Below are 72,089 nucleotides of genomic sequence, written 5' to 3'. Positions count from 1 at the left end.
GATAGCATCATGGCATTCGAATGCTATGAGAAAAGAAAGAACTTGAGGCCAATGGTTCACATTCACACTCTAACACTAGTTTTCATGAGGACGCACCAATCACCCCTCAAAAACCCTTTGCAAAGTCACCCCTCAAAAATTTGAATTTAATTAAAGAATATTAAGTATAATTATCCTAATATTTAAATTACCGGCATAGCAATTTTGGAGCGTTGCAAAAGATTTTTAACAGCCATGTTTGATGATTGATAAGTAATTATTATTTTTCATCTCTTTTATTTATATATATATATATAATTATAATTTTTTAATAAGTAATGGTTTATATTTAAATTTTTGCGTGATATCTAATAATTTTAGAAAATAAAGTATGAAGTGGGATATTTCAAGTAAAAAATAATGATGAGAATGGATACTAAATAAGGATTCAACATGATCTGTATTTATGAAGCTGTTGATATTTTTATCAAATAAATTGGTAAAAATATGTAAATTTATATTATTAGTTATATTTTTTAAATAATAATTTATGCTTAGTTTTGTTTAAAAGGTTTATAAGAAAATTGTGAGGATCACATAATTTAGCTAAATAATATAAGTAATCTAAGTACAACATTTTCAAGGAATAAAGAAATAAAAAAGTACCTAAGTCAAGTAATGAAAATTGATGAAGTGATAAATAAGCTTAATTTTCGAAGAATGTGGATGAGTATAATAAAATGTTATAGTTTTTTGTTTGTTTAAGAAAATGTTTTGCACCATGAGAAATATTTGTATGTTCCATATGAGGAATATACATGTTTTAATCTTCAATGGACTACTCAAACAACAAGGCTTGGAGCCATTACAAGAAATACTTATTATGAGCTTAAAATGTCACATGCAAGATTTGAATTTAAGTGGGAGGATAGCAATATTTCTCCCAACTACTTGAGTTAAACTCAGTTGACTATATGAGCGTTACATATATCAAAAACTTTGAAAAAGAAAGTGTTTATTTTCCTCATTTGGATGATGTGATTCTCATAACATTGTAAAAATTGATGTTGAAGTTTCTTTCAAAAACTAGTTTACATGAATATTTTTCAGGAGAAATATATTTATATTCCATATGAGGAATAGACATGTTTCAATCCTTGAGGGACCACTTAGACTAACAACAACAAGGCTCAATGTTATTACAACAAATCTCATCATCCCACTTGTAGGAATTGAACCTAGGTAGGGAGGATAACAATCATTCCTCCCAACCACGAGAGGTAAACCCAACTGACAAATATATTAACATAAGTGGGAATAAAGCTAGATGTAGAAGCAATAGTACATATCATGTATTTCAAGAGAGGGTCAAGCTGGAGCTCCCAAACAAATCCTTCATATAAAACCAATAATTATTGGATTCCTTGGGCTATCTAACAACCTCTTTTTCATGTTTCTCTTTGTTGGATTTCCTTCCTTGTGTAGGTGAAGATGTGATGCAGGAGCATTCAGCTCAATAGTATCATTGTATTTTAGTAGACATAGGGGGTCTTGTGTTTCAAGGAAGTTGGTTTCCTATGTTTTAAATTAAATGTAATTATTAATGTTTTTAGTGATTTTAGTGAGAAAAGGAATTAATTGAGTATTGTGAGTATATTTGTAAATGTTCTCGAATGTAGGAGAACATGAGGGATTTAGGATAATTGAGAGATGAGAGGATTTGATAATTAATTGTAAAAATCAGATTAGGAGTTAGTTCATGATTTTATGGATTAGAGAGGATCCTTAGGGATGAGGAAGAGATTTTAGGATTTTGTTGAGGAATCTATGGATCTAAACCAAGAATTAGTTTTAGAATCCCTTTGTATAAATGTAAGCCTAGAAGGCAAAGACAGGGTTTAGAAAGTTAGAGGTTAGCTGGTTAGCTAGAGTGTGGGATTTAAAGCCTACGGGTAGAGTGTGAAGCATAGGCCACTAATTAGAAGAATCAGGCCAGAAAGACAGAGCCTTAATATGTAATCATTTGTTTTTATATTTATATATACAGAGATTGTTTTGAACTTGCATAAGTGTGTGTTTTGAATATGGAATGATGAATTATGTGTTTACCAGAGATTTTCATAATATGAATATATGCAGGCAAAGTTGAGGCGAATACACAGAGGAAGAGAAGGGACAGAGGATCATAAATGGCATAGAACCCAATTGGAGAACCCAAGTAATGCTAGGGAATGATCAGGATCAAGAATTCACAGAGTTAAGCTCAAGAGGGAGTGAATTGAGCAGCGGAAGAGCGAAAGGCCGAAACCCTGAAGAAAACCCAAAACCACAGAAGAACTGAAGAAATGACGTAAAAACCAAGTGAAGAGAGGAATGAAGAGATGAAGTATCGGTGCACAGGAACCGTTGGATCTTTATGATCAACAACCAGGGTTAAATCGCAAAGAATGGGCGGAGTTCTAATATCGCATCGGAGGAAGTAACAAGAGAAATGAACCCGACCTCAAGCCTTGAGCGATTGCGATATGCGATCGAAGCGTGAACCATTGGATCGTATACTTTGATCAACGATAGAGAGTTAATCGCACTTCACAAAAGTAATAAACCCCGACTTCAAGCTTTAAGCAATTGCGATCGCTGATGCGATCATCGGAGTGATCACATCACAACATTTAATGGTGCTTTATTGATGGAGGAGTATTGAGGCACGCGATAGGAGTGGACCCGAAAAGTTATTAAGTGTGGGTTATGTGATTTGAAATCCGGAAAGTTATGTAATCGGATATCAGAGGAGAAGGAGAGTCCCGTGTTAATGTGAACCGCAGACTATGGTGATTGCGATCAACGATAAAGGGAAACCTCAGAAACTATGCAAGGGCTTTAAAAAGTGCGGAAAAGGTATGTTTGCAATGGAATTCTATTATAAATGGTTTATAATAGAATAAAGCATCTATATGAGGTTCCTATGTGAAAGTCCAATTATCAGTGGGTTTGGTTATGATGGTGTGGGCTTAAGGTTTAAACTAAAGGTTATAAGAGTTGAGTTATAAAGTATTGATAGAAAGGAAAGGATGGATTAAAGGTTAGACTACGGTTGCATAAATAATCATTTCCGCATGAGACTGGAGTAAGGGGGGCTTAAACCATTCATTAATAATTGAAGATTTGACTCATTACAGAGTTAAAATTCCTGGGGCAAATGTGATTATGCATTTGATATGCATATTGTGGGTGTAAGCGGGGGTAACCCTATGTCATATGGTATCAGAGAAAAATTGTAATTGAAACAATTGGTGTTAAACAGAACAAAGAAATTCTATGTGAAAGAATTAAAACAGAGTTATGTGTTAAAGTGTTTATGCAGGCAAGGGCGATCAGATTTTAATCTGACAAACAGTAGGTACACAGAGGTAAGGTATAACAGAATATTGGAACTTGCAGATGCAAGGAATAGAGGACAACCCTTTTAAAGGGCAGGAAATGGTGGAACAAGATCATGCAGAGATCTTGAAGGTGAGGTGGTATGTTTTGTTTAATTTGATTTAAATATTGGAGAATATGTGGTTGTTATATTGATACACAGGTGACAGCATAAGGAGGTGAGAAGTTGCAGCAATAGCCTAAGAGCAAGGAGTGCTCAAGAGAAACTGAGAACAACTTCCAACTGCGGTTGGGTAGAAGTTGTTGAGGTAGCTCCACAGTTGCGATTGTGGGTAGATTTGTCTTAGAGATAACAATTCCAGCAAAAGAAGTGTTGGGTAGGATTGTTAGTCAGTAAGAGGTTTGAGGAAAGAACCAGAGAGATGCTAAAAGACTGAGCTCAGAGGAGAGAAGCTTAGTGAGGCATATGTAGCAAGGAGGAGACTTGTTAGTGCAGAGGTATTCTTGTAGTTCACAAAGTTAATTCCACAAAGGATGTGGGTAGAATTTCCAAGGTAATGAAGGAAGTTGGTAAGACTTTTTAGTGAAAGAAGAAGTGGTCATAACCAAGTATGGTGATTGAAATATAAGAGGACAATTTTATTCTTAATAAGTGCAGATGAGTTAAAGCCTAGAAGGAGCAGAGAAAAGTGCTCAAAGGAGGTTCCATAGAATAGAGAACCAAGTGGCTGCCAAAAGACTGAGTACATAGAAAAGCTTGGTGAGGTAAGTTGCAACAAGGAGGACTTGTTGTTGGAGAGGCTTTAATGCAACTCATAGTGAGTGAATGAGGAACTCATAGAGATGGAGAAGAAGATGGCTATTGATAGTCATAACAGAGGTTCTGAGGAAGACCACAATAGAAGAAAGATGAAGAAAGAGAATGCCAAGGCAAATGGCAAGAGGATGAGTCAAGAGGAAATTGACGAGGAAATTATAGAGATGAAAGAACAACTCGATGTATTGATGATGATACTAGAGGAAAGCCAGAGACAAGGTTGGGTATTAAAAAAGAAGCCAGTGAAGTGGCATAAGTTGCAGAGAAGGCTACATCAAAGGAAAGTAAGGTGGCTGATGGGAAAACTCAGAGAAGCTGAGTTGGAAATGGAAGTGTCCATTTGTAAACCAGAGCAGGGTGAAGTTCTGAATGAAGATGAAGACTTGAAGACTGAAACTTCAAGTTAGGGTAAAAGGTCTGATGATTTTAAATCTAATAATTTGTGTATGTTTGCAGATGAAACATGTAAAGAAGGAAAATTTGTTGATATTGAAATAAAGAGGGAAGGAAACAGGAAGAATTTAAATTATGTTTTAAAAGAGGAAGTAGGAAAGGATATCAAGCAATCAAGTAAAGGACTTGGTGAGATTGAGGAGAAGACCATTGAAATATTTCGAAGTCATGTAAAGGAATTGGAACAACTAGAGGAATCGGTGATTGAATCATCAGGTGAGATCATGAGGTCTTGTGGTTTTACAACTGGCAGGTTGTGTATGAATGCAAGTATTGTAGAAGACAAACCATTTTATGGAAATGTCTTGAATGAAGTTGAAAATTTCCAGATAAAGCATGATGCTGACTTCCTTTCAAAGGAAGATCAAGTTGAGTTATTACAGTAAAATGAGTTCATAAATTCTATGCTTAATGGAGGAAATATCTTCAGTAGGGATGAGACAGTTATGTCCTATGATAATAAATTTGCTATTGAAGAGAATAACGAGGAATTGATTTTCTTAAATGATCAAAGGGAGAGTGATGGAAAAACATCTAAAGCTATCAAAGGGATAGAGGATAAAATTTTTATTCTAATCAAGAATGAAGAAATAGTATCAATAAGTTATGCTTGTGACAAAGAAGAAGATAGTGAGGATTGTATAGAAATTTTGGGAGAAATTCCAAGCGAGATGGCAAATTTGTGGCATGAGTTAAGTCTTTTGGAAGAAAGGCTAGAAAACCAAAAAGTAAGTGTTTAGGTTGTAAAATCAGAATTGATGAGAATGAAGAAGTTCACTACAGTGGACAGGGATAGAAAGACATCATTAAAACATATGGTGTGGAAGAGAGACTAGTTGACAGTCTCATGAATTCTTTTGAGAATTCAAATTAGCATACTGATGTGCTGATAGAGGAGGAGAAAATAGAGCAACAAACTAAATTGTTTCCAAAGAAGGAAAAGGTGCAGAAGCCTTATGTTTTTTATTTTATCAATTGTTTTCTGAGTGCAGGTTTAGTTGTAGATGCTAGAGGAAATTTGGCACAGATGAGCAGCCAAATAAAAATGGAAGAAGAAGATTCTATGGAAGAATTTAATCCATGGAACAGAGATGCTCAATTGCTGGAGAGAATGCTGAAAAGTCATGATTTAGTGCAGATAGAGATAATCATGAAAAAGGGTAAGGATGAAAGGGAGGCAATCGGAATAATCGAAGAACAAGTAAGAGTAAGTGATAACATTCGACAAATTCAAGGAGAAGAACAACGGTTTGAAGAGTTAGTGGACAGAAGCAACAAACTAAAGAAAAGAGAAAGATGAAGAAGTAAGAGGCAGAATATGGACCAGTCCAAGGATGAACTGGAGACAGAGATTGAAGAATTATGGCAGTGATGATGAAACAGTCCATATGGAGGAGAATGATAGCAGCAGGAAGCATGATCAATCAGAACTTAAACCTGATTGACAAGGAGATGAAGATGAAACAGAAGACAACATATGTACAATAGCAGCAAATGTGCAAGGCATTTGGGCGGCTAAAAACTAAAGTTTGGGACCCTAGAGGTTTCTCTATCAACTTATGAAACCACATGATCAGGAGAACATGAAAATTTTCTACTTTGGGAGTCTGATGCAGGAGCTTTCAACCCAATAGTACCATTGTATTTTAGTAGACATAGGGGGTCTTGTGTTTCAAGGAAGTTGGTTTCTTATGTTTTGAATTAAATGTAATTATTAATGTTTTGAGTGATTTTAATGAGAATAGGAATTAATTGAGTATTATAAGTATATTTGTAAATGTTATCGAATGTAGTATAACATGAGGGATTTAGGATAACTTAGAGTGAGTGGATTTGAGAATTAATTGTAAAACTCAAATTAGGAGTTAGTTCATGATTTTATGGATTAGAGAGGATCCTTAGGGATGAGGAAGAGATTTTAGGATTTTGTTGAGGAATCTTTGGATCTAAACCAGGAATTAGTTTTAGAATCCCTTTGTATAAATCTAAGCCTAAAATTGAAAGACATGGGTTAGAAAGTTAGAGGTTAGCTGGTTAGCTAGAGTGTGGGATTTAAAGCCTACGGGCAGAGTGTGAAGCAGAGGCCACTAATTAGAAGAATTAGGCCAGAAAGACAGAGCCTTAATATGTAATCATTTGTTTTTATATTTATATATACATAGATTGATTCGAATCTGTATAAGTGTGTGTTTCGAATATGGAATGATGAATTATGTGTTTACCAGAGACTTGCATAATGTAAATATATGCAGGCAGAGTTGAGGCGAATATACAAAGGAAGAGAAGAGACAGAGGATCATAAAGGGAGTAGAACCCAATTGGAGAACCAAAGTAATGCTATGGAATGATTAGGATTAAGAATTCACAAAGTTAAGCTCAAGAGGGAGTGAATTGAGCAGTAGAAGAGCGAAAGGACGAAACCCTAAAGAAAACCGAAAACCACAGAAGAACTGAAGAAGTGACGTGAAAACCAAGTGAAGAGAGGAATGAAGAGATGAAGTATCGACGCATAGGAACTGTTGGATCTTTATGATCAATGACCAGGGTTAAATTGCAAAGAATGGGCAGAGTTCTAATATCACATCAGAGGAAGTAACAAGAGCAATGAACTCGGCCTCAAGCCTTGAGCGATTGTGATATGCGATCGAAGCATGAACTGTTGGATCGTATACTCTGATCAACGGCGGAGAGTTAATCACACTTCGCAGAAGTAATAAACCCCGGCTTCAAGCTTTAAGCAATTGTGATCGCTGATGCGATCATCAGAGTGATCACATCGCAACATTTAATGGTGCTTTATCAGTGGAGGACTACTAAGGCATGCGATAGGAGTGGAACCGAAAAGTTATTAAGTGCGCATTATGTGATTTGAAATCCGAAAAGTTATGTAATCGCAAATCGGAGGAGAAGGAGAGTCCTATGTTAATGTGAACCACAGACTATGGCGATTGTGATCAGCGATAAAGGGAAACCTTGGAAATTGTGCAAGGGCTTTAAAAAGTGCGGAAAATATATGTTTGTAATGGAATTCTATTATAAAGGGTTTATAATAGAATAAAGCATCTATATGAGGTTTCTATCTGAAAGTCCTATTATAAGTGGGTTTGGTTATGATGGTGTGGGCTTAAGGTTTAAACTAAAGGTTATAAGAGTTGAGTTATAAAGTCCCAATAGAAAGGAAAGGATGGATTAAAGTTAGACTATGGTCGGCATAAATAATCATTTCTGCATGAGATGGGAGTAAGGGGGCCTTAAACCATTCATTATGAATTGAAGATTTGACTTGTTTTTTTTTAACAAGATCGGGTACTTTTCTATTATAAAAAACTGCTAGGAGCAAGTCCTGTTACAAAGAGTGAAAGAGGAATAAAAAGAGAAGTCCAAAATGGGTGTGTAGACCCTGACTTCTTGGGAGTAAACTTGAAGAGGATAGATTGAAATAAAAAGCAGCTGTATTGCCTTACAAAGAGACCTGCGAGTAAGCAAAATTTACTAGACATTTGACTGATTACATAAACTGATTGACAGAGTCTTCGATCTGAGGTTCCTTCTTGATGCTTGCTCTGGTTGATGCCTCAGCTTGCATGCTCTGAGTGATATTTTTGATGTGAGATATGGCCTCTTCCATGTGATTACATTTTTCTTTTAGGCTCTCAATCTCAGCTCTTTGTTTTTCCAGTTTCTTTCTCTTGGATCTACTATCTGCCTGAAAATCTTCTTTGAGTTCATTGAAATGTTTAATGAACCTGGCTATCATGAAGCAATGCTGTTTACAAAGCGTGCAGGTGTTGTTGCCAAGCACTCTGTCCAGCGGGTTCTCAGGTTGGTCTCTGCCTTCCTGATTCGCGTTCTGCATTCTGATGTCTGGAATCTCTGCCATGGCTAGGGAGCTAAAAGAGAAGAGGATACTGGCCAGAAGGACGGGGGAGGAGGAATAAGAAGGGGCAGAAGATGGGGAAGGGAAGAGGTTAGCGTCAAGGGAGCTGACCACGAGGTCTGAGCAAGTAGAATGTGCAGGGATGATTGGGGCAGCCGAGGAGGAGAAGAGAGACAACGACAAATAAACCCGAAGATAACAAAAATTATACCTGAATACTTTAGAGGGGAAGCGCGCTTCTAAGATGCTCAGGAAACTGCCTTGCTTGTTGCAGAGCTTCTGGGACCGGTTGCATGAAGGAAGGTCTCTGATCTCCAGGAGGAAGACGAGTGAAATACTGAGGCGCACAAGGTTGAGAGGGTTGGGGGGGGTATAAATCAGAGCGGAAGTGGAAGGGGGCGATGGGAGTGATGTGAAGTTGTAGATTTGCACTGGATTAAGATCAGGGGATGGATTTTTGTCGCAGTTTATGAAGATCTTGAGTTGACTGATATCAGGAGGCCGCTTAGTTAAATCACGGGAAGAGTGAGAGATAAGGGTCCTGTTTGCAGACCAGTACATTCGGATGAGGCTCGATGCAAAAGGAGGAGCTTGGTTCGAGGCGGGACAGATTACTTGTAGCATAATTGAGTGTGGCCTGAGATCACGAGAAGGAGTGCAAAGAATGATTGCATCAGAAATCAAAGAGGAGCTGATTAGACTTGTCTAAGGAGTTGACTGACCGCTAGGTTGATTATGGGATTGCTTTGCCATATATGAGCGCGTTTTCCTTGACTTGACCGATTTTCCTGGATGTTGCCATGGAGGCGAAATGGTTTGCTTCCTTATTATTGTCTCTCAGAACATGTTTGAATAATGTATCCCCCAGTTCCTAGATATTATCTAAAATTCTGATTTTTACGTTGTTGAGAACCTCTTTTTTGAACTGTGTCCCCGACACCATGGCTGCGATAAGAATGGCCGAATCTCCAACTATTATAGGATTCCTGAGTTTTAACCTGTTCAAAATGGAGGTGCCTAAATAGAGACTGTATGCTTCAGCCAAATTGTTGGACATTTGGCCCAATCCCCATTCATAGCTCACTAAGGTTTTCCCTTGGCTATCCTTTATGATACCCCCGGCTCCTGCTTTCCCTGGGTTGTTCTTGGAGGCACCATCGAAGAATAAAGTGTGGTGTTTTTGGTCTAGGATCCACTGACTTACTTCTTCCTTTGTGTCCCTGATCTTCCATTGTGTTCTTCTCATGCTGCCTTTGGGGTAATCCGAGCATATTTTGCTGAATTTGATATGGAATTTGCTGAGCCATTCCTCCTCTTCTTTGTGCCAGTTGGTTCGCTCTGGGGGAGCTGCTAAATTTGCACTTACTGTTTCAGAGATGAGGGAAATTGTTTTGGCCAAAATTCGGGCAGGATTGGGCTTTTTGTCATTGAAGATACAGTTATTCCTGGCTAGCCAAATTTTCCAGCAGAGAGTGGCTGGGATGAATTTCCAAACTCGGGTTATAATGCCTTTGCCTTTCTTGGAGAAGGGATAAAGTCTTGTCCATTTTTTTGCAGGGATGGAAGCTGATTATTTGTTTCTTCGATTTCCAAAGGGTTGGCCATCTGTTTCTAGCAGCTTTGAGCAAGAGGGCATTGGAAGAACAAGTGGTGACTACTTTCCTCCTCAGTTCGACAGAAAAAACAAATTGAAGGCCCTAAGATGCCTCTTTTCCTTAAGTTTTCAGTTGTGAGCACTTTACCTTTGAGGAGAGTCCAGTTGAAATGTTTGACCTTGGGAATGCATTCTGTTTTCCAAACCGTTGTGGAAAGATTCCAGTTCTCTGTTGGGTTGAGAGTCTGAAGGAATTTGTATCCATCTCTGACCGTGAATTTGCCTCCACTTGGTTCCCATATATACCAGTCTGCAGTCCCTAAATTGGTAGGGGCGGCACCTAAGAGAGAGGCCTGGAGATTGAGCCACAAATCTTCAATATCTATGGGAGGCTTTATTTCCTTCCAACCCTGCCAAACATTATGCTCCCAGGTAGAGATATCGTACAGGGTGTGTAATTTTTTTGTTTCCATCCAAATCTGCACAGGCCTAAGATTTTGGTTGAGGTTTCTCGGTTTTGTGCCCATGATTTTATCCTTCCATATGTTAATCTCCTTGCCACTGCCAGGCACTTTGGATATGTTGTCCCTAAACTGAGGGAGGACCTTTTTAATGAGCTTCCAGACTGTGGTGCAAGGCCGATCAACAATTGTTTCTGAAAGAAGATTTGAGTTTATTCCATTGAGGTATTTCTTCGAGAGAACATCCACCCACTAGGTACCTTTTTCAGTGAGTAATCTCCAGATCAGTTTGAGTCCCATGGCGCGGTTGGAGAGGCTTGGAATTTTTATGGCTAGGCCTCCCTTTTCATAAGGAAGAATGACTTGCTCCCATTTGACTAGACTAATTTTTTTTGAGTCTTGCCTTCCCCTTGCCACAGGAAACTTCTCATGAGCAGTTCCATATGCTTGTGAATGCTAGCTAGAGCCAAGGTGACCGCATACTGATAGATGGGGAGGGCCAAATGGATTTCCTTTATTAAGGTTGATCTGCCCACTAGGTTGAGCCAAGAAACTCCCCAGCTCAGAAGCAAGCCTCTCATTTTTTCAATATGACTGGTCCAGATCTCTGCCTTGATTATTGCTTTGGCTAAAGGCAAGCCAAGGTATGAAAAGTAGCTCCAATTCCCTTGAATTGGAATGTCCAGGATATTGGAGATTCTTTTCTTGATTTGGTCAGTGACATTCCAAGTGTAAGTCTTGCATTTTTTATTGTTCAATAATCCTCCTGAGGCATCTAGGAAGGCGTTCAGGACTTTCTTGAATCTTTTGGCCATTATGCTTGAGGCACCCCCGATGAGGAGGGTGTCATCCGCAAAGAGAGAGTGATTGATATCTTTGGTCCCTCTTTCTATGCCAATTCCAGTGATCAGTTTTTATTTGCGGAGTTTTTCCAATTGAGCACTCAAAGTTTCTGCCATGATGATGTACAAGAACGGGGAGAGAGGGCAGCCTTGCCTCAGCCCCCGGGTGCTTCTGAAAGATCTGCTTGGGTGGCCATTAATCAGTGGAGCAGTCCATGGGTTGGAAATGCAACCGAAAATGATATTTATGAATTTGTTTGAGATCCCAAATTTTTTGAGGACAGCTGATAGGAAATGATGGTCGACTCTATCGAAGGCATTTGCCATGTCTAGTTTAATTATCATGCCTCTTTCCTCTCTGCTGATACTGCTATGAATTGCCTCTTGGATGAGGATGACATTATCAGAGATCTACCTGTGAGGGACAAAGCCTCCTTGATTCTCAGAGATAAGATGGGGGAGAAGCTTTTTAAGTCTGTTGGCTAGGATTTTGGTTACTATCTTGTAAGAGACATTGCAAAGGGAAATTGGTCTAAGGCGGTCAAAGGAGTGGGGATTAGGGTCCTTGGGGATAAGAGAAAGGTGGGAGGATTTAGTGTTGTCTCCCATCTTGGAGTTTTTGAAGACATTCTTGACCATCCTTAAAAATTCTTTCTTAATGGTACTCCAATGATTTCGAAAAAAGTGTTATAGACATTTTTGTGCCTTACAACATGAAGCATGAAATGTCCATAATCTAAGGGATCCAAAGTCCCTAAACATGTTGTTCCTACCCCTAGAGGAACAAGGCCAAGAAATCACAGCAATTCAAACAAGTTCTCCACCTGAAACTACTCAAAAACAAGACAATTCTGGATCATGTCAACTGCTCCACTGAGCATCTACGATGAATGTCAACTGCTCCACTGTCCACCTGCGTTGAATGTCAACTCCAACAAAGGCTACCTGCGCTGAGCGAGTTTGGACGAGTGGGAGGCTTATTCCTCAATGTGTCAATGCCCAGGAAGCTTCCAAAATGACACTTGTATCAGGGAATTCGACTGGTGATGAGTAAGAGGTTCCAAATCTCCAAGTGGAATCAAGAACTGAAAGAGGGAGAGGACACTAGTCACATCTCAGGTTGATTCATCCTCTCTCCAAACATCTATATATGGATCTCTCTCCCATGAGATCTAGAGGCTGGAATTTTGTGAATGCAAAGAATTGCTGTTGGTTTGAGTTTAGAACTATTGGGTGATTTGCTTTGAAGGAGGTGAAGAGGAGATTTCTTTCTGCTGGGAAGGTGATGATGGATTGGGCCTCTTATGGTTGTATCACTTCCTGAACTTTACTTCTTCCATTAATAAAGCCATTTGAGTTTCTTCTATATGCATGTATCTCTATGATGTCTTGTTATACTTGTGTATTTAGTTTATTCTAATCCTTAAACTAGTTATGAATGTATGCTTCTTGTAGTTTCCCTCTCTTGTCATTTTGCAGGATCTTGGTGTAGCTGGGCCAGTGAAAGAGCAAGGAGCTGGGAACAAGCAGCAAGGAGTGAGATTGGATCAACAATTAGCGGAAGACATCGGTTAGTGGATCTCTTTCTCTTCTCTTTACATTTCATAAAGAAGAAATCTTAAATAGTTTTGTCTTGCTTGTTGCTGAGGTACTATCACCCTTAGAGTGGGATAGGGTCATTCCGTATTGGATACTTTTCCCAACAAAAAATTGGCGACTCCGCTGGGGATCGTATCTTGTTGGTTTTTTTGTGTTTTTGCTATTCATTTCATAAACTCAAGGAGTACCGAATCGAACTGCATTTGGATCTTTCAAATGCAAAGTAGAGGGCAGCTACTCTAGTCCAGTTACTGGACCTGTTTATGATCTGAAGAGCTGATCCACAAGTTCTCTAACAGCTCTTAGTGATAGATCTTCATCCTCCTTTGAATCATCCCTTAGTGTGTACTTGATTGCTAGCTTTGATTTGGCCAAAAACTGTGATTTTAACTGCAAACCATAGCTCAAAACCCTGGAACATTCTCGTTCTGGTTTCAGCGCAGACCTAGTGAAGAGGTTCTGTATTTCAACGCATGTCCCGTGAAGGCTACCTGCGCTGAATGTCAAAACCTCTGTGTTACACCTGCGCTGAAACAGTCCTTGCCTTGTGCAGCTGTGGTTCCCTGTGTCTTTTGCTCAGTTTTCATCCCTGTTTTTGCAGCCTGTTATCAGTCAATGTACCTATCTGAAACCACCTTTCTTTGCCTCTATTCCGCCTCGGTTGTATAAAGAAACTGTATTTTTTCTTTGTGTATTTCTTACATCATTTGCAGTTTCCCATTACGAAAGTGAACTGGTCTTACTGTGGCCTCTTAGATCTAGACCTGTCATAAGTGTCGTTTTGATCTTAGAAGTAAGTTTGTTTGTTGTTCACGGCTGATTGAGCTTTTACTTTCGTCATATGGTTTGAATTTATGCATTTCTAGTGTCGAAACAAGTAAATCATAAGGTGTCTTTTGATTTTGGACTAAAAGCTTGTTTGTTTTCACTTGAAATCGAATTCAAAGTTATACAACAGCTTTCTTTTTATAAACATCAATATTAAGAAAGAGAAAAGAAATACCTGCATTGTGCATTTGCATTTTGACAGCATGCATGTTGATTTAGGAAAAAGTGCATTAGTGTGTGCTCTATGATCTGTGTGAAAAGATGATGTCTTTCTTTTCCCTCAGTAGTTAAGATTTTCATATGTTGAAAAGATTGAAAAAGCTTGCTTCTCATCTTTAGACTGCATTTCGGAGTTGTACCATACATCTCGTGGTGATCCATAAAGGCAAACTGCTAAACAAGATCAACCTAAAATAAATTGAATTAACATAACAACGCTTTGAAACATAACGCAAACACATAGAGGTCTAAGCTAGAGACGTGTTCCGGCGTCGTTAAACGTGATATCTTACCGTTGAGTGGTTGGGTGATTCCTCCATGGTGAAGCGATAAGTATCAATACGGACTTGTGCTCCCACGTACCATCGCGTATATATTGGGAGACCCCTATAGGAATAAAGCCTTTATCCATAGGAAGCCGTGTCGGCCACCCTACTGATCGGAATGCAGTGAACACAGCATTCACGAAGATCGACCGCCCGTATCGTAAAACGTATTCTGCGGTTTTGCGAAAAGTTTGGCACACCCTCTGCCTAGAACTCCAGCGTAGTTTCTTTTGGCCTTTTTCAAACTCTATAATAGAAAAAGTCCATCCGAGCATTTGTCACTTCGGGCTCGTTAAAACACCGAAGGGGACTAGAGTCATCTTTAGCTTTTTCTCGACTCTTTAAAAAGTGAAAAAGCAAGTTGTGTCTAAAGCGTCGTTAATAATTTATTTTAAACGGAATAATCATTACCTTTTCCTCGTTGATCTTCGAAGTTAGTCTACCTTCATCACAAGTTCTTGTGGAATCGCTAAGAAATCTTTTGGATAGACTAGATATGTCTGAACAATCGTCGACATCTAGGACTGTGTCATCCGACACGGCAGCAGCAGAGCCTCCTGCTGCTACTCCAACGATGTACGCCGGTGTACCATCTGAGCCGGCAAGTTATCAACAACAAGCCGGAGTCCCATCAGGGACGACGACATGGTTAGTTCCTATTTCTTCATCCGGATTATCATCTGGTATTTCTTATGTTGAAACTGAACAAATTGATCCAATGTGTCTTCAAAGGCCAATCTACCCTTTAAGTACTGGATTTCCACCATATGGAGGGTAGTATGCTCTTTCATTGTTCCCTCACAGAGAACAACCATATGGGGGTTTACAACAAAGTTCAGGTCAAACTGGAATAAAAACTAGCGGTTGGTTACCAATACTGCCTCAACAACCAGGAGTTGTATATTCAATGCAACCAGTACACCCTGTGTCGAACATTCCCACCATACCTGCTATGGTTAATGTGTCGCAAGTACAAGCGCTACCTGTTGTATGTCAACCCCAAGTTTCTCAGGTTGCAATACAACCTCTTGTCTCAATGACTCAATCACAATCTCAGGTTAGTGCCTCCTTATTTGGAGCGACTCAGGATCAAACAAGTACTGTGACTCGTCATCTTGGTCAATCGTCCAGTATTGGTCAACAGCAAATGGTCCAACAACCAGGGCTGGTTCAATCTCAACAACCGCCATTCCAGCAATCATATCAAGGACCTGAGCAACAAGTCTTTGTAAGTAATGGGCAACCATACTATAATGGTTATGCCCATCAAACTTGTCAAAGTTTCCAGCATTGTGCTGGTTTGCAAAGACCCATTGCTCAGGCGATCCCATCTTATCCTAGGTATGCTTCGCCTAACCTGAATCAATAGTTTCCCTTTGTGGCAACTCTAGAATTACCAGATCTAAACCGGCTGACGAATGATCCAATTGCTTATGCCCCTTGGTGGCCAACGATTCCGCATAAACTTCCGTAAGATATTCCTAAATTTAATGGAAATCCGGGTGAAGATCCGTCGAATCATGTGATGACATCCATCTATGGTGTTCATCAAACACCTTGAATGATGATTCGATAAGACTTAGCCTCTTTCAGAGGACGTTGACAGGTCTAGCGGCAAAATGGTATATTGAATTGCCAAGAGCCTCTTTCGACAATTTCAGCTCCTTAGCCACGACTTTCTTAACCCATTTTCAATTACCGATAAGGTATGAAACGGGAACAGAACTCCTTACCAACTTCAAACAGACGACCGCCACCCACATATCTGATCATATACATGAGTGGTGACGTCGTCGTAGGATGGTAAAAACATATGTTCCCGATCAGCTATTAACTGAATGGTTTATCAAGTCATTACTTCCTGCCATCACGGAAGATGTGGCAAAGGGGGGAGTCGTAACGGAAGAGCAGGTTATCGCTCGTGCGCAATATCTGGACTTGGTCTATACTCAGTCCAGCACGCTCTACGACAAAATACCTGACGCCCCTAGACCAGAATTCTCAATTCCTCCTCCTCCTAAATCAAACAATGACTCTCACGCCGGCGATGGCGTGATTGGCAAACACAAAATTTCTAGTCGAAATGCAAATGAGGAACTTCTTGCCTCGGAAGTAAATGCCATGTCGACCGACAAGGGAAAACAACCGAAGCAACCAGGGGGCACGAAGAAAAAAGGGAGAAAAAGGAAACCCCCTCCAGGGTGTCATATATGCGATGAGGATCATTGGACGAAAGATTGTCCACATATAGCTGAAGTTAAGAAACTCTTTAATAGTTCAAAAACCCCAGCAGTATTGACTGATCCGTTTCCCAATCCAGGTCAAAATCTGGTTGCTAATCAAAATGCTTCCCGATCCCAAGTGCTTATGTTGTCTGTATCAAAGCAGCAAAATAATGCTTTGACGAAGAATATGGATTACAGGAATCCAAAGCTGTCGAACAACAAGGCTAATGAACAACCTAGTAGTTCGACAACAACTTTGACCGAAGTTGTGCCACCCATCGTTCCTGAGCGAATGATAAAGTCGCCAAAGGGAGTAGTACACAAATCGACATTTAATCCTCGTGCAAAAATAGCACAGAATTATATAGAGGACCTGGCTCAATCATCGTCCGCTATGTCGACACTTGAGGTACCGCAAAATTGCCACTCCCAAGAGCAAGCTTTATTATCAGCAATAGGTGGGATTGACCCAACGGATTCCAATCTTGTGGCCTTTGATCATAAATGATATGACCCTCAGTTACCAGCTCGACTAGCTTTCCTTATTCAAGTGAAAGCCCTCAACAAAACTGTTCATCGAACAATTATTGACGAGGGGGCATCTACATGTATTATGTCGATGAGTTGCTGGAAAACTTTAGGATCTCCAACCTTGTCACAATCTGCGACGACGTTAAAAGCATTTGACGGAAGGATGTATACCCCATATGGTATCCTAAATAACTTGAAAGTTGAACTGGGAGGGAAAACAGTAGAAATAGATGTTGAAGTCATAGATGGGAATCTTGACTACAACATCCTACTAGGAAGACCATGGATATATGCCATGGCAGCTGTTGTGTCGACCTATTTCAGAAGGATTGCATTTCCCTTTCGAGGAGGGATTACAATCGTCGATCAGCAAAACTTCCTCTCCAATGGTTCTCAAGTTACTGGAAGCATTCCCATGATCCATGGAAGTAATCATTCACTCCAAAATATCGGAGTAGGTCTCCTAAAAGACCCTACCTTAATGGGTACTTTTGCCCTACCGCCTCCGAGTAATCTGGCGGAAGTGGCCTCAGTGGAATATGAAACCTTATATATCTAATGGATTTGGGTTCCGAGGAGGGTTCTTATCTCGTGTCAACCTCGTTAAAAAATGAAACAAGGAGTCATGAGGATAGTTCTTTTACTGTGTCAACCTCACTAAAAAATAAAACAAATCCCTTTTTCAAAGCTCAAAGGTAAGCCTTCATTCCAACCACCGAATTGAATGAAATGAAGCTTGGGGGGCATGCACCTCGATTTGCGTTATTATGCTGGGGGCATGCAAACTTATATCGAGCAGTTTTAGCACGAGTTCATGTGCTCGTTAAAAAATAAATGCAAAATCGAGCAGTTTTAGCACAAGTTCATGCTCATTAAAAAATAAATGCAACCGTGAGCAAGCTTCCCCCCAGAGTTCAAGCTCATCCAGAAAAAATGAATCGGTAAATAACCATTGTGATCGTAAATTCATCAACCATAAAAGCCTTGGTCGTGTTTGCACCGTCACCTCCACTTTTCATTTGGCCGATCGTTCACCTCCATTTTGATTGTTTACCTATTTTGAGGAACAGCTGCGAAGAGTGATTTCACCTAGCCATCCTTGTGACACTGCCGTGATTGGAAAATTCCAACCTGTACCTGGAATCTGCTGCTACCCCTGTTTATCACTCGTTCCTCAAAATACGAGTCTTCTTTGAGCTCTTTTCACTGACTTGTAAAATATGAAAAGTTTGCCGAGTTTTGGCCTTCCAGCTCGTTAAAGCGACCGGAAGAGCTATCCCTCCTCTAGATTTTAATCTTTTTGGACCTGAGGGATTATTGCACAAAAAGATCGAGCACTTGTCTAGTTCGGCTCGATAAAACTATCGAACATTCATCCCTTCTATATTGTTTTATACTTTTTCGGACCTAAGGGATTAGATGACGAAAAAGGACCTTTGGAGTTAACTTTACGTACCTTTTGAGACTCTCTAAAAATGAAAAGGACCGAGTTATCTTTGTCGCTAGACTCGTTAAAAGCATTAAATAGCGACAAACTTGTCTTTAGACGAGAACGAGTTTCCCTATCACTAGGCTCGTTAAAACATAGCGATGGGCTTGCCCGAAGGGCAGGTTATAGAACAAGCATATGTTATCCTCCTCAAGGTTGACAAAAATAAAGAGGTACTGGTCAGAAATGACTGGGGAAAAATTGGGAGAGACTCAAAGCTTTGATGGTAGCAAGTCGCTCTTAAACATGACACTTTTCCTCCGTACCACATCGGGTTGGGTTGTTTCATTCACCGGTCACGTCACCATGGTCTCGCCACCATCCATATTTGGGGTAATGCTACCGATCCATCGTATCAGTGTCGTTATATGTTCAAGAGATGTTGTTCAGAAAGAGTCAACCGTGTCCCATCCACTGCCATACATCATCTTTCATCCTTTCATGACCGCCACCCTAAATCATATGTCACAGATCGTTTTCACCTTCATCACAATCATTAGCTCCGTTCCGTGTCACTGATGTGGGATTCATTAAGGCCCTCCTTTGACGGATCACTTCTTGCCGACATCAGCTCATTATCCAAGAAGTTGATCTAGGAACACCCCCCTCAGTACTTTGAAGCTTGCATGCCTCAATGGCAAGTTTCTCACTTCCGGCGACATGTATACATCAATGACCTTCGACCAAAAGATTTTGCGTGGTGTTTGATGCCAAGTCCTCTATTCACACCACGTGAATTGTACTGCAGTACCTTGAGGGTCATCATCATTATTGGTGATTCCTCTCGCACTTGTTAACAGTTTACATGATTGACTGGTAATCAAGCGATGTCTTTCCATGTTCGACTCCAAAAAATTCTCACATGGATCGACTTGTACTTAAGAGTGAAGATCAGACAAGATTGAAGACCCCAGATCTAGTTTCATACATCCGGTCTGCGATATATATTCAGGAAATAAAGACATTGACATGTGCAGCAGATGATCATCCTACTCAAAGGATGATAATTTCATCAGAAAATTATCAGTCTACCTTCAGACGATTGTCTGTTCTATGTACAGAAAAATGTGAAATATTAAAGCTGAGCATGGGAATGCCCGCCTCAGCTAGATCATGAAAGCAGTATGAAAAATAATGTATTGTATTGTATCTTATTACAGGTCACCTCCCAGCAGTTGGATGAACTTCGGATCCTCCTGATAAAGCATTTCACCCGATAAACGGCCTCATACTTTAGGGGGCAACTGTTATAGACATTTTTGTGCCTTACAGCATGAAGCATGAAATGTCCATAATCTAAGGGATCCAAAGTCCCTAAACATGTTGTTCCTACCCCTAGAGGAACAAGGCCAAGAAACCATAGCAATTCAGACAAGTTCTCCACCTGAAACTACTCAAAAACAAGCCAATTCTGGATCATGTCAACTACTCCACTGAGCATCTGCGCTCAATGTCAACTGCTCCACTGTCCACCTGCGTTGAATGTCAACTCCAACAAAGGCTACCTGCACTGAACGAGTTTGGACAAGTGGAAGGCTCATTCCTCAATGTGTCAATGTCCAGGAAGCTTCCAAAATGACACTTGTATCAGGGAATTCGACTGGTGATGAGTAAGAACCTCCAAGTGGAATCAAGAACTAAAAGAGGGAGAGGACACTAGTCACATCTCAGGCTGACTCATCCTCTCTCCAAAAATCTATATATGGATCTCTCTGCCATGAGATCTAGAGGCTGGAATTTTGTGAATGCAAAGAATTGCTATTGGTTTGAGTTTAGAACTATTGGGTGATTTTCTTTGAAGGAGGTGAAGAGGAGATTTCTTTCTGCTGGGAAGGTGATGCTGGATTGGGCCTCTTATGGTTGTATCACTTCCTGAACTTTACTTCTTCCATTAATAAATCCATTTGAGTTTCTTCTATATGCATGTATCTCAATGATGTCTTATTATACTTGTGTATTTAGTTTATTCTAATCCTTAAACTAGTTATGAATGTATGCTTCTTGTAGTTTCCCTCTCTTGTCATTTTGCAGGATCTTGGTGTAGGTAGGCCAGTGAAAGAGCAAGGAGCTGGGAACAAGCAGCAAGGAGTGATATTGGATCAACAATTAGCGGAAGACATCGGTTAGTGGATCTCTTTCTCTTCTCTTTACATTTCATAAAGAAGAAATCTTAAATAGTTTTGTCTTGCTTGTTGCTGAGGTACTATCACCCTTGGTCATTCTGTATTGGATACTTTTCCCAACAACAAAAAGGCCACCGTGAAGCACTCTGGCCCTGGGGCTTTGTCCTGTTGCATGCTGAATGCTGTGAGTCTGATTTCTTCCTCTGTGGTCTCCTGATCCAGCTCTTGGTTTTGAAGATCAGAGATTTTGTTCTCTACCGCACTGAGAAAGTCTGAGCTGTCCGACTGCTGAGGGGCTGCTGTTAGAAGGGAGTTGAAGTGGTTGAAAGCTGCCTCTTTGATTTCTTCTTGCTCATTGATCTCTCTCCCATCGACCACTATTTTGTCTATCTGATTTCTTGCACGCCTGAGCTTTATACTATTATGGAAGAAGGATGTATTTTTGTCTCCAGCCTTTAACCATAAGCATCTTGATTTCTGCCTGTGGTCTTCTTCCTCAAGTCTGTTTTGCTTGTATAATTCTCTGTACATTACGTTTTCATGGTTTATGTCTTCAGCTGTAGGCTGACTGTTTTCTTTTTCTTTGTTCCACTGTTCCATCTGCTCTTGAAGATCCGCCTTTTTCTTCTTCTCCATTGCAGCATTTTCCTTGGCCCACTTTTTAATGACGGTTCTCAGGTTTTTTAGTTTGGTTTCCCAGACATAGTTTGGGGATCCCACAACTTCCTTTGCCCACTGAGTTTGAATGAGAGAACTGAATTTTTCATTATGGTCCCATGATTTGTTGTATTTGAATGGGAGAGGCCCCAGATTTCTCCCTTTTTTCATATACAACACCACAGGTTTGTGGTCAGAGGCCGAAGCATGAATTATTTTGCTTTTGATGAGAGCGTGGCTTGCTACTATTCCTTCCTGTATTAGAAATCTGTCAAGTCTTTCTTTTATGTTGTGACTGCATGTTCTTTTATTACTCCATGTATATTTCATGTTGCAGAGAGGGATGTCGATGAGGTTGTGAGTCTGGATTATGGCTTCCAGCGCTTCTCTTGAAGGGTCCGAATGAAAATTTCCTCCAAACTTTTCATTCGTGTTTCTTATAAGATTTAAGTCTCCTCCCAGGATTATGTTCCTATCAGGAGAGGCTAGTAATTCAGAGGATAAAGAGTCCCAGCAAGATGCTTTGTCCCGGTAGTGATTAGGTGCGTAGATGTTGTAAATGCTGAAGACTTCTTGTGAGACTTTGTTTCTGAGATCGGATTTGATCCACCAGTTACAAGACTGGAAGTTGGTGGGAGTCCATTTATTTTTGTTCCAGAGTGTTCCTATGCCTCCTGAGGCACCTTCTGAGCCTGAAGAGAAGCCTTCAAAATTTTTGATTCTTTTTATTTGGTTTTGGAATTCTTGGTCTGATAACTTGGTCTCCTGGATGAGGAAAATTTCTAGCTGCTCCTGGCTTATTAGATCGCGGACTGCGTTTATTTTTGGGGAGGAGCCCATCCCCCTACAATTCCAAGAGACCAGATTCATCATTTCCCAGACTTTGGATGAGTCCCACTCCGCTCCTTTGATTTTTCTCCACTTCCTTTTTGCTTATCTAGGTAGGAATCCATTGGTTGTTGTGCTCCAGTTGCCATATCTTTCACTGCTGCCTCATCTCTGAGCTCTTTGTTTGATTTTCTGCCTACCTTTCTTGGCGGATCTGATGGAATATTAGCTTCTTTCGATTTGTTTCTGGTGAGAATTCTCTCTATAGTAGGGAGGGGGAGGGAGGAGGGATTGAGGGCGAGGAGATTACAGCGAGTGTGGTTCGGGGGGATGGAGGGGGGGAGGGGAGGTTTTCGACATCCAGAGATTTGAAAGGATTGGAAGAGGATGGAAAGGATGGAGTGGAGCTGGGAGGAGGGGGAGGAGGAGGAGGGAGGGTTCCTGAAGGGGGCTTTGAGGATGTCCCTTGGTTGACTGAAGGTTTTTTCCTCTTGACTTGTTCCCAGTGACCTTCTGATTGTTCTTCATTTTCAGTGGATTCATTTATTTTTAGCTTGCTACATCTATTTGCAAAATGTCCATATTCGTGACATACCTTGCATTTGAAGGGGAGCTGTTCGTAGTCAAGTTGTTGGATGTGCGTCCATTGATCGACTTTTATCTTGATAACTTCCAGTAGGACTTTCCCGAGGTCTACTTCAACACAAATCCTGGCGCATGCATGCATGTTCTCCCTTGGCTCAGATCTGTCAATGAATTTGCCTACTGCATTCCCTATTGCCTTGACTGATTCGTCCCCCCAGCAGTGGAGCGGAAGATGTGGGAGGCGGACCCAGACCGGGACTGCGTTTGGGATGTCCATTTCCGGATCGAAGTCTGGAGTCCATCTGTTTAGGTAGAGGCCTCTTGAGTCCATGAAGTAAGGCCCATTTCTGAATATGAGGTTCCTATCTTCCTTGGATTCAAATATGAAGGTGTAATAGCCCCTTCCGCAGAATCTGATAGCTATTTTCCCTTGGATCATTGCGTTCTGTTGTGGTCACCAACAACCCCCCTTCTTCACTTAACATTAGCAATAATGTCAAGCAAAGAGGGGACCCTCAATAAAAATCCCAAAAAATATTTTTTCTAAAGTTTTTTGTATTTCTCTCCCTAAGGCTTAAATCGCATCGCAAAGAAAGGCTGAAACATTGCTCAAGCGCGAAAGGCAAAACTGCGACGGAGCGATACGAAGTTCATCGCATCGCATGCATTGCACACGCCCCTCTAAAAAGAATATCTTCAAGAAATGCCGATCGCCGATATGCAATATCGCAAATCACAAGCATCGCGCTATGCGGCGTAACCTTTAAACAAAAAACAGCGATGGCTGCGATCTGCGATTTGCGATGGCTGCGATCTGCGATCTGCGATGGCTGCGATCTGCGATCTGCGATCTGAAAAGACTTATCACACGATAAACCCACGATTAAGTGCGCGCCTTAAAAGGAATGTAATGACCGCATGCTTGAGTATCTTGGAATGATTGCATTACATTTATCGAAGAGTCAAGTCATGATGAATGTCAGGATTATGCATTTATTAGAGATCAGTACTTTCACGTCAAGTCTTTTCATTTCCCTTCTTCTTTGCGTAGACTGCAAGACACGCAACTAATATAAGCTTATATGCAGGAAACATTTGAAGGAAAGAGGCAAACGCCAATCAGATAGCAGAGAGAGAATGCCGCCGCAAATGGATGCCGCATGCAGCAGAACCGCTGGTTCCAGACTATCAGCCAACCGGCACTGATGAAACCGAACTATCGAGGACTTAGAGTCAAAGGCGCACAAAAGCGGCATGTTTAGGAAATATCCTGGAGCTCAGACTTGGTAAAGCAGAGAAAGAAGCGCATGAGAAGGAAGATGCTTCAAGGAAACCTGGGACAAAGAACGAAAATAATTCTTAAAACAGGGAGATGTCCATACAACACGACTCCTAATCCACTCAGTCATTCGCACGACCGGAAACCGAAAACAGCAACAGCAAAATCAGTTCGAGAAGAATCTGGATTGTGCTAAGTATACGCGCAGCGAATACACCCAGCTAGAGAAAGGTTTTTAAAAATATCTTCTGGTCTGCCGGGAGGAAGTGCCAGCTCCTGTCATTTCCACTTTTATCTCCCGAGCGAAAGAAGAAAGCAGCCAGCCGACTCTTCCCAGGAAAATGTTGCACTGTTGACAGCACTAAAGAGATATACAGAAACGGTCAGAAATTAGATTTTAAGTTTAGAAATAAAGTTGCTTTTAGTAAAAGGGCGGTCATTTGAAGCCGATTCCCTAGTTTTATGTAATTAAGGTTGAGTAGTTAGTAGTATTTAACCCTTCTCGTTGCATTGGAGAAGGGTCCGTAATTTTGTCAAAAAACTTGTCCTCAGAACATGCACTTCTGCACCCTCGGAGGGGGTTTTTGATGAATGGACGGATCGAGATTTATTTATGTTTGCATTTTAATAACTGCTACTGATGTTGCACTTTTGTACTCTTAGTAGGCATTAGAAGCAAAAAGAGATAGATCATTATTGCTTAGAGTCTGTAGGTTTAAATCAGTCATAAATGGTACTTTTATCTCTTGACTAGTTTTCACTTGCATCCTTTGAGTAATATACAGTTGATGTTATTTATATGTTAACGTATGAATGAGTGGACTACCATTTGGCACTTTTGTACAGTGGAGTCATTGATTTATGCTTGATACATAAATAGCTGATTATGCAATATGCTGTTCACAATCATCTTGTTTAACTTTTTACGCAAGAAGGTTCGTCTTTATTGATTTATATTTTCAGAATAGCTGAATAATCTTCATTACCAGTTATTCTGAGAAATCTTTCTAGATTGCATAATGGAAAAATTCTGCCCCGGGTTAGTGTAGATTAGAAGTACTGTCTTTATTAGATCAAAGTAATATAGAATCATTTCAGAATTTAGAACTAGATTAGTAAAAGGATAGTTAGAGATTTCCTATTTTTCATTTCCCCACACATACATCATTATTTCTACACACACACCCCTTAGAACGGGAAGCTGGTCCCGTTATCCCCAGAGGACCCGCTATACCAAACGGATACGGAGCCGCCAACCAGGTTCCCGACCGGGTGGGTATCCCCCTTGTTGTCGACCCGATTTCGGGGCCCGCAACATATTTGGCGCTAGAAGGAGGGCCTGAACTATGAATGGCATCAAAAGCAATATCTAAAAACCATTCTGAGAGTAATACACCCTCACCAACTCCCCCGACTTCCCCTACACGGTTTAATCCGGAATCTGAAGTCGCTCGAGTATCTACCACTGCTACATATTCGCATATATCAGACCAATCTATTATTGAGCCCCCTGAAATTCAAACTTTGATTCGTAAGCTCCAGGGATTCTCTATTTTTAACCAGGGGCCTGATAGATCTAAAAGCAGCGTGACTTCGCAGTACAACCCTGCTCATCCCCTTACCAGATTAAAGAGTGAAAAATTTGGCATACCGCCAAGTGAACTCCCTCTTCCTACCAGAAAAAGAGCAAGGAAAACACCCCAAGATTCTGACAGTAAGACTCTTTCATCCACTTCGTCCGTATCAACTCTCTCACTGCGAAGTCAACCACCCACTCCTCCATTCCAACTCACTTTCCCATCTCCCACGAACCTTCCTCTTCAAACATCGAAGATCCTGATTTCTTCACCCTCTCAGTATCAAGGGTCAGTTTCTACACTTCCATTAGCCAGCAACTCTGCGATGGCTCAGTCTCCTTGGAACAATCCGGGGGAGGTTTTGATGCCGCCTCCCTTGAGTCCTATACCGGCCCATCCGGAGAAATGGCTACCTAAATTTAACCCAGAAGCAGGAATGTTAGCCGAAGAACATATCAATAACTTCATGCTTTCGGTCAACCTCAACGGAGTTACTAACGAAGACGCTGTCGTCCGGCTCTTCCCCTATACTATGCAGGGAACAGCCGGGTCATGGTACTTCTCGTTACCTTCCGGATCCATCACAAGCTGGGACATTTTCCAAAGTCAGTTCCTCACTAAGTTTGGTGATGACCGATCCACGACAACATTGATTAACGACCTATCTAATCTTAAGGCTGAGGCTAGAGAACCTATCAAAGATTTTAACTTACGGTTCAACAAGATCCTCAACAAAATCCCCGCTGCCTCACAACCCAACGAGGAAGTTAGATGTGAATGGTACATCACAGCTTTACCTCCGAACTTAGCTATCTTCGTAGATAGGGCGAATAAAACCACGCTAGTCGACAATTTGACAGAAGCGTTAGCAGTGGAAAAACGCGTAGTAGCCCTAGAAAAGAGATCCGCTTTGGAAGAGCGCAAATCAAAGAAGATCTCTTTCAAAGAAGATACTAAGAAGAAGCAATCAAAAGATCCTTTCGACTTGGAAGGATTACAAAAAGTTTTGAAAGCCATGTCTAATGAGATGGTCGATATCAAGAAGCAAGTAGCTGAGACTTCTTCAAAAAAGCCCTTTAGGACTTTTAAAAGAAATCCTCCCATCAAGGTGAAACCACCCAGTATCGTCTCAAACGTTGAATCTGAAGAAGATGAAGAAGAAGAGAATACAATTGAAGGGCACACCGACGAGGAAGAAGTCGTAGAGCTTCAAGGAATGTGGGACTTCATCCTCCCACAGGAAAAGGATCAAGAAGCACTCCCTGTTAGCACGAGAAGCAGAAACCAGCTTGATCCTCCCCAAACTACCCCAAAACAAAAGGGCGTAAGCCCTGCAACAAAAGACAGGGTCGTAAATAAAAAGATAACTGCTAAAGCGACCCAGGTTAGCCCAGTCCAATCTGAACAGACACCTCCATCAAGAACACTAATAGTGTCGGATGAAATGGACTATAACATCATTGATGATATGAAGAAGACTAGGGCTAATATCACTCTGTACAAATTGAGTAAACTGAAGCATCAGCAGAAACTCATGATGAAAGAATTACATGCTGTGCCTACTACACCTTTACCTATAGCTGCAGCTTCCCACAATTTGGGAAGACCTCCAATCAATACGATCAATAAGATTGATCCCAATGACATCGCCTTGATTGGAGGTAGATCGAGATCTCATACCCCTCCTTTTCTCCTCACATACGAAATCTTCAACAAAAACGTGCACAATTGCTTGGTCGATTCTGGTGCTTCAACAAATATCTTACCAAGGTCAATATGTGCCAAGTTAAGTGTGCAACCTCAAAAATCCGCGGTACGAATAGTTCAGCTTGATCGATCACAAGTCGAAGTGATTGGTGAACTAAATCAGGTGACTATAAGATTGTCGTCTAACCCAAAAGTGTGTCAGGTTATCGACATTCTGGTAGCTGATATCCCTGAGTTCTATGGCTTAATTCTCAGCAGGGATTGGTCAGAGAAACTTCACGGATATTTTTCAACTGACTGGTCACACATGTGGTTACCATACAATGGTAAACCAAACCAGATAAAGGTTGAACGAGAATTGCACCAAAAATACATTGTGACGGAGCTAGAAGGAGAAAATGAGGCCATCACGTACAATAGTAGCATTGTAGGCAATTACGCAACAGATTCTTTCTTAGGAAATTTCAGTGTTCATATTTCACCTTATTTAGAGAATTCAATTTTATCGCAAGTTGAAAACTTCTCTCAAACTGATGACTCAAAATGTTTTAGTTTTTTAGATAATTCTGTAAATACTTCTTTATTTTGGACATTATATTTTGATGGATCTAAATCCAACGAAGGAGCAGGAGCAGGATGCGTTCTACTCAACCCCGACGGGAACAAAATTATGCTCACATACAGACTTGAGTTTGATTGCACGAACAACACAGCAGAGTATGAAGCCTTAGTTCAAGGTCTATACAAAGCAATCAGACTAAATGTTAAGTATCTTCAAGTCTTTGGAGATTCCGAGATCATCGTAAAACAGGTACGTAACACCATACACTGCCTGTCTAGTCATTTAAAGCATTATCAATCGTTAGTGCAGGATCTCACTTCACATTTTATAGCATTTAACATCTCGTCAATTCGAAGAATTCAAAACGCAAATGCAGACCTGTTGGCTAACGTAGCCTCTAGGCTTATTCCTTCTGAAGAGTTTAGTCCTGATAGGTTTTCCGTAGAATTAATTTTTAAACCTTCCATTCCTGACAATATCACCAACTGGAGAGTGTTTAACGATGACCCAGACATCGTAAGCTTCCTCACCTCTGAAGGATCTTACACAAACCAGATAATCGACGAAGGCTGTCACGATCACCAAATACAACAAAGTGGCACTGACAATGCCATACCCAAATCGGTGGTCAAATTAGAGGACTTATATGACTTGAAAAGTCGGTTCAAAAGGTCAGCTAACGCCAAACTTTACAGTTCAACGCTGAACTACGAATCAGTGAACTTAGGAACTGACGAGAAACCCCAAAACGTCAATCTAGGTCAAAGCTTAGCTCCTGAAGAAAAGTCAGCATATATCCGTCTGCTACGACAGTACAAAAACGTCTTTGCCTGGAACTACGATGAGCTGAAAACTTATAACACTTCTATCATTTAGCACACTATCCCTATGACTGACAATGAGAAGCCCGTCCAGCAGAAGCTCAGGAAAATACACCCTAACCTAGGAAATCAGATAAAAATCGAGCTTAATAAGTTGTTGAGAGCTAAAATAATTTTCCCCGTTCGGCATTCCAAATGGGTATCTAATATGGTACCCGTTAGGAAGAAAAACGGAGACATTAGAATATGTATTGACTTCCGAAACCTCAACAAAGCCTGTCAAAAGGATAATTTTCCCCTTCCACCTATGGAGCAAATTCTACAGGCAGTAGCAGGCTCATAATTGATGTCATTCCTGGATGGATTTTCAGGATACAATCAAGTACTGGTGCATCCCGACGATCAGTTAAAGACTACGTTCCGAACCAAGTGGGGCACTTATGCATATCGAAAGATGCCATTTGGCCTGATCAATGCCGGGGCTACCTTCCAGAGAGCCATGGACATTGCGTTTAAAGGATTAGTCAACAAGTCAGTAGTGATTTACCTAGATGATATAACAGTGTACTCCAGAAAACGAATTAACCATCTCAGAGATTTGAAGCAGATCTTTCAAAGATGCTTGAGGTATGGGATCTCGCTCAATCCAAAGAAGTCTTTCTTTGCATTAAGCGAAGGGAAATTGCTCGGGTTCATAGTGTCAAAATCCGGTATCCACATAGAACCCGACAGAATCAAAGAAATTTCCAAGATATCCATGCCCCATAACAAAAAGACCATGCAATCCTTCCTAGGACAGATCAATTTTGTGAAAAGATTTGTCCCGGATTTTTCACGTATTATTTCGCCCTTACAAAATATGATAAAAAAGAATTCAACTTTTAAATGGGGTCTAGACGAACACGAAGCGTTTAACTTAATCAAACAAGCCATCATTAACGCTCCATCCCTAGCAACCCCAAATTTTTCAGAACCATTCACCTTATACACGTTTGCCTCAGAAAATTCGTACGCTGCGATCTTGACCCAGGCAAACCAAGAAAAGGCAGAAGCCCCAATCGCATTCTTTAGCTCAAACTTACAAGGCGCTGAGCTGAAATATTCGGACGTAGAGAAATAGGCGTATGCCGTTTTCAAAGCGGTCAAATATTTCAGACCCTTCTTGCTAAAGGCTCATACAAAGGTCATAGTACCATTCCCAGCGGTAAGAAACCTCCTGATTCAGAAAGATGTGGGTGAGAAGAGAGCGAATTGGATCACCGCCTTGCAAGAATACGACCTGGAAATCAAGCCGGCACACATCGTAAGAGGCCAAGGCTTCTGCAAGATGTTAGCTGGAGCATCGCAAATCCCCGAAGAATCGCCTAAAGAGGCAAACGCGTATGAGGTAAGCCTAAACGACACAGCATCATTATATTCCGACATTATTTATTTTCTTAAGAATGGATATGCTCCTTTACGATTGGATCATATCAAGAAAAGAGCTTTGAGATTAAAATCTAAACAATACCAGCTCATAAATGATGTCCTGTTTAAAAGAAACTATGATTCTGTGCTTCTTAGATGTCTTGAGAAAACTGAAGCCGAAAAGGTTTTGCAGGAACTTCATGATGGACCAGCAGGTGGATACTATGCTGGGGAAGCCACTGCACACAAGATCTTACGTGCAGGATACTACTGGCCCACGCTGTTCAAAGACTCTTACAATCACGTAAGAAAATGCCAAATCTGCCAGACTGCTGCAGGAAAACAGAGAAAAGCGCCCATGCCACTACAACCGGTTAACATCGACCAACCATTCAGTCAATGTGGCTTGGACATAACAGGTGAGATCGTTCCTCACTCTTCTAAGCAGCATAAGTATATCCTTACGGCTACCGACTATTTTACCAAATGGGTAGAAGCGGTTCCTCTCAAGACAATCCACTCTGAAAATATTATTGAATTTATAGACCAATTTATCATAACTAGGTTTGGATTGCCAACGGCCTTAATATTCGATAACGCTTCATATTTTTCTGGAAATACCATGACTGAGTTCGCACTCAAAAGATGGTTCAAAATAAATTATTCTGCCAACTACTATCCTCAAGGTAATGGGTTGGCTGAATCAACGAACAAGAACCTAATCAGGATCATCAAAAAGACAGTCGACCAAAACCAAAAGAATTGGCACAAAGCGCTGGTAAACGCCTTATGGGCAGACAAAATTACTAAAAAAGCCTCTATCGGAACTTCTCCCTTTAATTTGGTTTACGGGAGAGAAGCAGTTCTTCCTACTCACTTACTCATTCCCTCCTTGTCCTTAGTACAATACATTGACGAAGTACCTACTTCTCCCTTACAACTGAGACAAATGGAAATAATCAAGTTGGAAGAACAACGAGAGCAGGCCAAGAAAACCCATGCTCACCACCAAGCGCTGATAAAATCCTCTTTTGATTCGAACATAATAACCAGAAAAATCTTTCAGATAGGTGACTTAGTTTTGAAGTGGGATAAGGCTCACGAAGAAAAGGGTAAACATACGAAATTCCAGAAGCTATGGCTTGGTCCTTTTCAAATCGTAGAAGTCTTAGGCCCATCGACTTTTGTGTTGCAGGACTTGACAGGCAGGAGAGATTCTCTGCCTGTAAACGGACAAATCCTCAAAGTATATTTCCCATAGAAGGTCATCCTTCTGTTTTTGTAGAATAATTTTAATTTTAGTTTTTCTTTTACATTAGTTTTCCATTTTTCATAAATAAGGTTGGTTGTGAAGGATCATAAATAGTATTCATGAAGATACATACCATGTCTCTATCAGATTTTGATTTCACTTGTATAAACAACAAAACTTTTCGAAAAATCTGACTTTTATTATTGACAGGTAGGGTTAACTTTAGCCTGAATTTGATGTTAGTTCCAACTTTACAAAGAAGTCTGGGATGAAAGTAACTTTTGGCAAAAAAAAATTTTATGCCAATACAATGAAAAGTATCATCAATAGAAAAATAAGTATTCTCTGCAAAACTGTTGTTCTTAAACTCTTTTTGTCGTCCAGAGCTTTCTTAAGGAAAAACAATGACTTCCTCCCTGCTAAGGAGAATCGCAGCACCCAGAGAAACAATCCAAGAAAACACTATATCTCAAAGAATAAGAGGTCTCATCGCGAGCCGGCTTATCATGATCACAGATATTATAACTTGCTGACTTTGCCATTACTGTCTATCAAAACAGGGCAACTACTCAAGATTGTTGCAATCAAAAGACAAGGGGTCTCATCACGAGCCAGCTTGTTCAGCAAAAGCGTAAATCGAGTGGATGACTGTGTCATAATTTGGCCACCAAACCAAGACATTGTTCTTTAGAGAATATAAAAAATCAAAAAAAAAAAGAAAGAAAAAGTGTCAAAAAGATTTTTCTCTGGAATGTTGTAAATAACCTCAAGCAGGAAAAAGGATCATTGCTGGATAACATGGTAACCCTGTCGAGGCTATGGACGCTTGCGGGCAGCAGAGGCTCTACCTGCGACAAAGGAATATACTTTACAAAGCCAGTACGCAGAGAAGACCTTATTTTGTCTTTGAAAAAACTGAGTAATGACTAAGTATGAATACAAGAAATAACCCAGAAGAAACAAACAATCAGAATGAAATAAGAAGTTGTGACGAAACATCATAGACATGATAAAAGGTAATACTCTATCTGTCCATAACAAAATTTAGGCATAAGAAAACTTTTCTGTTTTGGAAGTGAAAATACAATAGAACAAGCAGAGATAACTGGTTCTTCCCAGTGAATCGCCATTGTTGTGGTCACCAACAACCCCCCTTCTTCACTTAACATTAGCAATAATGTCAAGCAAAGAGGGGACCCTCAATAAAATTCCCAAAAAATATTTTTTCTAAAGTTTTTTGTATTTCTCTCCCTAAGGCTTAAATCGCATCGCAAAGAAAGGCTGAAACATTGCTCAAGCGCGAAAGGAAAAACTGCAACGGAGCGATACGAAGTTCATCGCATTGCACGCACCCCTCTAAAAAGAAGACCTTCAAGAAATGCCGATCGCCGATATGCGATATCGCAAATCGCAAGCATCGCGCTATGCGGCGTAACCTTTAAACAAAAAACAGCGATGGCTGCGATCTGCGATTTGCGATGGCTGCGATCTGTGATGGCTGCGATCTGCGATCTGCGATCTGAAAAGACTTATCACACGATAAACCCACGATTAAGTGCGCGCCTTAAAAGGAATGTAATGACCGCATGCTTGAGTATCTTGGAATGATTGCATTACATTTATCGAAGAGTCAAGTCATGATGAATGTCAGGATTATGCATTTATTAGAGATCAGTACTTTCACGTCAAGTCTTTTCATTTCCCTTCTTCTTTGCGTAGACTGCAAGACACGCAACTAATATAAGCTTATATGCAGGAAACATTTGAAGGAAAGAGGCAAACGCCAATCAGATAGCAGAGAGAGAATGTCGCCGCAAATGGATGCCGCATGTAGCAGAACCGCTGGTTCCAGACTATCAGCCAACCGGCACTGATGAAACCGAACTATTGAGGACTTAGAGTCAAAGGCGCACAAAAGCGGCATGTTCAGGAAATATCCTGGAGCTCAGACTTGGTAAAGCAGAGAAAGAAGCGCATGAGAAGGAAGATGCTTCAAGGAAACCTGGGACAAAGAACGGAAATAATTCTTAAAACAGGGAGATGTCCATACAACACGACTCCTAATCCACTCAGTCATTCGCACGACTGGAAACCGAAAACAACAACAGCAAAATCAGTTCGAGAAGAATCTGGATTGTGCTAAGTATACGCGCAGCGAATACACCCAGCTAGAGAAAGGTTTTTAAAAATATCTTCTGGTCTGCCGGGAGGAAGTGCCAGCTCCTGTCATTTCCACTTTTATCTCCCGAGCGAAAGAAGAAAGTAGCCAGCCGACTCTTCCCAGGAAAATGTTGCACTGTTGACAGCATTAAACAGATATACAGAAACGGTCAGAAATTAGATTTTAAGTTTAGAAATAAAGTTGCTTTTAGTAAAAGGGCGGTCATTTGAAGCCGATTCCCTAGTTTTATGTAATTAAGGTTGAGTAGTTAGTAGTATTTAACCCTTCTCGTTGCATTGGAGAAGGGTCCGTAATTTTGTCAAAAAACTTGTCCTCAGAACATGCACTTCTGCACCCTCGGAGGGGGTTTTTGATGAATGGACGGATCGAGATTTATTTATGTTTGCATTTTAATACCTGCTACTGATGTTGCACTTCTGTACTCTTAGTAGGCATTAGAAGCAAAAAGAGATAGATCATTATTGCTTAGAGTCTGTAGGTTTAAATCAGTCATAAATGGTACTTTTATCTCTTGACTAGTTTTCACTTGCATCCTTTGAGTAATATACAGTTGATGTTATTTATATGTTAACGTATGAATGAGTGGACTACCATTTGGCACTTTTGTACGGTGGAGTCGTTGATTTATGCTTGATACATAAATAGCTGATTATGCAATATGCTGTTCACAATCATCTTGTTTAACTTTTTACGCAAGAAGGTTCATCTTTATTGATTTATATTTTCAGAATAGCTGAATAATCTTCATTACCAGTTATTCTGAGAAATCTTTCTAGATTGCATAATGGAAAAATTCTGCCCCGGGTTAGTGTAGATTAGAAGTACTGTCTTTATTAGATCAAAGTAATATAGAATCATTTTAGAATTTAGAACTAGATTAGTAAAAGGATAGTTAGAGATTTCCTATTTTTCATTCCCCCACACATACATCATTATTTCTACACACACACCCCTTAGAACGGGAAGCTGGTCCCGTTATCCCCAGAGGACCCGCTATACCAAACGGATACGGAGCCGCCAACCAGGTTCCCGACCGGGTGGGTATCCCCCTTGTTGTCGACCCGATTTCGGGGCCCCCAACACGTTCCAGTTGCGCTCCACCCATTTATGCATTGTTCTTGGAGATGGCCATAAACCTGTGAACTGTCCAACCAGGCCTCTTTCAGCGAGTGTTATTGCCGATTTTCGTGGGAGGGATGGAGGAAGAGAGACCTCAGGTATTTCATCGAGGTTCTTGATGAACTTCGATTCAGAGGGTCGCGGTCTTGAGGCAACTTTCTCAGGGAGCAAAGAGGCGAAAAGATCTTCATAGTTTTCAGGGTCCGGAGGGGTGGGGGGGGCGTTCCCAGCCATTTAGAACTGCGAAGCCAGGATGAAAGAAACAAAGGCGCAGGGGCCCCAGAGCAGCACCGACAGGAGGCCCGTGTCAGGAGCAAGAAGATGGGAGGGAAGGGGCTGTCGCCAGCCCTGCCAGCCAGGCTTGAGGGGCAGAACCAGGTGAGGGCGGGAGGAAGTTTGAATCGCGCGCGCAGGGTGAAGATTTGACTTGTTAGAGAGTTAAAATTCCTGGGGAAAATGTGATTATGAATTTGATATACATACTGTGGGTGTAAGCGGGGTAACCTTGTGTTAAGATGAGGCCTCAAGAGTTGGCCTCCTTACTAGTAGAGTGGGGCGGTAGATAAATAAACCTTCTTCATTGCATTTATATTATGTTAAATATTTGTTCGTTACTATCGTGGAGACTAGTTATGTTTTCTGTGTTTTCCATTCCCTTCATCGGAGTTGCGGTTCTTTTCACATTGACAAACAGTTTGATGTGTGTTATGTTCCCTACATTTACACTCTTAGTGGTCATGTTTTTCTTTCTATATGAGAGTCAGAAGTTGTTGAGATGTGGCTTCATTCATTGAAGCTAGTTCATTGCCTAGGGATTCACTTGGGAGGGAGCCCTATTTTTCCAATTCCTAACTCTGAAACTACTCACCCTTATTATTTGAATTTCTAGATCCATTTGAGGTTGGAAGTGATTATATGTGTGGGCATTGTCTTTGGGATTTGGATTCTTTTGTGGAATGGGGAAATTTTCTTGAGTATAATGGAATTGAATAGGTTCTATTTATTTATTTGTTAGTCATTTTGCATATTATCTGGGTCTATTCATATAGCTATGGATTTCTAGCAAAGTTCTCATATTCATGTCACAGATTGCATTTATATAGTAAACATTCATGGTTTAGATTTTGGTAAAAACAAATCACTTTGACACAATAATTTATCATGGTATTAGTGTTATATATTGGAGGATTTATTTGACCCATGGTCATTAAATTTGTGAAGTCTATATAAATGTTCTATTACTACATTTGCATATTTTTATGTTGGGATTTTATTTGTATTAAATAACACTTTTTAAATATTTGTGGGTATCAAGGAAAAATGGTGTATAAAGCATTAAACACATTAAATTTTGCTACTTTAAAAATTAATTCAAATTAATGTTATAATATCGTACATAACTTGAATACCAATATTAATATTGATTTCAATGTGATGTCTTATTCTTGTTATTTATATAATGCTTGTTAGGGTCCTATAATAATAGGATTCATAATTTTGAATTGGCTATGGTATAGTACATACTGTTGCTTTCTACAAGATGTTTTCCATATTAAAAATTAAACAATATAAAGAGGGTATGTCCTAAAAGAATAATCAAAGGACAAAAAGAAAGAAAAAAGATCAAAAAGTGAAAAATATGAACCCCAAAAAGAAATAAAAATAGATCATGAAAGTGTGCAAGTACAAATGCCACTACTTTTTACTTTACTATGCAAAATAAAATTTTGTGCAGCTTGTCAAAAATGCCACAATCCATGATGGTCAAATAGCTTAATCTTGACTCATTCATGCTTTAAATTTCATGTTGATAGATAGAGAATAAAGATCTAGCCAAACTTTTTAACCTTGGTAGATCAGTAGTTAGGTAGAGAATATGAATGAGCTCATCAGTTTAATCTAAGGCATTGGAAGTTATAAGGTTAGAATTAGATAGTTTTCTTATCAAAAGAAAAAGAAATGAAGGGTCAGCAAGCTCAAATGCACCCAATAAATGAAGAGAAAATGTTAGGTAAATAATGGGTAGGTACAAAAAATGTTGCGAATGCACAAGGTTGCTAAGTCAAAAGCACATTCGTAATCCTATGTTTCATGTGCAGGAGGAATGATGAAAGAAAAAGGATATTCACCAAAGCTTGTTTACTAAATTTCCCCTCATTTCACTACACCCCCACATACTTATTTGCTAATTTCCCCCATTATCCCTTCATTACTTATAAATACCCTTCCCCCTCATTTTGATCTTTACCCCTTGGTTTCACACATTCCCCTAGAAATTGCCCTTCAAAAATCATCCCCCCTTCCCAAAAGCCCTTTCCCTAGTGTGAAACCCATTCCCTATTAAAAATATTACTTTCCTCCATTATTAATTTCCTTTTCTCCTTTAAAACCCACAAATACCCTTTATCCTAAGTTTTTATTTACTATGCCCCCACATTATGTAATTAATGTCCCCCACTTTATCTTTCCTCGATACCCTTTTGTAACCCACCAACCCTTGGTGCAGTTAAAAAACCCTTGCCACATAACCCATGGTCCCACATTTATTAGCCCGCTCCTTATATTAAATCCCGACATTATTTATTAATTAACTACAATTCTTTGTAATTAAACCTCGGGCCCCGTCAACCACTTTCCCGACTCCGTCCGTGTAACTCAACTGAGTGATATCCCTCCAATCTCCCACCCCCAGATCCGATAGTGCACAACCATATCGCGTAGATTCATCCTTCGACCATTAACAACCCGAGAGCATGTGAGATTTGTGGTTTTGGCTGGGCACTGTTATACTATGTGGCCGCACCAGGTTATATCACGTGCTCATGAAAAATACTGCCCACCATCCAAAAGCAGTGTGATGTTGCACAAAACCACCTCCCCGCCTAACGACAAAATTTCCCACTGTTCATTCAATAATACTCACGCCAAAATGTAACCGTTATCAGTTAAAAGGCCGAAAATGCCCCATTTTATTCTTTTCGCTCATTTTTTTTTGTAAACTTCTGCTTTGCCAATTGTGACACCCTGAACCTCTGAGCAACCAATTCAGCCACCTTTTTCCACCTGAAGAAGCTGTAGGCACCAAATTGAAGCAGAAAATACCTAGCTCAAGCCTCAGTACCCTCTGCAGCTACCACAAAAACCTGTCTGCACACCAAATTGCCAATTTCCAGGTATTCTTGGAAAAAACAAAACGGCCCCGTGAATAGAAAAAATTCATGGTAATTATTGAATGGTTAATTAATTAAATTAATTAAGAAACTTTCCTAAATTTAAAAGAGACTTGCTATGCATCCAAACCCTTTTTACAGATTGAAATTACCTTCCTACTATCCAGAGCTCCTAAACCTTACTCCAAAATCCACGAAAAGCATAATTCAGTTCATTAAATTCAATTATGGATTCCCAAACATCTCTGGATATAAGACCTCTACAAACCACTCACCTAGATATTGACCACCTTGCATTAGCCGATAGAGACTTTCAAATTAGATACTGTTTCCCCTGCCTACCTACTGAAACTCCACTGCTGGAGTAAAGACAATTTTTTAAACCCGAATGATGACATTCACTTATGGGAGCCCAGTTTGCCCAAGTACTTGTTCCTAAAAGTATGCCCATTCCCAGAAATCATCCATTTCTACCAAGCTTGCTACATTCCTAGTCAAAGAACCATAGTCACCCCTGACCAGCAAGTTTTATTCACCATCATTGCAAAATCCATTGATCAAATGTTGCAAATCCAGCCAAGCCCAAATCAGACCCCACTTTCCATTGAAGGTTTACTGGAACTCTACATAAACCTAGACCTTCCCAAGAAGGCTCAAATTTTTCAAACCTTCATCATAGAGGAGTCTCATACTCCAACAAATAATCCTCCATATGTTGCCACCATTTTTTCTGAGAGAGGCAGACAAATTATAACCATTCTCTCCTGCATTTTAGGGTACACCACAGATGAACATGTGGATGAGGTTGTCCTTGCTTTCCTTTCTATATTTTTCCCAGGCAAGCCTCCTACTACCATTTACAACTATGCTCAGTTTATAGCAGACAGAATCCATGAGCAGTTTATCAGACTACCAAATGAGAGAGTCTTCAAATACTCTTTAGTTTTGTTTCACATGTTCCTGTATTATCAGTCAGACAAATTTCCAGTCAACATTCAGAAGTTAGACACCAAAGGAAATCCAAGATGAGTCATCTATTGGACACCATTGATCCAAAAGTATTCCAATGTATTTACTAACAAAGACTTCATTGATTCATTTGTTCATCCTGTTATAAACATGCTAACCAGTAGCTATCAGCCCAAGATCAATCAGGAGATTAAAATGGTTTTATAGTTGGCAAAGAACAGTAAAATGGGAGATTGGTATATATACCAGGACCACACAGATATCAGGATATATGGATGCCAACTAGCTCCCTACAAACTTCCCAAATACCTCCCCATGAGGATATTTTCATTAGAGTACTTTAGGCGGATTAGAAACTCTGATGAAGTTAATTTCCTGTTAGCCAAGAAGAAAACTCAATTTAAAATGAAAAACAAATTGGGCCCATTTATTTTTAATAATAGGGAAGTTGGACCAGAGGCCGATAAGATTCTACAACAGATGAATTTCAAGAATAGTTTTATGTGGCAATATGAACCTCATGGAGTCATAAATAAACTAAGGCTCAAAGTCAAATTGGGTCCTTTCATACATCATCCCCAGCCAGACATTGAGAGATTCGCTAGCCAATCAGAATGGTTGGAAAACACTTTGATAGATATGGACAATACTATAGTAGATGTGGAGAATACATTAATAGATGTGGAAAAGCATATTGATACTAGTTCCTTTCTACAGGTTCCAACTCTGGGAGAACATATGAATATTCCTCCTATTTTGCAGATTCCAGCCAATGAAGACAAAAATGCAAAGAGAACCAAGGAAGAAGGTTCTATTTCATCCATGGAAACCACAGATGACCAATTTGAGATTAGTTACAGAAAGAGGCCCAAGCTTAATCTTGTAACTGAACAAGAAGACACCATTGGAACAGTGGAAATCACTAACACTGACACAATGGTGGGAAGGAGAAAAGGCCCAATAGCTTCAAAAGAAACACACCAACCTTCTACATCAAACACTCAACTTATTGAGAAACAACTCAACATTGAAGTCTCTTCATCCACGAGGCTTGCGGATAAAGAGAATTATATTAAAGACAGGTACAAGGAAATTAAGTTGAGGAATGAGACATTGAAGGCTGATACGTATTACCAGTACTTCAAGCAAACACCTGCCAATTAAAATAGGTTAATGTCATCCTTCAACATTAAGACTGGGAAGATGAAAATGACATTCATGCAACCTACATTTCAACAACCAAGATCGTCAGCATACAATAAGATAAAAAACTTTGAAGTTTTGGCCAGGGATGTTCACCCCATTGACAAAATTGAGTTTCACAAACAGGTAGGTGAGCTGATCTATTCCACCATGACGAACAAAGCTATGACTGTGCACAAACTCCAAGGCTCACTAGATACTTTCACACAAGGATAATTTTAGGGGCGAATGTTCGCCCTTTGGCGAAATTAAGGGGTTTTAAATTTTTAGTGGGCGAATATTTTGTATCATAGTACATTTTTACAAATCACCTCAAATAGCCCACCTTATTTTAAGGGAGAGGGTAAAAAAGGTAAATTTAGCTCTTGAAATTAGGACTTACAACCTTCCATTAGCCCATTTTCAAAAATAGGTTTTATTTAGGTGAATCCATTCGCCCATTTTCAAGAATAGGTTTTATTTAAGTGAATCCTATCGGCCAAATACCATATTTATAAAAGAGGTATGGTAAATTAATAAAAATATAAATAAATGAGAGGTATGGTAAATAAATAAAACATTTTTTATATTTACTCCATAAGTCACCTTATATACATGTAAGGGTGTAAATAAATAAAAATATAAGTAAAGTGGAGGTATGGTAAATAAATAAAACGTATTTTTATACTTACTCAAAAGGTATGGTAAATAAATAAAAATATAAATAAACTAGACGTATCGTAAATAAATAAAACCTCTTTTTATATTTAGTCCATAACCCTCGTTCTATTTATGAAGGATCCATAAAGAGGTTTTATTTAAGTGAATCCTATGGGCCAAATACCATATTTGTAAAAGAGGTATGCTAAATTAATAAAAATATAAATAAACGAGACGTATGGTAAACAAATAAAACATTTTTTTTATATTTACTCCATAAGTCACCTTATATTTACGAACACTCAAAAAATGGGTTATATTTAGGTGAAACCTATGGCCAAAATACTATGGGACAAATGCCATGGACTAGATTGTTATTAATACCATGCAAAAAACCATTATTAACCCTAATATTAGAATTAATAAAAATAAAAATGGCACATGGTATTGACCCATGGTATTCACCAAAATGGCACATGGTATTGACCCATGGTATTCACTTGGAATGTAGCCTATTTAAATGGGGGAATTAAACCAGCATGTAGCCTATGCTAAGATTCACTATGACTTTACAAAGTTTTATTATTTAGTGAAAGACTCGCCAAGATCTTACAAGATTTTATAATTGAGTAAAATATTCGCCATGCCTGGTGAGAGATTCGCCAAAAAATTATATATACATATTATATTATTGATAAAATCGCCTTCCATTTTTCCTATATACCATGGAGATTCGCCCATTTATTATATTTATAAATTTAGGGGGGGTTCTTAAAATTTTCCTTGCTTTCACAACATAGTACCAGCTGGAAATGGCCTCCTCACAGGCCAAAGACAATAGAATCAAGTCACTAGAAGACTTGGTGGTTGAGCTTGGACATAATCCCAATGATGTCAAGGCTACTAAGAAAATGATAAAGAAGAAAAATGAGGGTATTGCTGCTCTCAAAAAATAATTGAAGCTGACTCATTCAAAACATCTACAGACCAAGGAGGCCCTTGAGAGCCAAACTCAACAGGAGGAAATGATGGACCTTGTTCTACAACTTCATGACCAATTGAAAGAAATGGAGAAAGAGTTGGACAATTTAATACACCTAAAACAGGCCAGCCTTGAGACTTCCACCACTGCCATTCCAAAAGTCACTACAGAAGTACCATCCACCTTGTCAGCTTCATTGGCTCACACAGCTCCACAGGCTATAACACTTCCAGCTGCAACAACATCTACATTAGCAACAAGTTCCACAATGGCATCAGTTCATCGAGGTGATGAGGCAAGAAAATTGGTCAAAACAATGGAGGACATGTCCATTCAGACCTCTGAGATAAATAGACTCAAAGAACAGTTAAGGAGTCTAGAGGATGAGAAGAAAATAAATCAGATTATGCACAAAGATGAAGTTTAGAATTCAACCAGGATAAATGAGGGGATAAAGAACTAACATTGAAGGAGACACTTGGCCAACCCAAAGAATAACTATGGGCAAATATCATTGACTCTGTCAATGATATTTGGCCATCTATAGAAGTCATATTTGAACAAATTTACTTAGTCAAAGAGGCTACAGAAGCATACAAAGAGTTAAGACTAAATTTGGAGACATGCCAGAAGAAGCCACCAGAATAATCCAATTCCTTAACTCTAAAAATAAATATGAATTGCAGGAGCTGGACATAGCTGATAGGATTGGCACAATACTAGAAGTGAAAAAGGTGCTCACCGAAAGTAATTTAATGATGAACCTTGAGGACAAATGCCAAACCATTTAGCTGGCTATAGACAGGTTCATGGTAAAGTTTGATTTTTTGAGGCGGAAAGGTCTGTCAAATCCCTTGGTGATAAATGACAAATGGATGCCACGGGAATACTACAACAAGAGAATCAGAGAGGTGGCAAGGGATCATGAAAATAATTCTTCTATGAAAGGGATGCCTACTGGAAAGGTTCTATATCAGACATTTGAGAACCTATTTTACCTCCAGCATGAGGTAAAACACCTTTTTGTGAACAGGCCCACCTTTGCTAAGTACATAGAAGCAGATGAAATTTACAGGAAAATGGTAAATATCAAATAACCATATGCAGATATTTGGGAGAAGTTAAATGATTTACTATAAAAATGCACAGTAAAAGTGAAAAATCACAGTAAAAGAAAAGTAACAGGCCAACCAGATGAAATATTACCAGGGTAAAGAGTATTAGTTAAAAGGGAAAATAAAAAAGAATAGTCAGCGTGAAGACCAATAGCAAGGTAGAGAATAAGCAACAAAAGATCAAAGCACAGAGACAACACAACCAAATAAACAAGGACAACATACAACAATTAAACATCTGTCTCTATCTTCTTGCATGAAGATATTTATTTTTCCTAGATTAATTCCCAAGACAGTTTGGGATATTTTGAAAACTATTTTTGTATAAATACTTCATAATTAAAAGTATTGGGTGTGGATTGCTAGACATTTGTAGAATTGTATTAATCTGAAACCTAATGGTTCACTATACCATTTTTTCAAGTCAGCAGACTAGACTAAGTAATAAAGAGATTGCATTACAGGATTCATGTGTTGAGCTACTTCAGTGAAGTATTTTCTTTTGTCAAATTGTTTTTTCATTATGTATTTCACAAACTGGCATGTTATCTAAATTGAATGAATTAACTGGAAATTTATTTCAGAATTTTTTTAAGTATACTCTGTCTTGAACAGTTAATCATTTTAATGTTTTCTTTTGATATCTAGATCTAAGAATCCTTAATTTCTCTCCCATTCCGGTTGACTTGTTTCACTTCCCTCATAATCCGGTTTAAGGAACCCTTAATTGCTCCTTGGATCTGATTGAAACCACTTCACCATCCAGCCTTAAGATCTGAATTTACTCAACTACCTTGCCCTATAAACACTATTTTTAGAACTTGATCCAGTCCTGTTTGCTTGACATTTGACCCCATAGCCAAATGGTAAAATAAATACCTCTATCCATGTAATTAAGTGATCCCACCACCAAATCAAAATCAAAACCCAAGTACAATCATAGCTAGCCTAAAATCAATTAACTAAACAAAGTTAAATCATAAAGAGAGAGCCCTCTTTGAGCATTAGGAAGGCTAGATCCTAATCTCCAAAGTAGGTTTGTGGTTACCTCTATCATTTCTTTCACAACAACTTTAGAGAAATTTTGGAGTGATAACAATGCCCATGATAATAACAAGGTTTGAGATTGTATTGCCATATTTCACAATAGAAATTGTCCTTCTATTTGGACATGTCAATTGAATAACTCCACATGCATAATAATTATGAGATAGAGGTGGTGTATATGAAATTTCATGTATCGAAACCTTTTGCAATGTAGAAGTTGGCTTTGGAGTGGAAATCGTCATGTTGATGTGACAACATCCTTGGATGCTCTAATATTAACATCATCATTATTTTTAGTGTCACGTCTTATAGGCCCTATTTATAAGGAAACACCTTTACCAAAACCTCTATCAACCCAAGAACTAAATTTCTAGTACAAATTTTAAACTTGATATGTAAACATTCTCCCTACTCCAATACTAACAAAATTGATGTTTGTTTTTAGTGTCACGTCTTATAGTCCCTTTTAACATGAGATTGTCTTGCTACTACATTGTCATATCCTATGGGGAATTCCCTCTTTTCTTCCTTTAGATACTTATGCATTTATTTCCAAAAGGAAAAGAAATATTGCAAATGTCATCTTTCAAAGCTAAAGATAATGCTCAAATTGGCCCCATGGGGTCTCCAACCAATGAACTTATGACATATAACACATGGGGACTCTTTAAAAAGTTGGTTTACATGAATAATTTTTCCATGAAAAATGTATTTATATTCCATATGAAGAATATGCATGTTCTAGTCCTTAAGGGATTGTTTAGACTCAACAACAAGGCTCCAATACATTATAGCAAAGCTCATCATGTCACTTGTGAGAATTGAACCTGGGTGGGGAGGATAAAAATCATTCCTTCCAACCACCTAAGATCAAACCAATTGACAAATATATTCAAATAAGTTGGGAACAAAGATGGTGTAGAAGCAATACATATCACATATTCTAAGGGAGGGTCAAGGTGGAGCTCCCCACAAAACCTTTATATAAAAGAACCAATTATTGGACTCCTGGGGCTATGTCTTTAGAAACCTCTTTTTGATGTTTCTCCTTGTTGGATTTCCACCACTATGTGGGTGGAGAGGTTCAAGGAGATGGCCTCCTTATTAGTAGATTCGAGGAGTGAATAACTAAACCTTGGAGTCTACTTATGCTTTTTATGTCTTCCCTTCCCCTAGTGGGAGTGTTATTTTTCCACTGCCAATGGTGGTTTGATGTGTATGTGTTGCCTATTGTTGTGACCTTTGTGGTGATGCTTTTTCTTCTATACGAGTGACTAATTGTTAAGATGTGGCCTCTTTCATTGAAGCTACTTCCTTGCCTAGGGACTCATTAGGGATTTTTTCAAAATCCTAGCTATAAAACTACTCATTATTGTTTTTTTCCTTGGAAAAAGCGTAATTTTCATTAGATAAATTAAGAAAATTAAAACCACTCATTATTGTTATTAGAATTTCTATATCCATTAGAAGTTGGAAGTTATTACATGTGAAGGAATTGTCTTTGGGATTTGGATGCTTTTGTGGAATAGAAAAAATTTTCTTGAGCATAATCGTATTGGATGGGTTCTAGTCACTCTATTTTTGGGGATTTTGCATATTATCTTGCCCTATTCATATAGGTATGTATTTCTAGAAATCTCTAGCAAAGTTCTCATATTCATGCCACAGGTTGTATTTATGCAGGAAACATTGATAGTTTAAATTTTGGTGAAAGCTATTTCAATCCAGGCTAACTACAAATTACCTCTATGAGGAATTTCCAAAGGCAACTTCCCCAAAAATATGAGTGCATGTGTATTGAGACCCTTTGGATCTTCTTATTCAATGAAATTCCCCAATTTGTACTCTATGTATTTAAAGGAAGATGTGTCCTGAACAACAATTGGAATGTACAGAAAATTTTAAGGGCTAAATTTCATAGATGGGCTAATTTTCCATGTTTTTTGAGAAAAAAGATTTGTTATTTTCCATTTTTATAAAGAGGATTTACCTGAGTTTTATAGGATAAATGATTTTTACCTTAGAATATGAAAATACATTATAGATACTATATAAAATCATTAGAAATTTGAATATTTTTACAAAAATATTGTCAAATATTTTACAGTATGCAAATTATGGACCAATAAGATTCTCCAAGGTTTCTACATTTTAAGATAAATTTCCACTTTAAATATTTTCTTGAAGGAATGTGGAAAATGTGTGCCAAAACTAGCATTATAGTTTCTACACATTGCTTGAAATCTAAAGACAATGATTAAAATATAAACCTTTAGCACCCATAAAATGTGGAACCAATATGAAGATGATGCCATATGAGATATGGTGTGTATTAGGTCAATTATATGATTTTTTTTATCATAATGGTATTTTTTTCACTTTGACATAAGCCTTTATGATGGTATTAATGTTATGTTTTGGAGGATTTATTTGACCCATGGCCATTAAGTTTGTGAATTTTACACAAAAGTTCTATTTCTACATTGACATATTTTTAAGTTAGGATTTCATTTGTATGGATATAATATTTTTAATTATCTATATGCATCATGGGAAAATCGTTTATAAAGAAATACACACACACACACACATAGAAATTACTTCGAAATAAATTTAGATTAATGTTATAATATCTTACCTCACTTGAATATTAGTATTACCATTGATTACAATTGATGTTATGTCTTATGCTTGTTGTTTATGTGATGCCTATGATAATAGTAAGGTTTTATATTTCACTTTTGTATTTCACCTCAGAAATTGTCCTTCTATTTAGATGTCTCAAGTGAATAAGTCCACATATATAATAATTATGAGATAAAGGTGGCATATATGGCATTTCATGTATCAAAACATTTTCCAATCTAAAATTTGGCTTTGGAGTGCAAATTCTCATGTTGATGTGAAAATATCTGTGGATGATTTAATTTTTTAATGTCATCCATGTTTTTGGTACCACGTCTTGTAGGCTCTATTTATAAGGAAACACCTTTAGCAAAATTTTATCACCCCAAATATTAACATTTAAGTACAAATTATCAACTTAATATGTTATAATCCTCCCCCACTCTAATACTAACATAATTGATACTATGTTTTTAGTGTCATGCCTTATAGTCCCTTTTTAACATGTGTTTTCCTTTCTACTATATTGGCATATATGTATGGGGGATTCCTCTCTCTTCCCTTTACTTACTGATACCTGTATTCCGAAAAGGAAAAGAAATAAAACAATTTTCATATTTCGAAGCTAAAGATAATTCTCACATTGGCCTCAAGGATTCTCCACTTAATGAACCTATGGCATAGCATGTGCCTTCTTTAGATATTATGGAATACCTCTAAATTTCACTAGATATTGATAAATACCCCTCCAAATCCCTTTCTTCAATCCCCATCCCAATACATGTTTCAAATAAAAAATACCCTTATTTTTTTTAGATGCCCCTTTTTATACTCTCTAATACCTCTAAATCCCCCTATAAACATAGTTGCTGATTAAACATGAAAATTACTGATTACGTGTTTTTTTGAGGTAGCAAAAAAAACGCTTGATTTTGAAAAGTTGTTATTTAGAATAACCTTTTTTTTAGCATAATTTTGGCACTTTAAATTTTGTTATGAACATTTTTTTTAGATGTGAGTGATTTTCACGTTGATTTTGAAAGGTGTTGATGTAGCATCAACCCCTCTTTTTTAGAGGCTTTATTTTTGACACTTTACATTTCTAATGTCTTCTTCTTCCTTGAGATATTTATTTTTAAGTGTGTTTATATATTTGTGTTTTTTTTATTTTTCTTTTCAATTTTTTTTGTAATAAAATCTTCATTTTTTCGCTAGTTAAAAAAAGGTTCATTATTTTAAAGTTAGGATTTTCTATATGTTTAGGTATTCTTAATTAATATTTTAATGCACATCAAATAATTGTCGCCAAAAAACTAATATTTTTAAATGTATGACAAAAAAATACATTTTCAATATAAATACAATGAAAAAAATACAAATTTTGAGACTTTTTATTAAAAATGTCATGTTAAATAAATGATTTTATGGGACAATCTTAATAAAAAAGCGTTAAAAAATGGCATTTTTTATGAATTTTATGTCAAAAATTAATAGTTATCACTCGTTATTTGGAAAAAATAATGATTCACATAAAAATTAAAGTGGTAATTAGATGATACAAATATTAAACATATAACAACAATAATGAAATACTCATTCTTCTCATAAAATCTTAAAGTCTAAACATTACAAGTAAAACTGATGAATAGCTCTCAAAATTGAGCTTTATTTGCAAGCATAAGTTAAAGTTAATTGATAATATCAACTAATCCATGCTCATCATTGTCTAGACCTTCATTAATGTCTTCTTCCACAATATTTTCTGCTTCAATTTGGTCATTGTCCTCTTCTAATGGAACTTTCATGTCTGCAAATATTCTAAAGTGTCCTTTTCCACTCATTCCATATAACGATGGTTGAGGTTCATTTGCCTTTATTGCCACATGTGATTAATTAAAATACCCTTTCCTTAAACAAACTTCTTACATTGCATCTGGAAGAAATTGAAGAGCATTAATTCTTTATTGAATAAAATTGCATTGTAGTGAGTCTTTTTCAATGACAGTGCAGTTTCTTCCTCTTTGTAGGCAACATGCTAGTGTTGTACCTTATCATCAAGAACAAAAGAAATAATTAAGTAAATTAGTATAAACACATAAAAACTAAAATGTAGAACATTAAAAATTGAATTTTATATGATAAAACTTACATGAATCTGAGAATAAATCCAAAACCCAATCTCCTTCATCTGAACATCAATCTATAACATAGTTAATCAATGTTTGTGATTTTTGATAAATGTTAACTATCTCTCATTTTGCATATTTATCCTGATATGCTAGTGTAGGTTTTAACCCCGTATAGAAATTACCTGCATACGAATTCTAAAACACAGAAAATAAACAATGCGAGAGCATAACATATAAAACACATATACAGAGATTTTCCCCTGAATCCCAAAACCGGGACTACCAGCTTGATCTTCCATTATATTCCTTTCAATGTTACAATACATATTTATACATGTCGAAGCATACAATACCATTGATCGAAAACCATCGTGTCCAAAACCATGGATAGAAAACCATAGGTAGGTCCACCCAACCTAATATAGGGTCCAAAAAAAATTTCTCGGGGCAAAGGGGGGCTACGCGGCCCCTTCAAGACCCCCCAATAGGGGGGCTTCTAGCCCCCTTGTGACCCCTTGACCCCCCCAGCTATGCAATCGACGCATTGAAGGGGGGCTCCACTCCCCCTCTAACCCCCGGTTCACTACGTAGGTTAGTCGTGGAAAGAATATAACACAACCCAACATTCTCCCTGTTATAGACATTTTTCGGCACTACAAACCCAATCATATATGTCAATAAACCAAGTGCTCTTCAACCCCTAAAAGTGTTGTTTCATACCCTAAAGGATTATGGTCAACTGATTACATCATTTCCCAAAAGTTCCACCAAAAAAACCACTCAGAACTGGCCAAAACTGGACCATACTGACTTCTCCATGGTCAAGGTACGATGTATACTGGCTGCTACACTAGCCAAGTGCGATGCATACTGAAAGAGCCTTCTGTGGGGTGCGATGAGTGCGAATAGTCAAATGGCAAAGACAGTTTGCTAAGTGGATACCTAAGGAATCTTCTAGAAACTTCTCGTATGACACTTGCCTCTCTGAATTCGCTTAGGGATGAGTAAGAGATCAAATAAATCTCCAAGTGGAACCAAGAACTATCAGTGGAATGAAACTAATAAGAAATACAGAGATGACTCACACCCTTGCAAGACATCTATATATGGATCCCTCATCTGAGAGATCTAAAGGTTGGAATTTTGTAATTTGTAAGGAAGTGTTGTTGGTTTCTCCTTAAGAAGAGACATTTTATTGTTAGGTGATCTTGCTTTTCATGAGGTGAAGAGGGCTTTGATGCTGGGAGGATGATGTTGGATTAGGCAACTAGGTTTTAATCCTCTCTTCTACTATTAATAAAGTCATTTGAGTTTTCCTCCATATAATCGTGTATTTGTGAATCTTGTTGTTTGTGAATGCAATTGTATGGTCAATGTATTTATGATTCTACATTGTTTATGGTATTATAGATCAAGATGCTTTGATGGTGTTTTGTTGATTTTCCTCTGTAGGTACTCTCTAAAGCGGGACAAGTAGGAGAGGAGTGGCAAGCTCTATCAAGGGAGAGAGGAAACAAGCAAGGAGCCAACTGGAAGATCTAGGTTGGTCCCCTTTGCTTCTCTCTTATCTATCATACATAAAGGAAATCACAATTTTCTTTGATTGTTTGTTTCTAAGATAGCTACCCGTCTCAATGGGACTAGTAGATTGAAAAGACACTAGTTTTCCCAGAAACAAAATGGTGACTCTGCTGGGGAATGAATAGTTTGTTTGTTTGTTATTGTTGTTTGCTTTATAAACTACAGATGGAACCTGAAGTTAGCCAGCTAGCCTTCGAACTACTTTTGCTATGCAACTGCAAAATAGATGAATGTTGCTTCAGTCAATCTCTGGGTTGGTTTATGAACTGAACATTTGACTTACAGGCATCCTAAAAGCCCTTGTGGTAGCTCAATAACCTCTTAAGATCATACCCCTGTACTTTGTTTTACTGTCTATCAAAGCTTAGCTTAAATCACTGAACTTAGCTGCAAATTTTGAGAAAAAACCAAACTCATTTTTGTTCCCTAGCCCATCACACTGTCTATAACTGGCAGCCTGTATGCATTGCACCTCCCATGTGTTGCAGGTGAGATGCATCCTTGTTTCCCTTAAGGACAGGTGCGATGACTGAATGATACTATTTCTGTCTTTGAAATTTGGGTTTTTCCTCCTTTTTTTCAGCTCTATTCAGTAGTTTTGCTGCTCATGATCAGTATCTCATTGTTGAAGCCTCTTTCCTTACATTATTCAGCCTCCACTGATAGGGATTTATAAATGTTTTTGTGTATTTGTCTATGATTTACAATCCTTCTTTGTCAAAAGTAGCTTAATCGAACTGTCGTTTTTGATGGAAAGAAGTGTCGTAACTATCATTTTGAGTAAAAAAGAAGATTGTCGTAAAGTCTTCCTCTTCTAGATAGTCGATTGTACTTTTGCTATTGTATTTGATTTGAATTGTTAATATTTAAAGTGTCGAAAGCATTTTTCTATTCGAAATCGAAAAGTCTCGTTTTAGTCTTCCTTTCATTTTGAAAATAAATTGTCGAAGTGTCGCTTTGAAGAAAGTAGTTCAGATCTGTACTTAGCTTTCCTTTTTGGCATTCTCACATTAAGGAAATGAAAAAACAAATACATGCATGTACATTTGCATTTAGACTGTGTGCAAAAATGATTTAGGAAAAGTGCATTTAGTGTTTGCTTTCTGCTCTCTGTTGAAAGAAATCGTAATCTTCTTTCCTTAGTAGCTAGGATTTTCATTGCTAAAATAAACGACTGTTTATCATTTTAGATTGCATATTTAGGAATTTTACATCTACATCACGTGGTGAACCTTGAAAGACAAACTTCTAAACAATTCAACTCTAAAATAAATCTCAATGAACATAAAAACGCTTTGGAACCTAACGCAACACATCTAGAGGTCTAGGCTAGAGACATATTCTGGCGTCATAAAACCTGGTAACTATCATTTTCATCGAAGGTTGGGTGATTCCTCCTCTTTGATACGACAAGTGCTACTATGGACTTGTGCTCCTCGTACCGTCGAGTATATATTGGGAGACCATAATAGGCTGATATCCTTTATCCATAGGAAGTCGTTTTTGCCACCCTATCAATCGCAATGCACTGAACACAACATTCAGGAAGATTGACTGCCATACATAAGTCCTTGGAAATTTCTCTTTCATTCACCACCATGGTGTATTTTGCAGTTTTACGATTGGTTTGGTAATCCCTCTGTCTAGATTTCCAGAGTAGTCACTTTCGTTCCTTTCGACTCCTTAGAAGAAAAGGTCCATCTGAGCACTTGTCACTTTAGGCTCATTAAAAATCAGAGGTGACTAGAGTCATCTTTAGCTTTTTCTCGACTCTTAAAAATTGAAAAACCAAAGTTGTGCAAAAGCATCATTAAAATTTATTTAATACAAAATAACAACCCTATTCCTTCGTTAATCTTAGGTTGAGATAATGGAGTCCACCAACCAAGGAATCCCTCTTGGGGGAAATCCTAGCCCCTTCTCTTCTTGGGGAGATCTCAGTGCTCTGTATATGGCTACATTGTCCTTTCCGGGAATCACAATCGACCTGCTAGTATGGCTATTCTCAACCTCTGTCATTTAAAATAACATGATTCCTCAGCAATCGAATCAACAACCAGATGATACTGAAGTTACCCCTTCACCTTCTACTTCACTTGTTTCTCCCTCCCCTTCTTCCTCTTCTCTTGGTGAAACTAGTGATACTAAAAACCAAGTGGTTGAGAAGAAGAAGAAAGGAAAGGAGAAGAAGAAGAAGAAGTCAGCTAAGCAAGGGGGCAACCATGAATCATTTGGTGAAAATATGCACACCAAACTTTCCAAGCATAGATCTCCATGCATAATTTTCAAGGGTGACCACCTTCATTGAGATTTTCCTTGCATTTCGCGGATCTTGAGAGAATGGTTTCCCCATTCACTCCGCCCGGTGTCATCAACCTCTGGCGATCATGTTGACAACACACCATCAACTAGTGAAAATGAAGTCAATAGACAGAAAGGAAAGGTTAGATTTCCATGTAGGTTATGTGAAGGTGATCATGCCCTTTGCCATTGTCCTCTTATGGATGAAGCCAAAAGTGTCTTGGATAACCATCCTGCTTCGCCGCAGGGACTCCCACCGGGATACAAGACACTCTTACCAAGCCCATCGCTAGTTGAAAACCCAACTGATGTAGCTCAATCATCAGTCGAAGCGCCTATTATTGAAAGTAAACCTTCTGAGTCCATACTGGACCAAAGTCAACAGGTCGGGATGTGTTATGAAACCAGCTCACAAAAAGATAGAAAAGAGAGATCCACGCCTTAGAATTCAGCCTCTTCGAGGGGGCAACCTCCTTTACATTACATAAATGAACAATTCTTGGATGATACAAATGAAAAAACCTCCTTTCTATATATAGGAGTCTAAGGAGTCACAATATAATCTAGCCGACCTAACAATAATAATATAAAGCCACACAAATAACAATAGGGGGATTCTATGGGGCACAGAAATAACAATATGGGGGGTAATAGGGGCACAACAATATAAATAAGGGGTATAACTACAATAGTAATGGGGTAATCACTAGTATTATAGGGACCCAACATGCCCCTCTCCTTCAAAAAAGTGTTGTCCTCAACGCTTGAGTAGTTCTGGATACTTCTGCATAAAATTCTCATCCTCCCATGTGGAATCTTCAGCGGATAAGTTCTTACACTTGATAAGATACTCTAAAATTGATCGATTTCGTAGCTGTCGAGTTCTTGTTTCTATGACTGCTTCCGGTTCCAATATAATTTTTCCTTCCTCATCAAGTTCTGGCAATATTGTTTGAATTGGGAGCTTGTCACCTATAACCTTCTTTAAACATGAAACATGGAAGACTGGGTGCAATCGAGAAGCTGCAGGAAGCTCCAATTTGTATGCCATAGTACCAATCTTTTGCAACACCTTGTACGGACCATAATACTTTGGTGATAATTTATTATCCTTCTTAGCTTGCTTTAGGGACATTTGCTTATATGGTTGTAGTCGTAGGAATACCCAATCACCTACATCAAAACTTCTTTCACTGCGATGTTGATCTGCCTGTTGTTTCATTCTATTTTGTGCCAACACGAGGTTATCCTTTAAGAGTTGGAGGACTTGTTGTTGATGTTCGATGTGATGTTCCACTGCCCGAACCTTAGAATTTTCTCTTAAATATGATGTGATGGATGGTGGTTGATACCCACAAAGTGCCATAAATGGGGTCATTTTTGTTGCTGTATGGAAGGAAGTGTTATACCACCATTCAGCCAGAGGCAACCATTTGACCCATTGTGTCTGCTTATCAGATACAAAGCAACGAAGATATACTTCCAAACATTTGTTTACTATCTCAGTTTGCCCATCAGATTGAGGATGATGAGATGGGCTATGAGCTAACTGAGTACCAAGACAAGAAAATAATTCTGTCCAAAAATTTCCAGTGAAAATGGGATCTCTGTCACTTACAATAATCTTTGGGTTTCCATGTAGCTTTTGAACTGTTTCCATAAATGCAGTAGAAACTGTACTGGCTTTAAATGGATGTGATAATGCACAAAAGTGTGCATACTTGGTAAGTCTGTCAACTACCACCATGATGACACTCTTTCCCTCAGACTTGGGTAAACCTGTGATAAAATCCATTGAAACCTCCTCCCAACGTTGGCTTGGAATGGATAAAGGTTGTAATAGACCCGGTGTCTTAATTGTTTCAACTTTATTTTGCTGGCAAACCAAACATTCCACCACAAACTTTTGAATATCTGATTTAAGGCCATCCCAAAAAAATTCCTTCTTAACCCTGTGGTAAGTTTTTAAAAATCCTGAGTGCCCTCCTAAGGGAGAGGTGTGCAATTCCATAAGAATCTTTTGTTTTAGCTGGGAATTCTTACAAAGGTATAAGCGGTCTTTGTACCATAACGAATCATTTTTCCAGCTAAATGTATTAGAAGTACTGGAATCTTATTGTAGCTTTTGAATAAGTGCCCACACTTCTTCGTCATTCTTCCATTCCTCCCTTGCTTTGCTAATCCAATCTGGTTGGATAATAGAAATGGCACACAACAATGCTTCCACATCCTCATCCTTTCTTGAGAGTGCATCAGCCACCACATTTTGCTTCCCTTTTTTGTAGATGATTTCAAAGTCATAACCCAACATCTTTGTGACCCACTTTTTTTGCTCTTCAGAGGATAATCTTTGTTCTAAAAAGTATTTAAGGCTATCATGATCCGTTTTTACCTTGAAGTGTCTTCCCATTAGGTAGGGTCGCCATTTCTTAAGTGCATGGAGTATTGCCAACATTTCCTTCTCATAAATAGCTTTGCTTAAAAACTTTCCCTTGATTGGACGACTTTCAAAAGCAATGGGTCTTTCATCTTGCATTAGAACAACACCAATTCCATTTCCTGAAGCATCACATTCCACAATAAATGTTTTTGTGAAGTCCGGTGTAGCTAAGACCAGTGCTTGGCACATTGCCTCTTTAAGATGTTCAAAGGCCTTTGTTGCTTCTGGAGTCCATGAAAATGAATCTTTCTTCAATAATGTTGTTAGAGGTGCTGCTATTCTCCCATAATTCTTAACAAACTTGCGATAATACCCTGTCAACCAAAGAAATCCTCGCTGATGCTTTATGGATGTGGGGATTTTCCATTGCTTAATGGCTTTAATTTTGCTAGGGTCTACCTTAACTCCTTCATGAGATACAATATGACCCAAATATTCCACCTCCTGGACTCCAATAAAACATTTGGATCTTTTTGCATATAATTGTTTCTCCTCCAATAGTTGTAGCACCCTGTCAACATGTTCAACATGATCCTTCCAAGACTTGCTATAGATTAGTATATCATCAAAAAATACTAACACAAATTTTCTAAGGAATGGTCTGAAAATTGAATTCATCAAACCTTGAAATGTTGAAGGTGCATTGGTAAGGCCAAAAGGCATGACCAAAAATTCATAATGACCCTCATGAGTTCTAAATGCCATTTTTGGAATGTCTTCAATCTTCATTCTGATTTGATGATATCCCGAACGAAGATCCAACTTGGTGAAGTAAATTGATCCATGCAATTCATCCAGTAATTCATCAATAACAGGAATGGGGAACTTATCTTTAATAGTGAGCTTGTTGAGCTCCCTATAATCTGGACACATGCGCCATGATCCATCCTTCTTGTGCACCAATACTACTGGAGCTGAGAAAGAACTTTGACTCGGTTGAATTATACGAGCCTCTAGCATTTCTGCAACCATATGTTCAATTTCACTTTTTTGGGCATAGGAATATCTGTATGGCCTGATGTTTGGAGGAACACTTCCTGGAATCAGATGAATAGCATGATCATGATCACGCATAGGTGGGAGACCCTTGGGAGTCTCAAATACCTTGGAATGATTGTCCAAGACTTTTTGGAGATTTGGAGAAATAGATGATTCCAATGTGGAAACATCTAGCGAGCATAATTGTGCAATTACACCTCTTTGCTCCTTTCTTCGAAGCTTTGTCATACCATGAGAGCTGATTATCTTTCCTGGTTTCCCTGCAATACCCCTTAATTCAACTTCCTTTCCTTCCGAAGAAAATTTGATGAAAAGTTCTTGAAAATTAAAAGCTATTGTACCCAAGGATTGTAGCCATTGGACTCCAAGTACAACATCCGCACATCCCATTGGAATGGAAAGCATTGGGCTAGTCAATACATATTCTCCCATGGATAGCTTGATATTATGGCACTTTCCAGAGCAATTTATTGTTCCTCCATTTGCAATCATCACTTGACACTCTGGTGTTGGATATAGGAAGCAATTCAATTCTTTTGCTACCCTACAATGAATAAAATTGTGGGTGCTTCCTGAATCAATCAACACTATTACCTTTTTCTTCTTGATTTGTCCTTCTATCTTGATGGTTTGAGGAGTGGTAATTCCCGCCAATGCATTACAAGATATGGTCGGATTTATTTGTTCTTCATCTAGGCTTTGTTCCTGGAATATATCCTCTCCTTTTGACCTTTCTTGCTCCTTTTCTTCTTCCTCTTCACAATCTTTGTAGAATAATTTCTTCTCAGCACACTTATGACCTTTTGTATATTTGCTATCACAATTGTAACAAAGCCCTTTTGCTCTTTTTTCTTCCAATTGTTGTGGTGTCAACCTTGTAGGTTGTGGAAGACTATGGGCAACAACACTTCCCTCTTTATAGTTGTGAATGGTATGCTTCCTAGTTGCCATAATTTTGCTTTCCATTTTTCTTGCTAACCTGAATGCCTTCTCTAATGAATCAGGTTCCCAAAGGCGTACATCATGTTGGATATTATCCTTTAAATACCCTATGAACACATCAATCCTATGCTCCTCTGGAATATCTTTTACCCTTATGTTCAATTTTTGGAACTCCTCAATGTGCTCCATTATTGAACCCTTTTGTTTGAGACTTATCAATTGGCTAAAAAAAGTGTTGCTTTTTGTATCCTCATAATGTGCTATCAATTCTTCCGTAAAAATTGCCCAAGTGATAAATTGTTTATGAGAACAAAGCCATTGATACCATACAAACTGATTTGGTTCCAAATATAAAGTTGCCATGCGTACCTTTTGTGTGTTTTGCACATTATTGAGATCGAAGAATTGCTCCATCTGTAATATCCATGTGGCGGGATCCTTGCCATCAAACTTCCTCACATCGATTTTTGGAACATGGTGAGTCTTCGATCCAACATTAGAGTCTATGGAATCATGATTAACATTTCTTTTGTTCTCATCATGAGTTTCCTTTACTACCTTTTCACCATTAGTGACCCTTTCTTGTAGCAAGTTCTTCAATTCTTCCATGTCTGTCTTCAAATCTATCTTCAAATTTACCATCGAATCCTCCACCTTAGCTTCCATGCCCTTTATCTTAGATTCCACGCCATTTATCTTAGATTCCACACCATTTATCTTAGATTCCACGCCACTTATCTTAGATTCCACACCATTTATCTTAGATTCCACGCCACTTATCTTAGCTTCTGTTAGCTTTTGTGAGCGTGACATTTGTTGTACTTGTTCTTGTAATTTTGATATATCATGTAGCATTTCTTCCTCTTCTTCATGAGTCATGCTAGAGCTTTCAGGTTCCTTACTAGGTGTTTGCATTTTCTTTCCTCGGGGCATCAGTTACCGATAATAATGCTTTACTATGCCCTTTGAATTCCGTTAGACCAAGCTTACATAAAAATTAAAAAAAAAAACTACACACCTTTTTTCACTTTATAGAAGCCTGATATTGAATCTGATGTATCTCTGTAATTGCGAATCATCCAGTTCTGAAATTTCTACCTGTAGTAGCCTTCTGCGTCCTCTTTCCAATGCCACAAGTCTGAGCCAAATTGGATTCTCCAAGTAAGAGTTATGTGAAATCTCCCACAGTGACGTGCTTTTAGACTGGTTCAGTAGAGCGAACTTGTACGATGTTCCACGAGTCACTGTTTCAACCTTTTAATCTGAAACACACACACAAGAAACCACAGTCCGTCCTCTTTCTGCACCTTTTTACGAAATTTCAATCCGATCCTCAGAGAGAGAGTTATGACGATTTTCCCCAGGTCACCTGTTTTGAATGTAATTCAGGAGTCTGCAGAAAGGCCGACTTCCTCAGATCATATCTCCAAAACTATAGCGCGAAAAGCTCTGAAATTCGGATCCAAGGTTCAGCGCCAATTTTTCTCAAATGGGTTGTTTTTGTGACTTCTGAAACGTCAAAGAAAAGAAGTTATAGCGAAAATACCACGATGACCTGTTTGGAGCAGAGAAACCCTAGAATCCCAAAGCTCTGATACCAAATGTTATGAAACCAGCTCACAAAAAGATAGAAAAGAGAGATCCACGCCTTAGAATTCAGCCTCTTCGAGGGGGCAACCTCTTTTACATTACATAAATGAACAATTCTTGGATGATACAAATGACAAAACCTCCTTTCTATATATAGGAGTCTAAGGAGTCACAATATAATCCAGCCGACCTAACAATAATAATATAAAGCCACACAAATAACAATAGGGGGATTCTATGGGGCACAGAAATAACAATATGGGGGGTAATAGGGGCACAAAAATATAAATAAGGGGTATAACTACAATAGTAATGGGGTAATCACTAGTATTATAGGGACCCAACAGGATGGCAGTCGACCCAGTCTTGCCTTCAGAAGGTCCACCTTCAGACGATACAATTTCCAAAGAGAATGAGAACAATATTGTCCAAATTCTTTTTGTTAATACAAAGTCTGATGAACTTGGGGGCAACCCGCCCATTCCTTTACAACAAGAGTAAAGTCCCCCATTTCAAGTGGTTCATCCAGCCATTTATCCAGTACCCCCTCCAAGCAGTCTAGTTGTTTCCTTCGATTGGAATCAACTAGCGAGACCCCGCCTTCCATCTATTGTACCATTCCGGATCATAGTACAAGTTTACAAAATGATTGTGTCTAGCACTATCATAGATGAAGGGGCTTCAGTGAGCATCCTTTCCTCAACTGCCTGGAAAGAACTTGGTTCGCCATCGCTTCTTCCTGAGAATCAAAATTTGTCTGGCTTCAACAAAGGAACTAGTCGACCCTTAGGGATCCTTCCGAAGTTGCTAATAAATTTGAAATGGAAAACCGTTCACTTGAATGTGATGGTAGTCCAAGGGCCATTATATTACAATATAATCCTTGGGCATGACTTTGTTTATAGCATGGAAGCTATTGTTTCCACAGTCTTTCGAGTGATGTGTTTCCCGCATGAAGGCAAAATGGTACAGCTTATAGACCAACTTTCATTTCCCGGTTCAAACGCAGCTACGAGTCAAACATCATCCCTAAATGGTATCTTTACGTCAAGAATGTCTCTTCAACCTTCATTTCATCCACCTAATTACCACGAGTAATCCAGTGAATGTAACGAAGTTTAGGGGGTATGCACCTTGGTCTGCTTCAGCAGGCAAACCCAACTGAAAAGATAGATTTCCTTGTAGGTTATATGATTGGTCTAAAACACCATTTCCTTGTAGGTTATGGGATCTGTCTGAAACCGTTATTTCCTCGTAAGTTATGTGATTGGAAGCTCACACCATTCACCTTTGTCTATTTCGATGGGCATAGCCAAGGAAGTGTTTTTGTCTAAACACTGATAGAAACAATCCTGCCTAACCGCAAGGACCTCCATACAGTGACCTGAAAACTCTCCTTTTCTGAATACTTGGGGGCATGCAAACCTCTTTTCTGCAAGTGAAAAGTGACCAGTTTCATTTTTTAGCTTTTTATTTTTTTAGTGATTAACTTCTTAGGTTAGGCAGTTGGTCCTGAAACGTCTGCACACCAGACGGACCAAAGGATGTGTTTTGTCTACTGATAAAACCATCCTACCTAACCTTAGTAGTTCCTTAGATTTTAGTGTAGTTATCTCTGTAGTTTGGTCGCTTCTAGCCTACATAAAAAGGCAATGAGCACATGTTATTGTAGAGTTCAAGCTCAATAAAAAATAAACCTACCATTGAGAGGCATCTTTAAAAGACTGGCATGAGCAATGTTTCCGCAAGCTCAAGCTCGTTAAAAAATAAACCCACCACTAAGCATATGTTAATGCAAGGTTCAAGCTCATTAAAAAATAAACTCGACTCAAGTAAACGACCTTTGTGATTGCATTGCTATCAGCCTCTTAATCCTTGGTTGTGTTCTTACCGTCACCTCCATTCTTTTGGTCGATCATACGCTTCCACTTGATTGTTTACCCTTTTGAGGAATAGCGGAAATGAGTGATTCTGTTAGCCACCCTCTTTACACTGCCATGTTTGAGAAGTTCTAAACTTACCTGGAACTAGTTGCTACCCAAAAACATCACTCGATCCTAAAAAACGAGTCTCTTTTAAGCTCTTTTTAGACTTGTTAAATATGAAAAGATTGCTGAGCTACTAGCCTTTCCAGCTTGTTAAAGTAAAGGGAAGTGCCATCCCCCCTCTACATTTTAAGCTTTTTTGGACCTGAGGGAGCATTCCACAAAAAGATCGAGTAATTTTCTTTCTCAGCTTGCTAAAGCGATAAAAAATTCATCCCTTTCGTATTATTTTATACTTTTTCTGACTTAAGGGATTATGCTACGAAAAAGGACTACTGGAGTTTCCTTTTCGTCCCTTTTCAAACTGTCTAAAGATGAAAAGTACCAAGTTATCTTTGTTGTTAAACTCGTTAAAACAATAGCGACAAACTTGTCCATCCGGACAAGAGCGAGTTTCACTGTCGCTAGGCTCGCCAAAACATAGCGATAGGTTTGCCCGAAGGGCAAATTATAGAACAAGCATATGTTATCCTCCTCAAGCTTGAAAAAAATAAAGAGGTATTGGTCAGCAATGACTGGGGAAAAAGGGAATAAAACTTGAAGAACTTCATTGGTAGCAAGTCGCTCTTGAACATGACAGTTTCACTCCATCACCATGATTGAGTTGGATTGGGTTATTCCGTTCACCGGTCATATCACCATTGGTCCTCTGTACCATCCATCTTGTGGGGTTAACGCTACCAATCCATCTCAGTGTCATCAACATGTATAAGAGAGAATTCACCACTCAGATAATGCCTCATCCACTGCAATACCTTCACTCTCCATTTTTCATGACTGCCATTCCTGAACCTTGTATCATCAGATCGTTTTCACCTCCAGAAAATCATTTGCTTCATTTCATCTCGTAGATGTGGGATATATTAAGGCCCTCCTACGATGGGTCACTTCTTGTCGACATCAGCTCATTATCCAAGAAGTTGACTTAGGAACAACCCTTTCAGTACTTTGAAGCTTGCATGCCTCAATGGCAAGTTTCTCACTTCCAGCGAGAGGTTTACATTAATGGCCTTCGACCGAAAGATTTTGCGTGGTGTTCGACATCAGATCATATATTCACACCACGTGAATTGTACTGTAGTACCTTGAGGGTCATTATCATTATCGATGGTTCCTCTCACGTCTGTTAACAGCTTACATCATTGATTGGTAATCAAGAGATGTATTTCCATGTTCGACTTCAGAACATCTTTTTCACATGGATCGACTTGTACAACAGGCGAATATTGAATGAGTTTAAAGACCCCGGATCTAGTTTCGTCCATCCGGGCTATGATATATTTAGGAAAATAAAGACATCAAATGTACACAAAATCTTCACAGATGATCATCCAAGCTAAGGGATGATGACTCTACAAAGAATCACTAGTCTGCAACAGCAGACGATTATCTATCCTATGTACATGAAAATGAATTTATAAATCTGAGCATGGGAATTCCTACCTCAGCTAGATCATGAAAATAATATGATGATGATATATTGCATTGTATTTTATACAGGTCACCTTCCAGTTCGAATACCTCGGATACTCATGATAAAGCATTTCACTCAACATCAGAAGATTTATGACCTCATGCTTTAGGGGGCAACTATTATAGAAATATTTGGGCACTACAACCCCAATCATATATGTCAATAAACCAAGGTATCCTCAACCATTAAAAGTGTTGTTTCATACCCTAAAGGATCATGGTCAAGTGATTACATCATTTCCCAGAAGTTCCACCTAAAAAACCACTCAGAACTGGCCAAAACTAGACCATACTGACTGCTCCATGGTCAAGGTGTGATGCATATAGGCTACTACACTAGCCAGGTGTGATCCATACTGAAAGAGCCTTCTGTGGGGTGCGATGAGTGAGAATAGACAAATGGAAGAGATAGTTTGCTAAGTGGATACCCAAGGAATCTTCTAGAAACTTCTCATATGATACTTGCCTTTCTGAATTTGCCCGGGGATGAGTAAGAGATCAAAGAAATCTCTAAGTGGAACCAAGAACTATCAGTGGAATGACACTAATCAGAAACCCAGAGCTAACTCACACCCTTGCAAGACATCTATATATGAATCCCTCATCTGAGAGACCTAAAGGCTGGACTTTTGTAATTTGTAAGGAAGTGCTGTTGGTTTCTCCTTGAGAAGAGACATTGTATTGTTGGGTGATCTTGCTTTTCATGAGGTGAAGAGGGCTTTGATGCTGTAAGGATGATGGTGGATCAAACAGCTGGGTTGTAATCCTCTCTTCTACTATTAATAAAGTCATTTGAGTTTTCCTCCATATAATCATGTATTTGTGAATCTTGTTGTTTGTGAATGCAATTGTATGGTCAATGTATTTCTGATTCTACATTGTTTATGGTATTATAGATTGAGATGCTTTGATGGTGTTTTTTTGCTTTGCCTCTACAGGTACTCTCTAAAGCAGGACAACTAGGAGAGGAGTGGCAAGCTTTATCAAGGGAGAGAGGAAACAAGGAGCCAAGCAGAAGATCCAGGTTGGTCCCGTTTGCTTCTCTCTTATCTATCATACATAAAGGAAATCACAATTTGCTTTGATTGTTTGTTTCTAAGATAGCTACCCGTCTTAGTGGGACTAGCAGATCGAAAGACACTAGTTTTCCCGGAAACACTCCCACTTGTTGTTTTCTTTCCACGGGGGGCCACAGGAGAGCTTAGTCATTTTTCCAGCCCTGAAATTCCCATTGTTTCTCTACACCAGGAGAAATTTGCAGAGCTCACAGATTATGTCAATGCATCTGCAGTATTCTTCAAGGTGTCCACCTTTACCAGCAACACCTTTTTGTCTTCTATCATATCCCTGACAAAGTGATATTGAACATCAATGTGCTTTGTCTTTGAATGATAAGTAGGGTTCTTTGCAAAGAAAATTGCACTTTGGCCGTCATAGTTTATCCTTATAGCTCCCTGTACTAACCCCATACTTGAACACAATCTCTGCAACCAAACTGCTTCCTTGCTTGCATGAGTGGTACCATGTATTCTGCCTCTATAGTTGATAGTGCCACTACAGATTATTTCTTACTCATCCAACTGACTTCACCTATAAACAAGTTAAACCCATACCCACTTGTAGATCTTCTCTGATCCAAATCTCCAGCCCAGTCTACGTCAACAAATCCACGAATATCTAAAACTCTGTCCAATCCTGGTCTTCCTTGGTAGCACAAACCATAATCACTAGTGCCATGCAAATACCTAAAAACCCGCTTCACTGCTATCCAATGCTCCTTCCCTGGTTTTGACGTAAACTTGCTCAATACTCTCACTGCATGTGCAATGTTTGGTCTAGTACAGACCATTTCATACATCAGGCTACCGACTGCACTTGCATATGGAACACGAGACATATCCTCTTCCTCTTCTTGTGTCTTGGGACACTGTTCAACAGATAACTTTAAACCTACAGGAATAAGAACCTTCATCGGTTTACTATCCTGCATATTAAACCTCTGCAGTATTGTCTCGACATACTTCCTCTTGTTTAACCAGAGCTTCCTCTTTGCCCGATCTCTTTTAATTTCCATGCCCAAAATATAGTTTGCAGCACCAAGATCTTTCATGTTGAATTTGGAGGAAAATTGGGTCTTCAATCCTTGATAATTTCTTTGTCATTTCCAACCAAAAACATATCATCCACATACAAGACCAAATAAATAACATGGTCACCAATTAATTTAAAATACACATAGTGATCTTGTCTGCTTCTAGTGAAGCCAAGTCCCCGTATAAATGTATCAAATTTTTGATACCACATACTTGGTGATTGTTTTAACCCATACATAGACTTATTTAACTTGCATAATAGTTATTTATTACCCTTCACCACAAAGCCTTCAGGTTGCTTCATGTAGATCTCCTCTTCCAGATCCCTGTGAAGAAATTTTGTCTTCACATCCATGTGTTCTACCTCAAAATAAAAAGTGGCAACAACAGATAAAAGTAATCTAATAGAAGTTACCTTGGCAACAGGAGAAAAAAAATATCACCAAATCAATTCCTGGCACCTGGGAATAACCTTTTGCTACCAATCAAGCTTTGTATTTCTCCACCTTTCCTTCTGCATTTGTTCTCTTCTTGAACACCCATTTTCTACCAATGGGTTTCCTTGTAGCTAGCAACTCCACCAGATCCCAAGCCTCATTTTTGTGCAAAGATGCCATTTCATTGACCATGGCATTTTTCCAGAGTTTTCCATCCTCTGAATCTACTTCTTCCTTCACAGTTCTGGGATCATCATCAATAATAAATAAAGCAAAATTTGAATAGGAAGCAGATAGACTATACCTTTCTAGCTGCCTTCTTTCTCAAAATGATCTTATTACACCTGTAGTTTGTGGCTCTTCATCTCCTGATTCCTCCTTTATTGTAGAGTTTGATTCTTCCTCCTTTAGCTCAAAATCCATCTTCTCAGGTTCCTTTGGTTGGAATTCATGTTTAATGACATCTTTCACCTCTCTGAACACTACATCTCGACTATACATAGCCTTCCTTGTTACTGGGTTCCAAAGCTTATAACCCTTTAAACCATCCTTATACCAAATAAAGATGCACTTTTCTAATTTACTATCCAACTTGGTTCGTTTCTCCTTTGGAACATGTACATATGCATCATATCCAAATACCCTCAGATGTGAAAGAGAGGGTTCCTTACCAGTCCATACCTCTTGTGGAGTCTTATCCTCCAATGCTGATGAAGTTGATCAGTTAAACAGTTAACATGTTGTTTCCACTGCCTCTGCCTAGAATTCTTGTCCTAACCCAGCACCACTGAGCATGCTTCTTGCCCTTTCCATTAATGTCTTGTTCATTCTTTCTGCAACTCCATTTTGCTGAGGTATATATGGAGTTGTCTTCTACCGTGCTATACCACACTTCTTACAGAATTCTTCAAATTCCTTACTGCAAAACTCTCCACCATTATCTGTCCTTAGCACCTTTATCTTCTTCTCTGTCTGGTTTTCCACTAGAGCCTTAAATTCTTTAAACCTATCAAAGACTTCAGATTTCTTCTTAAGGAAATATATCCATGTATTCTTTGAGAAGTCATCTTTAAATGATACATAGTACACAAACTTACCTAGTGATGGAACCTTCATAGGTCCAAACACATCACTATGCACAAGCTCTAATATCTGTTTCGCCCTCTTACCACTAGAGGGGAAACTCACCTGATTCTGCTTGCCATATACAAAATTTTCACAGAAATAAAAATCTAGAGAGCTATTACTCATATCTTCTACAATACCTTTACCATGAAGTATTCGAAGGCCTTTCTCTCCAATATGTCCAAGAATTTGATGCCACAACATGGTCCTCTCTAGAGACCACTAGATTTTCTGCTCCACTTTTAGGAACCACAAAATTGTTGCACCCATTAACAACAGTGCTACCTTGCAGCTTGTACAAAGTTTCAGTTCGAACTCCCCACATCAATACCAGTGCTCCTCGAACCATCTTGCAGGTATCCTTCTCGAACACTATTTTTACACCTACATAATCCATCTTGCTTACAGAAATCATATTTCTGGCTAATGCAGGAATATGCAGAACACCTGAAACTGTTCTAACCCTTCCACCTTGCAACTTCAACTTTACTTTTCCATGACCAATGATTCTAGCCTTCCTATCATTCCCTAAAAATACATGACCACCATCGTATTTATCATACTCGCAGAACCACTCTCTATGGGGAGTGAAGTGAAAGGATGCACCTAAATCAATCAACCATGCCTCATGATCTACATGTGTACTTGAAGAAGCCAAGTACACATCCCCACCTTCATTTGAGGTGGTTTTTTCCTCTGCAGAAGAAGCATCATCAGATCCCTTTCCTTTGTCAGGGGCTTTAGATTTATAGTCCCTTTTGTAGTTCCCTTCCTTTCCGCATTTCCAGCATGCCACCTTTACAGGTTTTATTGGAGATTTAGATCTCCCTCTAGATTTAGATCTCCCACTCAATGACTTATTTTTGTTTTTGTTTTGGGACCGTCATCATACAGACAAGGCATCACCATTCTGGCTCTCCATATTTCTCCATCTCATCTCCTTCGTTAGCAAGGATGAGACTATTTCATCAAACTGCAAGGCAGTTGCATTGCCACCTATTGCAATAACCAAACTATCCCATGAATCTGGTAAATAACACAACAAACTGATGCACCTATCTTCATCTGAAATTTTAATATCAATAGACAATAATTGACTTACCACTGTATTAAATGCGTTCAGATGCTCTGGCACCGAGTCTCCATCTTTCATCCTTAGGTTATACAAATTTTTATGTAGGAACAGTTTATTCACCAGAGACTTAGATTGGTACAAAGTCCCTAACTTGTCCCACAAAGCCTTCACTGTAGCTTCCCCTGATACATTCAACAACACTGAATCTGAGGCACACAATCGTATTGTGCTCTTAGCCTTTCGATCCAACTTCTTCCATTCTTCATCGGACACTCCCGTTGATTTAGTACCTGGATCTACGGCGATCCACTGATCTTTATCCACCAACAGATCCTCCATCTTGAGTTTCCACAACTCAAAACTCTAACCATTAAATTTCTCAATTTCTATCTTTTCACTGCTTGCCATCTTCTTTCACCACTAGAATCGATCGCACAGATCTCCCACTGAATAGGGTCTACCACAGGCCCAAGCGAAACCCCTCAGCAACAAAGGCGTCCCTTTGAAGCCAAAACATCTCTGATACCAATTTTATGTTTGAACCCCGTACAGAAATTACCTGCATATGAATTCTAAAACACAAAAAATAAACAATGCGAGAACATAACATATAAAACACATATACATAGATATTTTCTCTTCGATCCCAAAATCGGGACTACCAACTTGATTTTTCATTATATTCCTTTCAATGTTACAACACATATTTATACATGTCGAAGCATCCAATACCATGGACCGAAAACCATCGCGTACAAAACCATGGACTGAAAACCATAGGTAAGTCCGCTGAGCCTAATATAGGGTCCAAAAAAAAATTTCATGTAGCGCTGCCCTGGACCCTATAGAGGGGGGCTACCCGCCCCTTTCAAACCCCCCGGATAGGGGGGGCTGCCACCCCCCCTATAACCCCCCTGTCGTGGAAAGAATATAACACAACCCAACAGTTAGTTTTCTTACGACAACATCATGAACCAGTACTTGACTATGACTCTTTCCTTCTACTCGATTTAGAAGAATAGGTTTATAGCTATCATATTTTGTCCAACATTCAACATGGATGAACTCATAATCATTTATAATAGTCTAATCTTAGGAAGAAAAAAGATATGACTTTTTCCTATAACATGACATACTAAAAGTTCAATTAACTTGTACATAAATAAGAAAAAAATTAACATTAATCAAACATACAATTTGATGTGTTACCATGTAAGTTGCATCCTTGAGTTTTCTTTTCCCTTGAAGCTTGTTAATAACATTGCAAATTTTTTGTCTGAATGAAACATCACAAATATCCAAAGTGGTGATGTTGTGACCTCTTGAAAGCCCGTAAATACTTTACTAAAAGCTTGATAAGTATAAGGTTCACTATCATATCCAAATTGAAACCATGAGGAATATCTGCAATAACTAGGGCATATTCCCTTTTAGGTATGAGTATTGCAATGTCTTCACAATCACCTTGTATTATTTGATATTGGATAGTGTCAAGCCCATTCCAAATGAAATGAGTAAGAATATGATCAAGTTAAACATTCCTAAGACGCTACTTTTCCAGCCTTTCCATCTTAATTTTTTCAATAAATCTTTTGAAAGTACTTGGTAATCCATTTGCATCCTTCTTTGATATCTTTAATGAAATATATATATATATATATATATATATATATATATATATATATATATATATATATATATATATATATATATATATATATATATATATATATATATATAAGTAATAAAATAAAAAATAGTTTACATATGAATAAAATGAATGTATAAATCAAGATACCTTAATGAATGCAAGATAAAAATATTTAAGTGTTGTTGTATAACTTGATTCAGGGTAGTTACGCACAACATCATCCTAGCTCTCTTCATTCAACATTTTAACAATATCTTCTTGTATTTTCATATAAATCTTCTGACTTAATAAATAAAGTAAAATTTTTTAATATAGTGATATGTATAACAAATACTACCAACAATAATATTTTATATTTAAAAGAAAATTATAATCCAAGAAAAAGTAAAAATAATTCAACAAACTTACTTTTCAAATTCTGCGCACATTTCATCCATTGATAATTCACCTAGCTGCACATGACATAGCATTGATTTGACTATTTTCTCATACTTCATTCCTTGCATTGTTATCCAAGGTGTGATAGTCATATCATCTAGAATTTGATTGGAAATATTCTCCCACTGGTCAAAAATATCATCAATCGATTCCTATATCTCCCTAGTTCTACATGTCAACTGAAAAATGTTATCCATGCCTCTGAATAAATTTGAATTTACTTTTCCACCTTTTGAATTTATTTTATTCTCAATTTGATAACCTGTTTCCATTAAACATTCCTTCTAAAATCTTAGACTGACTTTTGTCTTATCCCCACCACATTTTTCTACAAATTGATTTTGAATAAATTTGTCCCTTTGGATGAAATTCATAGACATTATATAGTCATTATTTGCATTATGATCCCATGGCAATAACTTTACTTCTATTTATGTTAAACCAACGTAAATGATGCATCTCACTATTTCAAAAAGAGAGTTATTGGTACATTCATCAATCAATTGTCTTTTTGCCTCTCTTGAATGCTTCCCTCCAATTATATAATATTTACATTCAAAACATCATGTCATATCAAATGCTTGTTTGTTGGGAACTTGATTTGGATCAACAAGAACCACATAATCCACTACATGTGCATATGGATTGAGCATGAACAATGTTTTCAGATTATGCACATGTAGGTGATGTGCTTTTCTAATTTGATATTGAGATTCTCCTTCATTGGGCTTGTATAATTGGCTGACATTAAGCTGAAATATTTGGCCACCATTAATTAATTTATTCTTCCTCAAGTGATGTAAAATGGCATTTTGTTTTGCTTTAATAATGCCATCCTCTAACTCAGAACCCGGTGTTATGATTTTTGTGTTTCCTTTAGAGCTTTCACTTTGTTCTTCATTGTTGCCCATGAATTTTACAAATTTACCAACATTTGATTTCTTCTTCTTACCGGTTAACATATATTCTTCTTGATAAACAAGCTCTTCATCATCAGTTGGAAAAGAGATATCCGTGGCCATTTTTCTTTTTGGTGTTTTATTTCTTTTCTCCTTTGCAACATCAGTTTTAATCTCCTCCTCACTAATGGTAACATAATTTTCAGCTTCAAATTCCACATCTTCAAAAGAAACATGTTTAACTTTACTAGACTGACCCACCTTAATGATTATTTGATGGTCCCCCGTATTTACTATTGTATGTCATGATTTATTGCTCTTTGCTTCCTTCTCCTTTCTTCTTTTGTCTCTGTCTAGAAACTGATGATCACAGTCATGATATTTGGCTCCATATAATAAATACCCTCCAACATGATTGAAAGACTCTCAGCAAAATTTCTGAAAGAAAATACAATATGTCAATGATCAATAATTTATAAAAAAATTAATGATCCTTACAATAATGCATAACAAATAAATATAAATAAACATACTTACAATGTTATTTGCAATGTTGCTTGCAATTTCTTCACACAATTGTGTGGATTCTTCATATGTGTCATACTAGACCTTTGAGAGACGATATCTAACCTTTTCACATGTATTGGTCAATCTTGCAAGAACATAAACAATGTTTGTATTCGGCACCAAACATATGTCTCGTACTCTATCCATCACCTCATATGATTCACCAAAGTTAATCATACCACAATACCGATAGATATATACACCATCATCGGTTTCACTATCTTTAAGATGCCATGAAAAAATTATTTTATTTATTTGTCGTGCATTCTTCTAGTCTGAAATAAGCATGACTATACTTTCTTTAATTTTATTACGTTTCTTAGTTCAGGTGTGTTCAGCAGTATCCATAGTGCGTCCAGCTGCAACTTTAGATGATGCAATTGTTGCCCTTGGTCAAGAAACATTCACAAATATCTTCTTTGATGTCATTGTTGGGTCCATATAATACTAGTGATTAACCCATTACTATTGTAGTTATACCCCTTATTAATATTGTTGTGCCCATATTGCCCCCATATTGTTATTAATGTGCCCCATAGAATCCCTCTATTGTTATTTTTGTGGCTTTATATTATTATTGTTAGGTCGGCTGGGTTATATTGTGACTCCTTAGACTTTTATATATAGAAAGGAGGTTTTGTCATTTGAATCATCCAAAAATTGTTCATTTATGTAATGTAATGGAGGTTTTCCCCTTGAAGAGGCTGAATTCTAAGGCTTGGATATATCTTTTCTATCTTTTCTTGAGTTGGTTTCATAACATTTGGTATCAGAGCTTTGGATTCTAGGATTTCGCTGCTTCAAACAGGTCATCGTGGCATTTTCGCTATAACTTTTTTTTTTGCGACACTTCAGAAGCTAAAAAAAAACCCATTTGAGAAGACATCGCACTAAATCTTGGGTCCGAATTTCAGAGCTTTTTGTGCTATATTTGCAGAGATATGATTTGAGGAAGTTGGTCTTTTTGCAGACTCCTGAATTACATTCCAAACAGGTGACCTGGGGAAAATCATCATAACTTTTTCCCTGAGCATTGGATTGAAATTTCGTAAGAAGGTGGAGAAAGATGATGGACTGCAGTTTCTTGTATATAGTTTTCAGAGCCAAAGGATGAAACAGTGACACGTGGCAGGTCGTACAAGTTCGCTCTACTAAACTAGTCTATAATCAGGTCACTGTGGGAGATTTCACATAACTCTTCAATAGAGAATCCAAATTGGATCAGACTGGTAGCATTGGAAAAAGGACATAGAGGGCTACCAAAGGTTGCAATTTGAGAACTGGATGATATGAAAATGTAGAGATACATCAGAGGCAATATCGAGCTCCTACAAAGTGAAAAAAGGTGTGTAGATTCTTTTAAATTTTTGCTTAAGATTGGTTTGAAAATTTATTTTGAAGGAATTCAAAAGGCATAGTAGAGCATTATTATTGGTAACAAATGCCCCGAGGAAAGAAAATGCAAACACCTAGTAAGGAACCTGAAAGCTCTAACATGACTCATGAAGAAGAAGAAGAAGAAGAAATTCTATATGATATATCAAAATTACAAGAACAAGTGCAACAAGTGTCACTTGCACAAAAAGCAACAGAATCTAAGATGGATGGTTTAAGGAAAGATGTAGAAGCTAAGATGGATGGTTTAAAGAAAGGTGTAGAAGCTAAGATGGATTGTTTAAAGGAAGACGTAGAAGCTAAGATGGATGGCATGGAAGCTAAGGTGAATGGCATGGATGCTAAAATTGATGGCATGGATGATAAGATGGAAGAATTGAAGATAAATATGAATAAGTTGCTACTAGAAATGGTCACTAATGGTGAAAGGGTACTAAAG

Source organism: Pinus tabuliformis, chromosome 3_1, assembly GCF_031772625.1.
Source record: "Pinus tabuliformis cultivar Carrire ecotype Pingquan chromosome 3_1, CPIR1, whole genome shotgun sequence".
NCBI lineage: Eukaryota > Viridiplantae > Streptophyta > Pinopsida > Pinales > Pinaceae > Pinus > Pinus tabuliformis.
Note: the sequence above shows the minus strand (reverse complement) of the source record.